This window comes from Rhineura floridana, chromosome 1 (assembly GCF_030035675.1).
Source record: "Rhineura floridana isolate rRhiFlo1 chromosome 1, rRhiFlo1.hap2, whole genome shotgun sequence".
NCBI lineage: Eukaryota > Metazoa > Chordata > Lepidosauria > Squamata > Rhineuridae > Rhineura > Rhineura floridana.
Genome location: NC_084480.1, coordinates 499885 through 569959, shown reverse-complemented (window position 1 = coordinate 569959; position 70075 = coordinate 499885). Strand labels below are relative to the sequence as shown.

At 48.9% G+C, this 70075-nt stretch overlaps 3 protein-coding genes and 1 pseudogene across 4 annotated transcripts; 3 read left to right on the top strand and 1 right to left on the bottom strand.

The window, feature by feature from the left end:
* The first annotated feature begins 16156 nt into the window (after positions 1 to 16156).
* Positions 16157 to 20817, top strand: LOC133375599 (avidin-like). The gene is made up of 4 exons (XM_061607342.1): positions 16157 to 16357; positions 17530 to 17740; positions 18225 to 18345; positions 20349 to 20817. The coding sequence occupies exons 1-4, from the start codon at positions 16238 to 16240 to the stop codon at positions 20380 to 20382; spliced, it is 486 nt and encodes a 161-aa protein (XP_061463326.1). The 5' UTR covers positions 16157 to 16237; the 3' UTR covers positions 20383 to 20817.
* A 5453-nt stretch (positions 20818 to 26270) lies between these two features.
* On the top strand, positions 26271 to 38678 carry LOC133377818 (avidin-like). The gene is made up of 4 exons (XM_061612544.1): positions 26271 to 26539; positions 29335 to 29545; positions 35382 to 35502; positions 38419 to 38678. The coding sequence occupies exons 1-4, from the start codon at positions 26408 to 26410 to the stop codon at positions 38450 to 38452; spliced, it is 498 nt and encodes a 165-aa protein (XP_061468528.1). The 5' UTR covers positions 26271 to 26407; the 3' UTR covers positions 38453 to 38678.
* LOC133375870 (5S ribosomal RNA) lies at positions 36533 to 36651 on the top strand (annotated as a pseudogene).
* A 1524-nt stretch (positions 38679 to 40202) lies between the features above and the next one.
* CREB3 (cAMP responsive element binding protein 3) lies at positions 40203 to 58515 on the bottom strand. 2 transcript variants are annotated; one of them, XM_061612522.1, is made up of 12 exons: positions 58385 to 58515; positions 56122 to 56197; positions 55499 to 55636; positions 55100 to 55409; positions 54552 to 54686; positions 53936 to 54051; positions 53670 to 53762; positions 53361 to 53467; positions 53002 to 53070; positions 52443 to 52527; positions 52022 to 52103; positions 40203 to 42246 (listed from the first exon to the last, which is right to left on the bottom strand). In XM_061612522.1, exons 3-12 carry the CDS (start codon positions 55634 to 55636, stop codon positions 41843 to 41845), a joined length of 1539 nt encoding a protein of 512 aa, XP_061468506.1. In that variant the 5' UTR covers positions 56122 to 56197; positions 58385 to 58515; the 3' UTR covers positions 40203 to 41842. The 2 variants fall into 2 exon arrangements, with proteins under 2 accessions (XP_061468506.1, XP_061468515.1); XM_061612531.1 differs by lacking the exon at positions 54552 to 54686 and having other exon boundaries at positions 58385 to 58512.
* Between the last annotated feature and the right edge of the window lie 11560 nt (positions 58516 to 70075).

The following is a 70075-nucleotide window of genomic DNA, read 5'->3' as shown; positions in this document are numbered from 1 at the left end:
TGCCGATGACTGCTGGACAGATCACTGATTAATTCAATCCACTATGGCCATTAATATTGTTCCTCAACATAGGCTCCAAGGAAGAAAACCAAGGCGTAAAATGAACATCCACGCCCTTCAACATCCTATTAAGCGAGCTTGCTTTCAAACAACTCTCAAGAAATACCTACCTATGGAACTCCCTGAAAACATTGAGGAACACTGGATTAAACTGAAGACTTCCATTATTGCAACATGTGAACAAACTATTGGATACCAAACTAAGAAACATCAGGACTGGTTTGATGAGAATGATAGTGAGATTGAACAAATTATTTATTTATTTATTTATTTAATTACATTTCTAGACCGCCCTATAGCAGAAAGCTCTCAGGGCGGTGTACAACAAATAAAATCACAATTAAAATATGAGCAAGTGTGGAAAATATAACATGATAAAAATCCAAAATAGAATTGCCATGAGTTTATAAATTAAAATCCATATTAGGTTTAAAATTAAATTTAAAATGTTTAAAAAGCCTGGGCGAAAAGGTAGGTTTTTACCTGGTGCCGAAAAGATAACAAAGAAGGCGCCAGGCGTATCTCGTCTGGGAGGGCATTCCATAGTTCGGGGGCCACCACCGAGAAGGCCCTAGATCTAGTTGTTGATCTCCGGGCCTCTTTATGAGTTGGGACCCGGAGAAGGGCCTTCGACGTCGAGCGTAGTGAACGGGTAGGTACATAGCGAGAGAGGCGTTCCACCAGATATTGCGGTCCGATGCCGTTTAGGGCTTTATAGGTAAGAACCAACACTTTGAATCTGGCCCGGAAACATATCGGTAGCCAGTGCAGCTGCGCCAGGACAGGTGTTATATGGTCAAATTTCTTTGTCCCAGTGAGAACTCTGGCCGCAGCATTTTGCACTAGCTGAAGTTTCCGAACCGTCTTCACAGGTAGCCCCACGTAGAGTGCATTACAGTAGTCCAATCTAGAGGTTACCATAGCATGGATAACTGAGGCGAGATTCTCCCTGTCCAGATAGGGTCGTAGTTGGGCTACCAGCCGAAGCTGGTAGAATGCATTCCGTGCCACCGAGGCTACCTGAGCCTCAAGTGACAGGAGCGGATCTAATAAGACCCCCAAACTACGTACCTGCTCCTTTAGGGGGAGTGTAACCCCATCTAGGGTAGGTCGAACGTCAACCATCTGGGCAGAGGGCCCTCCCACCAACAGCATCTCAGTCTTGTTAGGATTGAGTTTCAGTTTATTAGCTCTCATCCAGCCCATTATCGCGGCCAGGCAGCGGTCTAGTACATCAACAGCCTCACCTGACGAAGATGAAAAGGAGTAGTAGAGCTGCGTATCATCAGCATATTGCTGGAAACGCACTCCAAAACTCCTGATGACCTCACCCAGCGGCTTCATATAGATATTGAAAAGCATGGGGGACAGAACTGAACCCTGCGGGACTCCATATTGGAGTACCCAGGGACTCGAGTAATGTTCCCCCAGCATCACCTTCTGGAGACGATTCCCGAGATAGGAGCAGAGCCACTGCCAAGCAGTGCCTCCCACTCCTAAATCCGTAAGTCGCTCCAGAAGGATACCATGGTCGATGGTATCAAACGCCGCTGAGAGATCAAGGAGAACCAACAGAGTTACACTCCCTCTGTCTTTCTCCCGACAGAGGTCATCATACAGGGCGACCAAGGCCGTTTCTGTACCAAACCCCGGCCAAAAGCCCGATTGAAATGGGTCCAGATAATCAGTTTCATCCAAGAGAGCCTGGAGTTGGCGAGCGACCACACGCTCTAGAACCTTGCCCAGGAATGGAACATTTGCTACCGGCCTATAGTTGTCCAAATTATCAGGGTCCAAGGAGGGTTTTTTTAGGAGCGGTCTCACCACCGCCTGTTTCAGGCAGGATGGGACCACTCCCTCTCGTAAAGAGGCATTAATCACCTCCTTGGCCCAGCCGGCTGTTCCATTCCTGCTAGCTTTTATTAGCCATGAGGGGCAAGGATCCAGAGCAGAAGTGCTCGCCCGCACCTGTCCAAGCACCTTGTACACATCCTCGAGCTGTACCAACTGAAACTCATCCAGTAAAACAGGACAAGACTGTGCTCTGGACACCTCATTAGGATCAACTGCTACAATAATGGAGTCAAGGTCCCGGCGGATGTTCATGATCTTATCACAAAAGTGTCACGCAAACTCATTACAGCGGGCAATTGATGGTGTTATTGCGTCCTGGGGACCAGAGTGTAAAAGTCCCCGGACAACTTTATAAAGTTCCGCTGGGCGGTTAAGAGATGACTGAATAGAGACAGCAAAGTATTGCTTCTTTGCTGCTCTCACTGCCTTCACATAGAGTTTGGTAGAGACCCTCACAAGTGCATGATTACAGCCGTTGGGAGTTCGCCTCCATTTGCACTCAAGCCGTCTCCTTTCTTGCTTCATCACTCTTAGCTCCGGGGTAAACCAGGGAGCCAATTGAGCTCTGCAACGGAGAGGGCGCACCGGGGCGATCGTGTCAACTGCCCGGGCCATTTCTGTATTCCACAGCGTGGCCAGGGTTTCGACAGGACCGTCAATTCTATCAGCCGGAAAATTCCCTAGAGCCATCAGAAAACCCTCAGGATTCATTAGTCTCCGGGGACGGACCATCTTAATTGGTCCTCCACCCTTGCAGAGGGGAGAAGACAATGTTAGTCTAAACCTTAATAGGCGGTGATCTGACCATGACAAAGGAATAGATGTAAAATTCCTCACTCTCAGATCACCATCCCCTAATCCAGAGGCAAAAATCAAGTCCAGAGTGTGCCCCGACACATGCGTAGGGCCAGTAGCAAATTGAGACAGCCCCATGGCTGTCATGGAGGTCATGAAGTCCTGAGCTGCTCCAGATAAAGCGGCCTCAGCATGAATGTTGAGATCCCCCAATACCAAAAGTTTGGGGGAACGCAACAATAGATCCGAGACCACCTCTGTCAGCTCAGTTAGGGAGGCTGTTGGGCAGCAGGGTGGACGGTACACCAACAGTATTCCCAGTCTGTCTCGCTGACCCAACGTTATGTGTAGACACTCTAGACCATTAGCCACCTGGATAGGGTGCCTAACAAGAGGGATGGAACTTCTATAGACCACAGCGATTCCCCCTCCCCGACCCTCGGATCTACCCAGATGCTGAACCGAATACCCAGGTGGGCACAACTGGGAGAGATTAATACCTCCCAGATCGCTCACCCAGGTCTCGGTAATACATGCCAGATCGGCCGCCTCATCCACAATTAGGTCATGGATGAGGGAGGTTTTATTATTTACTGATCTGGCATTGAAAAGCAGCAACTGGAGATCCGAGGGTTGGCTGATAGAACTACCAGCAATCCTGTGGGTGTGGGGAGGACCGGAACACGTCACAGCCACCAGTTGTCTGGGGCGAGTTCCCCTTAACTGCCATGTCCTACTCACAGCACCATACCTCCCATTACCCGTCACTACACTAATAGGGGCCCCCTTTGGTCCACCCTCCCACAACACTGTCCCCTCGCCCAGGCACATAATAAAAATAAAATAAATAATAAAACTCATGGCATATACACACAATCACACACTCACTCATACAACCCACTCATACATTCAGACAGCACAGCAGCATCCGAGGGGCTTCAGCAACCAGCAGTCCGTAGTAGCTGATGTAATAGGGGCCCAAAAGCGATGGACAGCAGGCAATGGGTCTCCCAAGCCCCCTCAGCCAGCCGGCTTATATATTCCCTCCAAAGAAGGGACAGATGGAACAGTATCAGGCACAGCTGGCTGAGTACCTGAGGCCTGGTCCTGCAAGGTGCCCACGTGCAGAGCAGGAGCCCAAGAAGGAGAGAGCAGAGATGTTGACCAAGCAGCAGCAGCAAAGCAGGCAGATGGCTCTCCCTCCCTGGGCGGTGATGGTCCTCTTCCCTTGCAGGCACTGGATCTCCCAAGCCCCCTCAGCCAGCCGGCTTATATATCCCCTCCAGAGAAGGGACAGGTGGAACAGTATCAGGCACAGCTGGCTGAGTACCTGGAGCCTGGTCCTGCAAGGTGCCCACGTGCAGAGCAGGAGCCCAAGAAGGAGAGAGCAAAGATGTTGGCCAAGCAGCAGCAGCAAAGCAGGCAGATGGCTCTCCCTCCCTGGGCAGTGATAGTCCTCTTCCCTTGCAGGCACTGGATTGACAAGAAAAGGAAAGTCTTCCAGATATGGCAGAAAGACATTAACTGTGCTGATAAGAAAAAAATCTATGCTAGTGCAAAGGCTGAGGTCCAAAGAACTAGAGAAATTAAGAACACCTGGTGGATAAAGAAAGCTCAAGAAATCCAGCATTTTGCAGATGCTCATGATGCACGGGGCTTTTTTAATGCCACAAAGACCATCTATGGACCAACAAATTATGGTACAAATCCCTTACGTTCAATAGATGGTACCAAACTTCTAAAGGACAAAGAGTGTATTGCACTGCGATGGAAAGAGCATTACCACAACCTCCTTAACCATAACTCTATTGTGGCTGATGAGGTCTTCTCTCAAATCCCGCAACAACAAATTAGTGATGAGCTTGCAGTATCCCCTAATTTGGATGAAGTCAGTAAAGCCATTAATCAAATGAAGAATAACACAGCTAGTGGACCTGATGGGATTCCTGCTGAAGTCTTTAAAGAAGGTGGGCCTGAATTTACACAACAACTTCATAAGCTCATTGAAAAAATCTGGATGAGGGAGGAGATCCCGGAAGACTTTAGGGATGCCATAATTATCACTCTTTTCAAGAAGGGTGATAGAACAGATTGTGGGAACTACTGAGGCATCTCTTTTCTTGCTACCGCAGGTAAAATCCTTGCAAGGATCCTCACAAATCACCTCCTACCTATCTCAGAAGACATCCTCCCTGAATCCCAAAATGGTTTCCGCCCTTCCAGGGAGACAGTGGACATGATCTTCACTGCACGACAGCTTCAAGAAAAATGCAGGGAGCAAAACCGACTTCTGTATATGGCGTTTATTGATCTGACTAAGGCCTTTGATACTGTAAATCGAACTGCTCTTTGGACCATCCTTCTGAAACTTGGATGCCCTGATAAATTTGTGAATATTTTGCGACTCCTCCATGACAACATGACAGCAACAATTTTGGATAACAATGGCTCTCAAAGTGATCCATTCTAAGTGGGATCAGGCATCAAACAGGGATGTGTCATTGCTCCGACCTTATTTGCTGTTTTCATTGACATGATTCTACACCTTGTTGAGGGGAAACTTCCCACTGGCGTGGAAATCACATATCGAACAGATGGAAAGCTTTTTAATCTCAGTAGGCTGAAAGCAAAAAGTAAGGTAATGTCAACCTCTGTTGTAGAACTTCAATATGCCGATGATAATGTAGTCTCCACACATTCAGAGAAAGATCTTCAAACTATGCTAAATGTCTTTGCAGAAGCATATGAAAAGCTTGGCCTCTCGCTTAACATTAAAAAACCAAAGTGCTTCATCAGCAAGTGCGAACCAATCCCTCTGTAGCACCATCAATCCAGCTTAATGGTGTGATGCTGGAGAATGTTGATCACTTCCCCTATCTCAGCAGCCATCTCTCTGTAAAAGCTGACATCGATGCTGAAATTCAGCATCGTCTGAGCTCTGCGAGTGCCGCATTCTCCCAAATGAAGCATAGAGTGTTCGAGGATCGGGCTATTTGCAGGGAAACCAAAATGCTTATTTACAAAGCCATTGTACTACCGACCTTACTGTATGCCTGTGAAACATGGACCATCTATAAACGCCACTCCCAACTTCTTGAAAGATTCCACCAATGCTACCTCCGGGAAATTATGCAAATTACTTGGGAAAATAGGCGGACTAATGTTAGTGTTTTGGAAGAAGCAAAGACTACCAGTGTTGAAACAATGATCCTTCAACATCAACTTCGCTGGACCGACCATGTTGTTCAAATGCCTGATCACTGTCTTCCAAAGCAGCTACTTTACTCGCAATTTGGAAAATGGAATATCAGTGGACAGCAAAAGAGGTTTAAAGATGTTCTCAAAGCTAATCTAAAAAAATGTAACATAAGCATTGAGAACTGGGAAGCCTTGTCCCATGAACGTCCCAAATGGAGGTCGGCTATTATCAAAGGTGCTATGGACTTTGAAGAAGCACAAGTACAGGGCGAAAGGGACAAATGAGCTAAGCGGAAGGCACGTCAAGCAAATCCTCATCGTGACTGTATTCCATCTGCAAACCTATGTCCTCACTGTGGGAGGCTGTGTGAATCTAGAATTGGCCTCCACAGTCACTTACGGACCCACCGTTAAAGACCTTATCTTGGAAGACAATCTTACTTGGCCATGAGTGATCACCAATGAATGATGATGGCAGGGATGCTCAGCCTGGCCCCAGTAACAGGGATGGGGTGCCCCCTGCAACCACTGCCCAAGAGAAGAGGGATTTTGCGGTGGGGGAGGACATTCTCTCTGTGTGCACATCCAGCATGAGGTCCAGACTAGAAGATCACAGTAGGATCTTGGTAGGTATGCACAGTAAACATTTTCAGTGATGCTGATAATAAAAATGTACATGTAGATTTTAAAAAATTACTTGCAAAATAGTATATTATACTTTTTATCTTTAAAATAATTTTTGAATGGAAATAAAAAGTGTACATGCAGCTTATGATGCCATTACAATATGTTATAGTTTTCTAAATATAAGGAGTCAAACCAGTTTAAATTTTCCTGGGATGCTGAACAGGGCAGTTTATCTGAGTAATTCATATCCTGTACTGAAAACCTTCCCAATATGAAACTTTAATCCTATACACACTTTTCTGGGAGTAAAGTTGCAATGCTAATCCCACATGACTGGGAATAAACCCCATTGAATTCAATAGGACTTAATTTTGTGTAGATATGGTTGGGATTGTGTTGTAAATCAATGGGACTTTTGAGGAGACCTAGCAAAGGATTGTGTTGTAAATCTTTCTCTCCTCCTCCAATCCTGATTTTTAAGCAATTAGGCAGGACTTAAGTATCCCTGCTGTTATTTGGCAGGAAACTAATACTGATTTAAAAAAAAAATTCTGCAATGATTAATTAGTTTTAACAATACAATATTATATGGGGTATATATGTATGTATTTTCACATTTCTGGTGTATGTATATATGGAGTCTTTCCAACAACCCTGTGAGCTAGGTTAGGCTGAGAGTTCAGTCATATAATCATAGACTAGTAGAGTTGGAAAGGGTCTGTAAGGCCATCGAGTCCAATCCCTGCTCAGTGCAGGAATCCAACTTAAGGCTTACCCGACTGGTGGCTGTCCAGCTGCATCTTGAAGGCCTCCAGTGTAGGAGAGCCTACCACCTCTCTAGGTAAATTAAACTGCACATACTCAGATTGTGTGTGTTGGCAAGCTTTTTTGTTGGTATTTCACTGCAAAATGTGAGAACTGTGGAAAGTTGCAGTTACAGCAATGGGGGAGGGCTGCCTTTGTGCATATTTTCCTGCTTCATTGCATGGTTTGTGAATATATGTTTGCACCTCACTTTTCTTCCTGGGTCCTCCCGTGTTATCTTTGCAACAACCCTGTGAGGTAGGTTACCCTGAGAGTTGGTTCAGTCAAGCTGTGTGTGTGTGTGTGTGTGTTGGCACATTTTGTGTGTGTGCATTTTGGTAATTGCTGTAAAATATCAGAACTGTGGAATGTTGCAGTTAAAGCAGTTGAGGCGGGCTGCCTTAGTGCATTTTTGCCCCTCTTCACTGCATGATTTGTCAATATAAATATGGCATAATATATTTGCACCTCACTTTTCTTCCTGGGTCCTCCCCTGTTATCTTTGCAACAACTCTGTGAGGTAGGTTAAGTTGAGAGTTGGTTCAGTCAAGCTGCATAATCTTTTTAGCTGCTCCTATCTTTTAAAAGTTATTTTAAAGTTTAAATGTTATTTAATAATTATATTATTATGGTTTTTGAACTATTTATAACTGTTGTAAACATGCCTTGAGAGGGCAGGAACTTTGCAAGGCAGGTTTAAAATTTGTTCATTCAAAATAACTCTTCATATTGGTTATATATGTACATAAGCAGCCTAAGTAGATTGTGGGGAGGTAGGGGTGGGTGGGAATGTAGGCAGCCCAATCTACATACAGTGTATGGGGACCAGGAAAACCTGTTGGCACCCCTGCAGGTGAAGCTGGAGACAGCTGCCCTAAGGGACAGCCCTACTCCTTGGCAAAATTCTGGTGCTGCCTCTGCAAATATTTGTTGATTCCCTCCTCAGTCCTCCAACTGAAATATGCAGAAAGTGGCATCCGTCATGAACTCTCTCAGAGTGACATTAAGCCAAACAAAGAAGCTGCAGTCTAAGCCTCCATGCAAATGCTGGAGCCAGGTGAGGTCAGCTTCCCTTGGGGGACAGCACTGCTGCGTGACAAAATCCTTTGCAAATATTTGCTGATCCCCTACTCCGTCCTCCAACTGAAAGAAAAAGTGATCAAACATTGCTTTTGGATGCTGTATCTGTACCAGCTGGGTCTCAGCCTAATAACTGGAGGAGCAGGTCCTTACTGTACAGGCTGTTTGTTTTCCTTTCAACCCCCCCCCCATTTTCCCAGTTCAGGGAGGAGGAAGAAGTTCTGAAGCTGAATCAGGCCAAAAGCCTCTCACGTGTCACAGTGGCCAACCTGAGCACAATCACATTGTCCCCGCTTCTGATTCCCAGCAACTGGTATACTGCTTCCAACAGTAGAGGCAGAATATAGTTAATCATGGCTAGCATCCATTGATACTATTATTTATTTCATTTATGAATTGATTTCCTCAGAAGCATCTCAAAGCAATTTCTCCATACAGTAAAAAGCACATGTAAAGGAATTGCCTATATAAAAACAATTACATATCCAGTACAGACACCCACTTGGGGGGGGGGGCGACTCCACTTAGAAGGCTTGTTCAAAGAGGAAAGTCTTCAACAGGTACCAAAAAGACCATAGAGACTGTGCTTATCTGAAATGTAATGGGAGGGAGCGTTGGGCGTCCTTCAGATGAGTCCTTGGAGGAGTGGCAGGCCGCAGCAGACCCAGGGAACTAGCAGACTTACCAAAGACGTGAATCTAGACCCCACCGCTGGAAAATGATCAGGACAGAACTGGTGCTCCTCAGTTAGACTCAGGGAGTGAACAGGAGGCCCTTCTGACCCCGACGGAGTGAAGATGCCAGCAAGTAGCAGAGCAACTCAGGCACTCTCATGTTTAAGATTGCAAGCTCTCGGGCCAGAGAGCTGACTGCAACCACCTGCACCAGGGAGTGGAGTCCAAAAGACCATGAGAGTGATTTTGCCCTCTGCTGGAAGCAATGTTGGACCCCAGTGCTGCCCCTATGCCAGCCTTGTCTGGGACTTGTGTCATGGAAATATGCAGAGTAATTCAGCAGTCTGAGCTGCGCGTGTGCCAGTGTGTGTATTGACCTAAGAAAGCAGGCTTTTACCCTGCATCAGGATCACTGAGACTTAAGACTTAGTAAAATAAGAAAAGCTACTTTATTTATAGAAATACGTAGTAGATAGGAAAGGCATACCTAGTTCTAACTCAGTTGGAGGCACAATGCCCAGATGTGGGTCTTGCCCTCATGGCTCAGGAGAGAGAACAAAGACTCTCTCCTCAGACAGTCGAAGAAGAGGACAATGGAAGGAGGGGCAGGTCAGCTTCCCTGAGCATATCAGTTTACAGCAGAAGGAAGTTAGGTAGAGAAGAGCACAGGTAAAGGTAGGCAAGCCTAGCCAGCTGGAGGACCCTCACTCTGTCTCCCTTCTGGAATACAAACAAAAGAACCCAACAGGGATTGCTCTTGCCCCACTTCCAATCACCTGGACCCTCTTGTGTGTTTGTGACCCAGGACTGCATCTGACATCTACTCTGGCCTTGCGTTTTGAACTTCCCACTGGTAAAGGCTGTTTCCTTGCTTGCCCTGATCCACACCAAGCCTCTACAAATTGACGGCCTGATTACAACCTGGCTGGCTATCTACTAACTGTTTTACTACGGCCATAAATTTCTACTGTGCAGCCGGCAAAGACTGACAGGGGCTCCAAAAGGTAGGTGCCTCCACGATAAAGGTCTGGTTGTGGCATTGTGCAGAATGGATCTCCTGATAAAACAGTATCTGCAGGTTGCCATTTCCCACAGAGAGTACTGATCAGTTGGCTATATAAAGGATGGATGAGGCAATCTTTTAGGTATCCCATTCCCAAGCTGTGTAGGGCTTTGCACATCAGTTGCAGCACCTTGAGCTTAACCCACAACCTAATAGGCAGTCAGTGCAATTCTTTCATAAGTAGCAACATAATATGATGGGAATATTCTGTCCCAGGGAGCATCTGGGCCACTACATTTTGCATTAGCTCCAGCTTCTGGGCAGCTTGTGGGATAGCCCCACACAGAGCACATTGCAGTAATCCACCTTAACCCAGACAAGATTGAGACACTGTTAGAGGGTGATTCTCTATAGAGCAGATGAGTGGGATGTGGCCTGTTCTGGGCACCGTTACTCTGCCTCTGAATGAGCAGGCACATAGCTTGGGAGTACTTCTAGATCCATTATTGTCACTTGAGGCTCAAGTGGCCTCAGCTGCGTGGAGTGCCTTCAGCTGAACCCTTATCTAGGCAGGGGCAACCTATGCTAACCTCTAGGTTAAACTACTGCAATCCATTATTTGTGGGGCTACATTTGAAGATGGTTCAGAAACTGCAGCTGATGCAGAATTCAGCGGCCAGATTGCTGACTAGGGCAAGACAGTCTGAACATATAAAACCAATTCTGGCGTCATTGTGCTGGCTACCAATTAGGTTCCACGTTCCGTTCAAAGTCTTATGCAGCTCAGGACCCCAGTAGCTCAAGGACCACCTCTTCCCATAGCCCAGACCCTGCACTCATCATCTGAGGCCCTTCTTCATGTGCCACATCCACAGGAGATTGGGCCTTTCACTGCTGGCTCCCTACTTGTGGAATGCTCTCCTCAGGGAAGTATGCCAGGTGCCACCATCTATTTTTAGTCACTAGGCAACAAAATTGCTTTTTACCCAGGGTTTTAGTCCTTAATCTAGATAATTGGTAAGGTCTGCTTTGGTTTTAGATATTTCTGGCCTCATTTATGTCAAAGAATTGTCCCCCTTGGGTCCCTTGCCCTCAGCACCCCAAGGGGGGTTCTTTGCTTCCGAGAACAGTCCCAACTCCTTTGGGTCTCTGCTTCCCAGGCACAGCCCTCCCTCCTTCAGGAGTATTTTCACCATAGTACTGCCACCACCCCTCTTCCTGGTTCCTTTCTCTGAGGAAGGGGGCCTCAGAGAGCTGCCTGCATTCTAAAGGGATGACCCTCATTACCCAACGGTAATCAGTAGCGTTCAGTAATCAAGGACTAGATTTAGAATCCTTAGTTTCAAGCCAATACATACCATTTATAAAAGGATAGTTTATTTAAAAGTAAATAGAATGGTATACAAAAGAGAGAGCAGCAGCTTGTTTCCTTAAAGCTAATCACCCTCAGACAGGTTACACAAGGTACACTGGCATAACAAAGGTGAGAGGATCAGTACAGAGCATGAAAAATAACAAAGAACTTTCTAAACTAAGATCCTATGCTCACAGTAGAATAGATCCTATTCTCCCAGTAGAATAGCCTGGTTCCCCAATGGCTTTTCTCTGTCAAACTGCAGGCAAGTCGAGGTAGATGGAAATAGGGAACAAAGACTGAAGGATCATCCTTCATTTTTATGGAGTTTATTGGTCAACAAGGAGGGGGGGAGGCAAACTGCCATATTCCGCCCCTGCCGTGATCCACTCTTTTGAAGCCTTTGAAGATAAGGGGGCTAGACAGCATCACCCAGGGGTCCTGATCTACAACACCCCCTCTTCCTGACTTTTGATCTCAGAAAGCCGATAAGGAATAACAGCTAAAGATCAGTTGCATCTTCTTGCAAGGTTGCAAATTGTCTGTCTGACACTGAATCTCGGATCTCCCCCAGTAGGGAGTCCTAGGGAACCACAGGCTCCCAGAATTCTCTCTGGTTGACCCATTTCAGCTTGACCAAAGTTAGCTATTCTTGACAGTTTAGTGGGGTGGGTTGTGTTAGAGCTGCCTTTTTACATAAGTATGGATATGTTTTTAGGGTGGTAGTCAATGTTAGTTCTTCCTAGAACAGATTAATTGATGTTAATAAACATGACTATATTTGGGTCATTATTGTCAATGGGTTTCTTCTGAGTAGGACTTAGTTGAATGCAAGCCTTAGGTTCTTCTGTTTTGGTTTTGATGTTTGGTAAGTCACTTTGGATCACTTTTGCGGAAAAAAACTAATAAATGTAAATCATCATCATGATATTGCACAGACAACAGCGGTCAGGCTATCTTGATCCTGAAATGGTTGTGCCTGTCTAACCAGCTGAAGCTGTAAAAGGCACTCCTAGCACCTTGACAGCACCTGGGCTGTAACCACAGAAGTGGTTCCTGGAGCCCAAACTATGACTGCTCCTTCGGGGGGGGGATACAGTCCCACCAAAGCAGACAATTGACCAATTACCCAGATTCGAGGACTGCTCACCCACAGTGCCTCCACCTTGCCAGGATTGAGAGTCAGTTTGTTGACCCTCATCCAAACCACCACCAGGGCTTGCAGGGATTCTCCCAATCCAGATGTTACAGAGATGTACAACACACTAAAGGTCCGTTTCCTAAGTTGTGTGAAACAGACTTCGTGATAAGAAGGTATGTGCCTCTTGTTGGAAGTGGGGCAAGAGCAACTCCTGTTTTGTTCTTTTGTCTATGTTCCAGAAGGGATATAGAGTTTGGGTCCTCCAGATGGATAGGCTTGTTTACCTTTACCTGTGATGCTCTGACTGATTTCCTTCTATCGCTAGACTGTTACGTCTTTAGGGAAGCTTACCTGCCCCTCCTCCTTCTCTCCTTTCCACTTCCTTTCTTCTCCAACTGAGACACCTTTTTTCTCTGCTCTCTCTCCTAGCCATGAGGTCAACTCCCACACCTGGGCGTTGCACCTCCAACTTAGTTAGTTAGTTAGAACTAGGTATGCCTTTCTGTCTACTATGTATTTCTATAAATAAAGTAGCTTTTCTTATTTTACTAAGTCTCAAGTCTCAGTGATCCTGATGCAAGGTAAAAGCCTGCTTTCTTAGGCAAACGCACGCACACGCTGGCACACTCGCATTTCAGACCGCTGTTACTCTCTGCTGCTGCTGCTGCTGCTTTAAACAAATTTAGTGCAAACACACAGCAACACCTCTAGTGACAAAGAGGGATCCAGGAGCACCCCCAGACTACAAACTAAATCCAGATAGAAATGAGTTAAGATAATCTGTTTTATTGAAGAGTACTTGCAATTGGTGAGCCACAACCCTCTTGATCACCTTTCCTAAAAATGGGGTATTTGTGACTGGGCGGTAGTTGTCACAAACCAATGGATCCAGCATGGGCTTTTTCAGGAGCAGTTGGATCACTGCCTCTTTCAGGGCAGCTAGGACGCCTCCCTTGTGCAAAGACGCATTGACCACACTCTGGATCTGCACAGTTGTGCCTCTTCGGCAAACTTTAATAAGCCAAGAAGGGCAAGAGTTGAGAGGACACACTGGTTGCATTGTCACAAGCACCTTGTCCACATCATAAGGCCACATCAACAGAAACTGATCCCAAGAAGTTGCAGTAGACACTGCACTGGACACCTCACTGTGGACTACAGTATATGTGGGTGGGGCATCAAGATTGCTACAGAGGCAAGCAACTTTACCCTCAAAGTGCCTTGCAAACAATTCACAGTGGGCCTCCTGGAGTTGATGTCAACAGACCCCTGACAATACAGAAAAGCTCCACTGGACTGCTACTTGAGGATGTGATGGAGGCAGAGAAGTGGGCCTTCTTCACCACCCTCACCGCCACACAGTAGGCATGGTTGTGATGCTTTACTCATGCCGAGTCAGCCTCATGGCACAACTTTCACCACTTGTGCTCTAGCTGTAGTCCAGCCTGTTTCATTGCCCTTAGTTCACTAGTGTACCAAGGTGCAAACTGGGCTCCACAATGCCAGAGAGGGCATTCAGGGGCTACCATGTTAAGACCCCGATGTGTCTCATTACACAGCATGACAAGGGCTTCAACAGGGTCACCCGCTCTTTCTACTGGAAGCTTTCCCAGAGTGTTCAGGAATCCAATGGATTCCATTAGTCTCCAGGGGGACCATCTTAATCTATCCACCACCCCTGTAGGGGAGGATTGGTGCCATGAGTCTAAACTTCACCAGGAAATGGTCTGACCATGATAATGGGGTGACACCCACCAGCCCCCTATCTCTTCCGCAGTCTGGAGCAAAAACCAAGTAGAGAGTGTGCCCTGCCCTATGTGTTGGACTGGTGACAACTTGAGACAGCCCCCGGGGTTGTCATGGGGGCCATGAAGTCCTGAGCAGGCGCATTGGAGCATTTGACATACCTCTATCAGGTCTCCTCTTCCTCTCCTGTTTTCTAAACTAAGAAGTGCTGACTGTAGTCTTTTCCTTTCATGGAGTTGCCCCCTCCCCTTGGTGTCCCTTTTGTGAACCTTTTCCAGCCCTACAATGCTCTTTTTAAGAAGTAGCGCAGAGGGTTTTCTCCAGGGTGGGCGAGGGGTGGGGAAGCAGAACCCTCAGGCGCAAGATCCAAGGAAGGGTCGCCCTGTCCCATGAAGAGCACTTTGCCGGACCCGAAGGTGCCCTCCTGACCTGCCGCGCTTTGGCTGGTGCGGCAGGAAGATAAGAACATAAGAACATAAGAACATAAGAAGAGCCTGCTGGATCAGGCCAGTGGCCCATCTAGTCCAGCATCCTGTTCTCACAGTGGCCAACCAGGTGCCTGGGGGAAGCCCGCAAGCAGGACCCGAGTGCAAGAACACTCTCCCCTCCTGAGGATTCCGGCAACTGGTTTTCAGAAGCATGCTGCCTCTGACTAGGGTGGCAGAGCACAGCCATCACGGCTAGTAGCCATTGATAGCCCTGTCCTCCATGAATTTGTCTAATCTTCTTTTAAAGCCATCCAAGCTGGTGGCCATTACTGCATCTTGTGGGAGCAAATTCCATAGTTTAACTATGCGCTGAGTAAAGAAGTACTTCCTTTTGTCTGTCCTGAATCTTCCAACATTCAGCTTCTTTGAATGTTCATGAGTTCTAGTATTATGAGAGAGGGAGAAGAACTTTTCTCTATCCACTTTCTCAATGCCATGCATAATTTTATACACTTCTATCATGTCTCCTCTGACCCGCCTTTTCTCTAAACTAAAAAGCCCCAAATGCTGCAACCTTTCCTCGTAAGGGAGTCGCTCCATCCCCTTGATCATTCTGGTTGCCCTCTTCTGAACCTTTTCCAACTCTATAATATCCTTTTTGAGATGAGGTGACCAGAACTGTACACAGTATTCCAAATGCAGCCGCACCATAGATTTATACAACGGCATTATGATATGGGCTGTTTTATTTTCAATACCTTTCCTAATTATCGCTAGCATGGAATTTGCCTTTTTCACAGCTGCCGCACACTGGGTCGACATTTTCATCGTGCTGTCCAGTACAACCCCGAGGTCTCTCTCCTGGTCGGTCACCGCCAGTTCAGACCCCATGAGCGTATATGTGAAATGAAGATTTTTTGCTCCAATATGCATAATTTTACACTTGTTTATACTGAATTGCATTTGCCATTTTTCCGCCCATTCACTCAGTTTGGAGAGGTCTTTTTGGAGCTCTTCGCAATCCCTTTTTGTTTTAACAACCCTGAACAATTTAGTGTCGTCAGCAAACTTGGCCACTTCACTGCTCACTCCTAATTCTAGGTCATTAATGAACAAGTTGAAAAGTACAGGTCCCAATACCGATCCTTGAGGGACTCCACTTTCTACAGCCCTCCATTGGGAGAACTGTCCGTTTATTCCTACTCTCTGCTTTCTGCTTCTTAACCAATTCCTTATCCACAAGAGGACCTCTCCTCTTATTCCATGACTGCTAAGCTTCCTCAGAAGCCTTTGAAGATCGGCCAGGCCCTTGTGGCTACAACTCCGCGCCTGACCCAAGGGGGCGTCCCGGGGTTGCGCAACCTCTAGGGCAGGCGCTATAAGAGGTGGGCAGGCGGTGCGCGGCAGGCTCGTCGCGGCGGGGCACGGAAAGCGCCTCTCCTCCTCGGCTCCCTCGACGCGCCGGCGGCAAAGATGGTGCGGCGAGTGGTCTCTCTCGGCGGCGGCGCCCTGGCGGTGCTGGGCGTCCTCCTCTTGTCCCCCGCCGCGTCTCTCGCTCCGGCTGTCTCTGAAAAAGGCGAGCTCCCGGCGAAGGTACGGCCAGGCAGCGGCTGCCGACGGGTGGTCCGCGCTGAAGAAAGAGCCGCGCCTCCCGCGACACAGGAGGGCCCCAGGCCACGCCGGGGGCGCGGACGCGCGCGCGAGAGGGGGGGGGCTTCTGTCGCGGTGGCGTGGGTCTGCATGAGCTCGGGCTCGCTCCTCCCCTGCAAAATGGGCAGCAGCCCCAGCAGCAGGAGCGCTTCCCTGGCGGAGCCGCGACAGGCTGGGAGGGCTGCTTCCTCGGGCGCTACGGGGGGGGGCGGCGGCCGGGAGTCGCCTTCGCTTTTTTCCCAGCGCCCCACGAGGGGCTCCAGGGCCACCAGCGGAGGGTCCTTCTGGTGCTGGGCAGTTCCAGATAAGCAGAGCATAAGGAGAGCCTGGAAGGTGGTTCAGGCCAAGGCGCCCGCCCAGCCCAGCCCGGAGGCCAGCCTCTGTTCTCACAGGGACCAGCCAGATGCCCGTTGTGGACGCCGTAAGCACCCGGGCCTGAGCGCAAGAGTCATCGGTCCCTCCTGGGGCTTCCAGCAGCGGCTCTTCAGAAACGACGCCTCCCACCGCGGAGGCGGAGCGGAGTCATCATGGCTAATAGCCGTGGATGGCTTATCCTCCCGGAACTGTGTCTACTTCTCTGTCAAAGCCGTCCCAGTTGGTAGCCGTCACTGCCTCCTGTGGGAGCGAGTTCCGCAGTCTAACCACGCTGTGCTGTGTGAAGAAGCGCTTGCTTTTGCCTCTCCCGAATCTTCCCGCTCTCGGCTCCTTTGGGTGTCCCCGAGCGCCCGTGTTGCACAAGAGGGAGAAACCTTTTCTCGGTCCGCTTTCTCCCAGCCGCGCCTCACTTGCCTCTGACTGCCCTTTCGCTGACGACGCGGAGGGCTCTTCTCCTTCAAGGCTTGTGCCTTTTTTTGCATGGCTTTCTGAATCATTTCTTCTCGCCCGCTGTGCAGCCCCCTTCGCGGGACTGGTTTTCTTCTGCATCGATAAGCGGGGCCAAAACGTTTTGTAAATATCCGATATTGGGCTCCCGAGCATGGGCGGTGTGGGGGAGGCAGTCGCCACGCCCCCTTCTTGCAACCGCCCCTTTTGCTCTCGCCAGTTCTGCCGGGTGTGTGTGCGTGTGTGTGTGTGTGCAGCAGTCGCCTAGCCTGACGCTCCCCTCCGCCCCACAGTGCAGCCTGGCCGGCAGCTGGGTAAACGAGCTGGGTTCCAGGATGGTCATCTCGCCCGCCAACGAGGCCGGCCTCTTCTCCGGCTCCTACTTGACCGCAGTGTCGGCCTCCGCGAACGCCATCCGAGGGTCCCCCCTCCAGGGCGGCCAGCACCTCGCCAGCGACGGGGCCCAGCCCACCTTCGGCTTCACTGTCCACTGGACGTTCTCAGGCAAGCGGGGCGGCGGCGACACCCGGCACTGTCCCGGCCGCGGAGCTGCAGGACTGCAGGCGGGCGGCAGAAGCCTCGGGGCGCCGCGGGGTCACAGACGGGAGGTGGGGGAGGGATGCGTCGGAGCAGCTCCGGGGCTGGGAAGGGGAGGGCGGGGCCCGCAGCCAGCCTAGCAGCGCCAAAAGAGTGGGGGAGCAGGAAAGATCTGCCATAAATATATTTATTTTATAAAAATTTAGGGGAGTCAGAAGAATGTTAGAGGGGCGCCATGGGAGCCCAGCCCAGAGGAGCAGCAGCGCTTGGCCGGCAGGCTTGGCCTGGGAAAACGGAATTCAGCCCCCTCCCCGGAGGGTCACTGTGGCTGGGAACGGACTGCCAGTCCCATCCAGAGACTCCCTGAAGAGGCCGCGGGTGGGGAGGCGGCCTCGGGCTCCACGCTGACCCCTTCTGGCCTCTGGCTGAGCGCCTCTTTCTCCCCGCGCAGACTCCACCACCGCCTTCGTGGGCCAGTGCTTCCTGGATGAGAAGGGCGCTGAAACCCTGGAGACGATGTGGCTCCTGCGGGAGCAGGTGGCGACGCAGGCCCAAGGCTGGAAAGCCACCAGGTGAGCGAGAGGGCTGAGCTGAGCTTGTGGTGGTAAGCGGAGAGTAACAGCGGTCTGAAATGCGAGTGTGCCAGCGTGTGTGTGCGTTTACCTAAGAAAGCAGGCTTCTTACCCTGCGTCAGCATCACTGAGACTTGAGACTTAGTAAAATAAGAAAAGCTCCTTTACAGTATTTATAGAAATACATAGTAGATAGAAAGGCCTGCCTAGTTCTAACTAATTAAGCTGGGGGCGCAATCCCCAGGCGTGGGAGTTGACCATGGCTAGGAGAGAGAGAGCAGAGACAAAGGTGTCTCCTCTCTCAAGCTTCCCTAAAGACATAACAGTCTAGCGACAGAAGGAAGTCAGTCAGAGCATCACAGGTAAAGGTAGGCAAGCCTAGCCATCTGGAGGACCCTAACTCTATCTCCCTTCTGGAACAGAAACAAAAGAACAAAACAGGAGATGCTCTTGCCCCACTTCCAACAGAGCTGCGTGCCGCCCCTCCTGCTGGCAGCCCCCCCCCCCGACTGGCAAGGCCAAAGAGGCGGGCGCCCTTCCCTCCTCCTGTGAAAATCAGGTCCTTTCCCTTTAAAAAGTAGCTCTGTCCAGGCTGTCCGAGACCAGCACTAAAGCCCTCACCCTGCAATGAACTGGCACTCAGAAGTTTGTCTCGTGGCTTACGTTGGGCGGGGCAGCAGTCCTAGACTCTGATTTCCCAGGAGAGGAGATCAGGCTGCCAGGATGACAACAGACCTGCCACCACAACCAGGGCATTCACAGGCCCACCTAGGTGTCCGAGTTCTATTGAGTTGCATAGCTTAGCGGAGAGTATTGAGTATAGCTTATGTGTGTGTGTTTGAATCTTTGCTAAGATTCTACCTTCCCTGCAAATTAGTCAGACAGAGACTTTAAGCTGTAAAATAAGAAACAACTACTTTATTCTGGAAGTACATGCTTGATAGGAAAGAGTTCTATATCTAGCTAACTGGCTATGCTGGAGCATAAGCACATTTATTTATGTCCTTTGCATGTGGGGTGATCCACGTATGGTCTACCTAGAAAAATCCTGGTGGGAGGGGCAGGGTGGGGTATACATTTATTTATTTATTTAATAAAACACACAATTAAAAAATGCAAAAAGGGTGTAAACAATGGCAGGCACCCCCTTCCCTACCAACCCGGAATGCCACTAGCGCTACCCATCCATCAGGGACTGTGCTGGAAACAGCACCCACCTGCCCCTCAGACATGGAGGGCCTGAGCCCCCTGACCTTTTGACCGCAATGAACACCAAGCGAAGGAAGGCTACTCCCCACACAATCCAACACCCGTAGCACTCCCTGCTTGGGGTGCCAGGCTGCAGATAGCATGCCTGGCCCTCCTAGGACCCAGTTCCCAAGACCCACACAGGGAGGGAAAGTGTCCAGGCCAGGACGCAACAAGGGGAGTGCAAGGCACACACTGGCAGCGGCAGTAGCAGCAGCCCCCAGGGGGACTCTCCTGTAGGCCTGGGCGGGAGTTTGAACCCCATTGGTTGTAGGGAGAAGGCAAATATTCCCCACTTACCTTTCACATGACTGGCATTTTGAGACCTCCTGACCTCCCCCCTCCAAAAAAACCCCATCACCACCCTGTCAGGGATAAAAGAGGGTGATCTCCCTAGACACAGACTGAAACTACAAAGCTGCAGACTCCATAGAGTCCTTTCTTATGGACATTCCTCCTCACCCCACCCCAAACCTCAACACCCAGTTACGGGAGTCAGGAGCACGGGGGCTGCAGGTGGAGCAGTGCTGCTGCAACCACCAATCTCCCTCCCTCAGGTAGGCTTGTGGGTTTATCCAGCCGCAGCCCAGCTGCCCGCAGCATGCATGCAAGTGGGAGGGGCAGCTGATGTGATGGCAGGTGGCCACAGGCAGAAACTGCAGCTGGTCCTGGCCATTGACTCAGAAGCCAATGAAATCAGTGAAATACACCTTAGGTGTGCCTCTGAGGTTCCCTCTCTCATTTTTTCCTTGCAGGGTTGGCAGCAATGTCTTCATACGTGTCAAGTAAAAAGGAACCCAGGATCTGCTTTTGCCACTTGTGTAGGACCAGCTAAAAAGTGCTCCCTTTCCCCTGGCATCCTCACTTCACTTGCAGCAGCACCTTTCCAGCAGCACCACTGTTCTGCCTTCAGTCTTTTATGCCGGAGGGCTTTGGCCATATCCACCACTATCATGTAGCACCCTCCCTCCCCCATTGGCCATGGGTGAATGTGGCCCTCAGGTCAAAAAGGGTTCACCCCCCATCTAATCCAAAAGAGGCTTAGATTTGTTGAATTCTATGAAGGGTCTAAGAGTTTCACACTGCAAAGTCAACTGTGGCTGATATTGGTAGGTTTTGTTCTATGTGCTAGTTATGGGCATTTTCAAAATTCTCTGCATATCACCCAGACAACTGTTTCATAGGGTGATTTTTAAAAAAATAAATGAGCTTTCCCAAGAGGAACTTATTGAAGTCAGTTAAATTATTTTCAAGGCCATGCTGACATTAACGTACAAGAGAGAAGTCTCAGAAAGGGCCCAAAGAAGAAAATTATGCTGTTTGTTGTTTTGTTTGATTGTTGATCAAGAGGTTCTTAGGGCAGCTTACAAAAAGTTAAAATTAAAAAGAAACTAATTAAAAGAAAAACACTAAAAGCAAAACCCCCCACAATGGAATCTGCAGGTCCCACTGCAGGTAAGGGGTCTCTCTCTCTCTTTCTGGTTTCCTGTCCCACTGCAGGTAAGGGGTCTCTCTCTCTGGTTTCCTGTCCCACTGCAGGTAAGGGGTCTCTCTCTCTCTCTCTCTCTGGTTTCCTGTCCCACTGCAGGTAAGGGGTCTCTCTCTATCTCTCTCTGGTTTCCTGTCCCACTGCAGGTAAGGGGTCTCTCTCTCTCTCTCTCTCTCTCTGGTTTCCTGTCCCACTGCAGGTAAGGGGTCTCTCTCTATCTCTCTCTGGTTTCCTGTCCCACTGCAGGTAAGGGGTCTCTCTCTCTCTCTCTCTGGTTTCCTGTCCCACTGCAGGTAAGGGGTCTCTCTCTCTCTCTCTCTCTGTGTGTGACGCTGCCCCAGCCACGGCCTACCAGCAACCTGGCCGCTAACCGCCTCCTGCGACCGAGAGGCCTTCTTACCCCGGAGCCGATTCGCCTCCTCTGCAAATGACAAGGTGCTCTCGTCGTGAAGCGAACTCCCGGCGCTACTGCTGGGGGGGGCTGCAGGGGCGGCGATGGAGCGGGCAGGGGCTGCTGCTCGGGGGGGGGCTACAGCGGCGGCGGCAACTTCGGCGGCGCCTCACGTCTCTCTAGTCCAGTCCCTGCCTCAATCAGAAACGGTGGGAAGGCGGCCAGCCACAGCCTTCACGCATGCGTGTGTCAATCACGCATGCGTGGCTGAGGGAGAGGCTCAAAAGCCGGAGATCCATGTCTTCAAACCAATTATGGCCAGAGGCCGGAGACGGCCCCTGGAGTCCAGTGTGAGGCACATGTCTTCTGTCCACCAATCACATGAGCAGAAGACTTCCTCTTCCTCTCGCCCCTAGTAACGTCCAAATATAACATCAGAAACGTTACAGTTACTGCTAAAAAGTAGGGAAATTGCTAGTCGTTCTATTACTAGCAAAATGTAGTGATGTTACGCCCTCGTTACTTAAAAAAGGAACGAATTAGAAGTAACTCGTTATTTTTAACGAGTTACTTCCAAGCTCTGACCGTGATTTGCTCTGTATCTGAATTCAAGATACTAACGTTTGAAAAAATTGGACCTTCCTGGCAGACCAAGGTACAAGGTAGGGATATAGGCTTCCTGGGGGATCCCAGTTCCTCAGTGTCCAAGTAGCACATTTCTAGCAAAGAGGGACCACCCATTGACTTAGCCCTGTGGCCTAAATGTCTGGCAGTAGCCGAACTCCCCTCGCTTTGAGCTGCATTGTAGGGAGGAGTAAAATGTATTTCAGCCATTACCTGGTGGGTAGTGCCACTTGGGGAAGTTAGGCTAGAGGGATTAGGAGGCATTTCAAGTTGTTGGAAAGCGAGATCTACCAACTTGTTGGGAAGCGGCAGCCCTTCTTTGATGGGAAGGATATAATTCCTAGCTTGCAAATTCCCCAGGAGTGTTTTAAGGTTGTCCAGTCTGGAAATGATTGTGCTTTGCTCATTCTTGGGTAAACCACAAAAGGATTCAATCAACTGGATTTCATCTGGTTCAAATGACTTGTCTGAGAGCTGGTACGTGGGCTGATGCATTAGTTTCACCTTCCAATGGACAAGTGGGGCGGGCGGGTCTGTGGGGAATGTATAGTGTATCAAACTTCTAGAAGCTGAGGAGGCTGTGGCTCTCCTACGCATGGTTGGGACACTTCCAACAGAAATGGGCACAGCTGGCATACCAGCCAAGGCTAGGCAAAAAGCAGACCTGCTGGCCACAGCCACAAATTATACTTATTAGAGCCAGAGTTTATGGAGCAGCTGAGAACTCCAGCCACTGATTACCCGATTTCTGCTTTAGTTTCTAGAAATTTCCTTTCAAGAGATGAAGATGCTGAATTGAAGGATCTTACAGAACTAAAGTTAGACATGGCACTTTAAAAGGTCATGAAGTGACAGCATTGTCTGTACGTGCATCTATTGCAGCATCTGTGTTTTCAAGGGCTTCATTATTGTGGTTAGACGAGGTTTTGGAAAATCCAGATCAGGAGCCAGAAAGACTTACGATCTTAAGATAAAGATGTCTCCTCTCTCCTCGGACAGTCGAAGAAGAGAAGGAAGGGGCGGAAGGAGGAAGGGCAGATAAGCTTCCCTAAGACATATCAGTCTAAGGATGGAAGTCAGTCAGAGCATCACAGGTAAAGGTAGTCAAGCCTAGCCATCTGGAGGACCCTAACTCTATCTCCCTTCAGGAACATAAACAAAAACGACAAAACAGGAGTTGCTGTTGCCTCACTTTCAACACCTCTGAGGGTTCCTTAACATCCACAGGTGAATCAGATTACAAGAGATCCCAGACCATCAGAAAAGCTTTGCTGCACCATACTGTGAGGATGCAATGATGGGGGGGAAGAATGGTTTCTTCATTGCCATTGCTAGCAGTGATTGATAATGAATTCGTCTTAGTGTTGGGCTAGGGTTCTGAAACTGGCAAGAGAGATTCTTTCTTATGAATGCCCAAGATAAAGGGTTCTTATGTTCTCCCCTTTGCCTGTAGCTATTCAGACGCCTTATTCATCAGATATTGTGCTCGCCTAAGCTTGCAGATTTAGTGGCAACAGTTGTCACAGGCAGCCTAATGACTGGAGATCCTACCCAAGAATTCTTGGGCCTTGGGAGATACCAGGAAAATAAATGGGAGTTCAACAGTGCAGTATCTTCATAACATTTATTTCTTAAACATTTTAACACTTCTTAAGCATCTAAACACTTTATAGGAATGAATATAGTTGGCCTTAGCCAATAAGTCAGAATCAGACAAGTTATATTGCAATATATCTTAAGGCTTCTATTCTATTACCTTTATCAGTCCCTACAATTCTGATCCAAAAAGTAAACGTCAGAGTCAGACCTTAGACTGTCAACAGCAGCTGTAGCATCTTTGATCAAGTTAATGAGCACTGGTAGCTTAAGAACATAAGAAGAGCCTGCTGGATCAGGCCAGTGGCCCATCTAGTCCAGCATCCTGTTCTCACAGTGGCCAACCAGGTGCCTGGGGGAAGCCCGCTGTGCAAACTCCCCTCCTTCATGATCAGTGACAGATAACCCAGCCTTGCTTGTCAGGGTCATCAGCCCAACTGCCTTCTCCAGGAGAGGCATCTTGTCTGCCTTCTGTGAAAGACAGTAAGAGGAAATCAACTAACTAGCCCTAACTAAGTAGTTTAGCTACACAGGTGTTAAAAACTCAATTTTCTGAATGTGCATAAGGCTGTTCCTTCCAGAGGCTCTCAGTATTGAGTATTATTTCACTTTGTTTACCTAAAAGCAGGCAGGCTGGCAGGCTGCCGAGAACTTGACTTCAGGCTGAGGAACAGAGGGAGGAGAAAATGCTCAAGTGTTTTAATGCTAGACAACATTCTAATGATTATACATAATACATAACAGTATTGATGCTTACTTATGAGGTCTCATGGGGGTAATGACCATGAAAAATAATGGGGGAAGCCCATGACAGTTAGCCACTTTATATCAATAGTTCCTTCCCTTTTTCTCCTAGTTTGCCTGCTTCATTGCCATTGGCTCTCAAGTATACCTACCAAGGAGACATTCAGGTTCTGCACAGTGGGAGAGGATGCCTGGGAGTGATTGTATCAACCACTTGAGCATTCCCCAGACTCAGAGCAACTGAGGCACCATCTGGAAACTTCCCAAAAGCTCCTGTAATCCAGCAGTTTCCATAGACCTTGGGTGGGTGGGTGGTGTCAGGGGCCATCACGTTAGGTCCCAGCCTTGGACCACCATCCTCTTGTTCAGCTACGAAAACCAAGTCAAGAGCCGTCCTGCTAAACAGGTAGGACCAATGACTGGTTGGGCTAGGCCCATAGTTGCTATGGTGACCATGAAGACGTGCAGCCCTCCTTAACAGTCACAGAGTAAGAGGGAAGGTCCTCTTATGCATCAGAATCTAGCTAAAGAATAAGAAGCAGAGAGCAGGAATAAATGGAAGGATGTAATAAATGCCCCCGCTCTAGTTTACACTGAGACCTGTGCTTTCTAACTTGTTCACAAATGATCTAATTTATGAGGGATGAGCCGCGAGGTAGCCAAGTTTGCTAGTGACACTGAATTGTTCAAGGTAGTTAAAAGCAAAAGGGATTACAAAGAGCCCCAAATGAATCAGCTGCGTGAATGATCACTGAAATGACAAATGTAATTCAATATATACAAATGTAAAGTGATGCACATTGGGGCAAAAAAAATTCCTAACTTCATATTTATTATTATAATTATAATTATTATTATTACCACCCACCCTTTACCCAGATGTCCCAGGGTGAGTTACAACAATTTTAAAATACAGCATTAAAAACAACTAAATACAACCTAAAATCACAAAACAGAGTGGGTCCTAAAAATGTACCTCTCAGTTGCAAAGGCCAGAGTAAAGAGGTGTGTATTTAGCATTTGCCTAAAACTGTACAGTGAAGTTGCCAGACACACCTGTGTGGGAGGGAGTTCACAACTTGGGGCCACCACAGAGAAGGCCCTCTCCTGGACCACCACCACGCCCCCCTGAGCTTCTGAGTATGGTGGAACTACCAAAGGTAGATCTCAACACCCCAGAGCATCTGCAGGGCACGTGGTCTTTCAGATATTTGGGCCATAAGCTCTAAACACTAGCATGAGCACCTTGAACTGGCCCCAGAAAGGAGCAGGCAAACAATGTTGATGTTTTAAATCAACGGTTATATGAGTCCTGAAGGGAATAATCTGGTCACTGCATTTTGTACCAGTTGAAGTTTCTGAGGTGTCTTCAAGGTCAGCCCCATGTATATAGGGGGTCACATATATGATCAATAGGATCCAGACTACTTAGGTATGACCAGTCAAAGTTTCACAGCTTATCCTAAATTCTCCTGGCGTACTCAGCATTGTCAAATAAAGGTGTAAGTGATCCAGTTCGCTTCCTGTCTTCTCCCTGGACCGAAGAACCACACCCCTCTGGTGGCAGCCGGGAGCTGGTCCTTGCGGAGGTTCCAGAGTGAATGGGGGGGCGAGAGAAGAAGCTGGAAGGCTTGAGCACACCCTCCAAACGCCCTCCCTGAGATTGTTCATCCCAATGCCCCCCTTTTCTTCTAGCACCAGAGGCGGGTCTAGCTGCCCTCGGGGAAGAGGGGCGTGTGAATGCGCCAAACCTCCAGCCTTCCCCTGCAGGCCGGACAAACAGCCGGAAGGAGGCCGGCATTTGTCTAAAGTGAAAGGAGAGTCCCGGGTCACTTTCGTTCTCGGTTTCCAGGGGAAGGGACGCTAATCAGCTGGTTTCTCAGAAAGCACCGGGGAGGGGGCATGCTGGAGTGGCCTATAAGAGGGCTTGGGGAAGGCGCCCGGCTCCAAGCCCCCTAGTAGGCAACAGGATGTGGAGGAACATGACCCGCGCGCCCGCCTTGGCGCTGCTCGGCTCGCTCCTCGCCGCCGCCGCCACCGCCTCCTCGTCGGGATCTCAAATCCTGCCGGTCGTCGAGGCAGCAGCTGAGAAGCGGAGAAAGGTGGGGGCAGGCGGGGGGCAGGCGCTGCCTCGGTGCGGGTCGCTGGCTCGCCTCCGCGCTCCCAGGAAGGGAGGGGTTGATGGAAACAGCCGTAGCTGCTGCCGTAGGGGAGGATCCCAGGGCTCCAGCCCATTGTCTCTGCCGCCGTCTCCATGGGAGGGGGGGCTGGACGGGCGATCCCCGGCTAGCCCTCCGTCCGTCCCTCTGTCTGCAAAGTGGCCAGCAGCAACTGCACCCCACTGACGGCCTGGCTGCTGGGCCATTTGGAGAAGGGTCAGAAGGCGAAGGAGCAAAGCCGGCGTCGGGCCACCTCGGAAAGGGCTACTAGCCATGACGGCCGTGCTCTACCTCCCGGCTCGGAGGCGGGATATGCCGCTGAATGCCAGTGGCTGGGAATGGCGGGTGGCTGGAGAGTGCTGCCCGTGCGCTCCGGTCCTGCTTGGGAGCTTCCCGCGGGGGCTTCTGGCCCACCACTGTGAATGCTGGGGGGCTGGACTAGTCAGCCGGGCCCCACATGGCCAGAGCCAGCTTCAGGGCTCTTCTGACCTCACGGCTGGGACGGTGGCCTCCCGCAGGCGTTGGAGGACTCCCTGTGGGCCGGGTCCTCCTGCGCTGAGGAACGTCGCCACAGCAGCCTCCTCCGGACTGGGCAGCTACAGCCACTGGGCACACAGGAGAGAGCAGGCTCATCGGCGGCGGCAGCCTCCTCCTCCTCCTCTGCCATGGCTGCGCATGGCCCCCTTGTGTCGGAGAGTTGCGATGTTGGGTTGCTATATGTGTGTTTGAATCTTTGCTAAAGATTCTACCTTCCCTGCGAATTTGTCAGGCAGAGACTGTAAGCTTTAAAATAAGAAATAACTACTTTATTCTGGAAGTACATACTTGATGTCAGCTCTTCGCTGAGACAGCAGTTTCGGTGGGGGTGCAGGCAGGGCTGGAGATTCCTTGGTAATTGCCAGGCCGTAAGTCCTCAGCTGGCAGCTTGGCTATAAATCTGCCAGGCTAGCAAGGAGGAAGCAAGATAAGGGCAGAGGCTGTTCGAAGCTTACGTGCCAAGCCAGAAATCCAGAAGAGATGTCAGTGAAGGTCCGGGTCTAGTTTGCCGAGAGATCAGTCCAAGTCAAGGTTCAGGGGATAGGAAGACACACAGTGGTCACGCCTGACGTTGTAGTCAGCAACAAGCTGAAGCCAAGGTTTGACTTTTAAGGAGCAGGTTTGTCAGCAGGTGTGAGCCATCAGCGTTTTGGCCTTAAGTGGACAGGCCTGCCCCTCTTCTGCCTGACCTTCTGCTGTCTACGTTCTGCAGGTGAGGGGGGAGTATCCTGTTCCCTGTCTGCGTCTGGCTGAAGGGCTTCAGCTGTGTCTGGGGTGCTCTGCAGCTGAGGGGGAGAAGGAGCTGGGTTCTCAGGAGTTTCCTCCATTTCTCCTTCTGGGTCTGCTGCTTCTGGGTCTGCTGCTGTTACTCCTGAGTCATCCTCATCTGATGAGTCCTCTGACGGGGCCATGACACTTGATAGGAAAGTGTCCTTACATCTAGCTAACTGGCTATGTTGGAGAAGCAAACACTAGGCCTAGTGCTTGCCCTCATGCTTGAGGAGAGGGAGAGACAAAGAAATATGTCTGCTCCCCTCTCAAGAGAAAGAAGAAGGAAGGAGGGAAGTAACTGGGATCAACATCCTGTGCATATCAGTCTAGGAAGGAAGAGACAGCAGGAGATCAAAGGAGAGAGGCATAGCTTAGCAACCAGGAGGTCTCCTGCCTAGCTACCCTTTTTAACCCCATTCAGCCTCAACCCACAAGTTGGAGTTGAACCACATATTCCAGCACCTTGGATGCCCTCCAAATTCATGGCCTCCGCCTCTCCGGAAGGCGGCAGTTCACTGGCAGAGGTGCCTTGTGGCTCCACTTGCGCTGCCGGTGCTGGGGTGCCTCAGTGCCGGGCAGGGCATGAGAAGTGGCGGTGTCCCCCTCTGGCTGGCCGTGGGCCTTCTTGCCTTTTGGGCTTCTGAGAGTGTGGTGAAGGGGCCTCCATGAGTTCTGTGCTGCCCAGTTGATGTGTGCCCGCCCCAGGACGGCCCAGAGTGAGAGTGAATGGCAGACCTCGCTGCCTACCTCGTGCGGTGGGTGGAGGGCCCCCCCATCTGCCATTTATTTATTTATTACATTTATACCCTGCCTTTTCATGTGAGAAACCCAAGGTGGCTTACATATGGTTTCCAGGCGGTCTCCCATCCAGGCACTGACCAGGCCTGACCGTGCTAGCGTCAGCAGGGAGCTGGCCTCCTGTACCTGCAGGCCATAACCTGGGACCATTTCTCTCTCTGTCGTGGTCCACACAGGGCAGCAGAAATACAGACCTGCATATTCTACCCCCTTCCCCCAAATGCGATTTGAGTCCCCCATCATGCCAGATGCCCCTGGGGGCCATGCCTGAGCCTGAGGCGCTCAAGAATAGGGGATTGGTGGGGAGGACGAAACCGATGAATAGGGGTTATGGGTTTTGCCCCTCCTGCCAGGGAGAGCCCTGAAGCTGGATCAAACCAAATCTGTTCCCTCCTCTTGTGTCTCTCGGTGGACAGCCAGATGCCCCCACAAGGAAGCCCGCAGCCCCCAAGCAGGGCTTGAGCGCAAGAGCACCTGGGCCCACCCTGAGCCAGACCCTGCTGCCTGCAGGAGGCTTTCAGACCTGCCCGGCTTCATCCGCATGCTGGCGTGCATGTGAGGGGGAAGACCCTGGCTGCATTCCCCCTGCTGACGCTCCCCCTCTCCCTCACTTGCCCCCTTCTCCAACACAGGGCATCCTGGCAGGGACGTGGGTAAATGAGCTGGGCTCCAAGATGGTCCTCAACCCTCCCAATGAAGCTGGTCAGTTCTCAGGCTCCTACCTGACAGCCGTGTCAGCTGCGGAGAAGCGCATCCAGGCGTCTCCCCTTTTCGGAGTCCAGCATGATCCCAAGGAGCAGGAACAGCCCACCTTTGGCTTTGCAGTCAAGTGGACATTCTCGGGTAAGGACAAGTGCAAGTGACCCCTCCACACTTCCCTGGAGGTGATGAGACTACTGGGAAGGGGGACTGGTGGTGGTGGGGGACTCCAAGTTTCAGAGAGCAGATCTGAGCAGCTCCAGGGCTGGAGAAGGGAATGTTTGTTCTCTCATAATAATGTATACCTCCCCTCCTAATCCATTTGCATGACTCAAGGCAGGTTACAATCCAACCATGTTATGCAATAATACTTTATAAAATGTGTAAACTGCTTTTGTAAACAGCTTAAAGGTTTTCTACAATCAAGCAGTATATAAGTTTTTGTTTGAATAAATAAATAATATTGAATAAAGCAGAGATGGGCTGAGTAGATAAAACAGAATAATCAGGTAGAAAACATGAACTACTAAGTAGAACAGAAACCTGCTGAAACAAAAGCACTATTCATCATCTGGCCACAAAAACCGTGGAGAGGCCAAGACTATCTATTTATCATTCCTTTCCCCAAGGACTCAAGGTGGCATACAAACACGACACCCCCTCTCGCCATTTTATCCCCACAACCCTGTGAAGTAGGTTAGGCTGAGAGACTGTGAGTGGCCCCCAAGTCACCCAGTCAGCTTCATGGGGATTTGAACCCTGACTGTCTCCCAGGTCCCAGTCTGGCACTCTAACCACTATATCACACGAGCAGCCATTGAAATTACAGTGTATTTGTATACCACTCTTCAATCATTCTCGTGGTGGCTTAAAAAGAAGATTAAAACAATTAAAATGTAAAAACAAAAGCCACATAAGAACATAAGAAGTGCCTGGTTGCTGGATCAGACCAAAGACCTGCCTGGTCCAGCAACCTCTTTCCCGAATGGCCAACCAGATGTCTCTTCTGCGGAGCCCACAAGAAGAACATGAGCAGAATATTACTGTCCAGGGTTAAGACTGTACCTAAAAAGCTCTCCTTAGGGCACTGCTAGGTGCCGAAAGTCTTCAGCAGGGCCGTGCCAATAAACACAGTGGCCACCCCGTCCCGCTTCTCCCTCCCAGAAATCCAGCTGAAAGGAAGCAAGGCTACGCAGATGGTGTCAATGGGAGAGGTTTGGATTCTGGGACCATGGTCTAAGCTTCTTGGAGGGGGGACTGTTGGCAAGAGATGGGCTGCACCTCACGAGGACTGGGAAGAATCTCTTTGGCAGAAGTATGGCAAAACTCATCAAGAGGGCTTTAAACTAAAGCCTCTGGGGGATGGAGATGATAGCTTAAATACCGATCCAAAGACAGCGGCTTGTAAATGCAAGGATTTGAACGGTACAGGAGACACTGGGAGAGAGAAAGGGATGCGGTACAGGAGACACTGGGAGAGAGAAAGGGATGCACGGCAAAGCTCACGGTACATTAACGGAGGAATCCAATCAGGACAAAAGAGATTTCTGGTGTCTATATACCAACGCGCGGAGCTTGGGAAACAAGCAAGGGGAGCTTGAAGTCTTAGTGCATCAAGGCAAATATGACTTCATAGGGATAACAGAGACTTGGTGGGATGACTCCCGTGATTGGAATATAGCCATTCAAGGATATAAACTCTACAGAAAGAACAGAAGCAACAGAAAAGGAGGGGGAGTAGCGTTATACGTCAAAGACAAATACACCTCTATGGAAATCCAAGAGAGCGAACAAAGGGGTCCGGTAGAGACCATTTGGGTAAAAATAAATGGAGAAACAAATAAAACCGACATGGTAGTTAGTGGGTGTCTACTACAGACCCCCTGGCCAAGAAGAGGTGGTAGACGAGGCCTTTCTCAAACAAATCTCTGAAATCTCAAGGAGGCAAGAAGTAGTAGTGATGGGGGACTTCAACTACTCGGATATCTGCTGGGAGACAAACTCTGCGAAGCACAAAGCCTCCAACAAATTTCTGATGGGCCTTGCTGATCATTTCCTCTTTCAAAAAGTAGAAGAAAGAACAAGGGGATCGGCAATCCTGGACCTGATCTTAACTAACAGGGACGAATTGGTCACGGGAATTAAAGCGGTGGGTACCTTGGGGGAAAGTGACCACGTAATGCTGGAATTCGGGATTCTGGGGAAAGCCAAAGAAGAAGATAGTCAAATATGGACCTTGGATTTCAGGAAAGCCGATTTTAGCAAGCTCAGGGAAATGATGGGTAGGATCCCGTGGCTAGATAGACTAAAGAAAAAAGGAGCCCAAGAAGCGTGGGAGTTCATGAAGAACGTATTACAAAAAGCGCAATCGCAAACAATTCCAAAGAGGAAGAAAAACGGAAGACATCGGAAAAAGCCAATGTGGCTACACGGAAGACTGGTGGAGGAGGTAAAAGTAAAAAAGAGCATGTATAAAGAATGGAAGGAAGGATGCATCACCAAGGAAGAGTACCGACAAGCGGCTCGTACTTGCAGGAATAGCGTAAGGAAAGCTACAACCCAGAATGAGCTGAGGCTGGCGAGGGAAACGAGGAACAACAAAAAGGGGTTTTTCAGATATGTTCGAAGCAAGAGAAAGACCAAGGAAATGGTGGGACTGCTGCTCAATGAGGATGGCAAAATGTTGACAGATAACAAGGAAAAGGCAGAACTGCTCAACACCTATTTTGCCTCCGTTTTCTCCCAAAAAGGGAACAGTGTGCAACCTTGCATCGGTAGCAATCTCAGTAAGGGGTCGGGACTGCAGTTCGAGATTGATAAGGAGATAGTCAGGAAATACCTAGTTAACCTAAATGAGTTCAGATCTCCAGGGCCTGATGAACTGCATCCCAGAGTATTGAAGGAACTTCCGGATGTACTCTCGGAACCTCTTGCCATCATCTTTGAGAAATCCTGGAGAACGGGAGAGGTGCCAGAGGATTGGAGACGGGCAAACGTCCCGCTTTTTAAAAAGGGTAAAAAAGAAGATCCGGGGAATTACAGGGCGGTCAGTCTGACTTCAATACCGGGAAAGATATTAGAACGGATAATAAAAGATTCCATTGGCAACTATCTAGATGACAATCCTGTGATTAGTAGGAGCCAGCATGGGTTTGTCAAAAAAAAATCCTGTCAAACTAATCTCATCTCTTTTTTTGATCGGGTCACTAGCCTAGTAGATGGTGGAAATGCTGTAGATGTCATCTATCTAGATTGCAGCAAAGCGTTTGACAAAGTCCCCCACGACCTTTTGATTAGCAAACTGGTCAATGCGGACTAGATGGAAATACTGTCAGATGGATTCACAACTGGTTGGAAAACTGTACTCAAAGAGTGGTCGTCGGTGGCTCTGCTTCGGACTGGAAGGAGGTTTCGAGCAAAGTGCCACAGGGTTCTGTCCTGGGGCCGATACTCTTCAACATTTTTATCAATGACTTAGATGATGGGGTGGAGGGAAGCCTTATGAAGTTTGCGGATGATACGAAACTGGGAGGGATAGCTAACACAATGGAAGACAGGAATAAAATCCAAAGGGACCTGGATAGACTAGAAAATTGGGCTGAAATTAATAAAATGAAATTCAGTAAAGACAAATGCAAGATTCTGCATCTAGGCCACAAAAACAAAATGCACGGGTACAGGATGGGAAATACCCGGCTTAGCAGTAGTGTGTGTGAGAAGGACCTTGGAATTGTAGTGGATCGCAAGTTGAACATGACCCAGCAGTGTGATGCTGCGGCAAAAAAGGCAAACGCGGTTTTGGGATGCATAAACAGAGCTATAGTTTCCAGGTCGAGGGAAGTAATAGTCCCACTATATTCTCCATTAGTCAGGCCTCATCTGGAATACTGCATTCAGTTCTGGGCGCCTCATTTTAAGAAAGATATAGACAAGTTGGAGCGGGTTCAGAAGAGGGCGACAAGGATGATAGCCGGTATGGAGAACAAGTCTTATGAGGAAAGGTTGAAGGAACTTGGCATGTTCAGTCTGGTGAAGAGAAGGCTGAGGGGTGACATGATTGCTCTCTTTAAGTACCTGAAGGGCTGTCACATAGAGGAGGGTACAGATTTGTTCTCTGCTGCCCCAGAGGGTAGGACTAGGTCTAATGGTTTTAAGTTGCAGGAGCGTAGATTCAGATTGGACATTAGAAGGAACTTCTTGACAGTAAGGACAGTTCGGCAATGGAACCGACTGCCTAGGAAGGTGGTGGGATCCCCTTCGCTGGATGTCTTCAAGTAGAGGCTGGACAGCTATCTGCGGGAGATGCTGTAGCTGTGGATTTCCTGCTGTGAGCAGGGGATTGATGGCCTTCAAGGCCCCTTCCAACTCTATGATTCTAAGGTGGTCTTTCTTGCTTACCGCAATTTATGGCTAAAACACACTGGGTGTGGGAGCGATTCTCAAGCCAATTCTCTTCCTTTGTATATGCTTGGATGCTTTGTCCGACTTCCCCAAGTAGGGTGGGGTGTCTTTGTGACTCGGAAGGGAACAAAGAAGTTGCAAGCCAGGCAGAGAGGTGTAAAAGGCTGTGTAGATCCTGCACTTGACAGCTCCATTGTGCCTCTCTGCTGCCAATGTGTTGCCTTGGTGGATGATATGAGGAGGGCGATGGATAGGGGCGAATGCACCTTCCTCGTCCCCCTGGATCTCTCAGCGGCTTTTGATACCGTTGACCACGGTATCCTCCTGGACCGTCTAGATAGGCTGGGTTTAGGGGGCACTGTAATGCAATGGTTCCTTCCTCTCTGATAGGTACCAGAGGGTGGTACTGGGGGATGAGGTTTCGGATCCATGTCCTCTCACTTATGGAGTACCACAGGGTTCCATCCTCTCCCTGATGCTATTTAACATCTATATAAAGCCGCTGGGAGCTATCATCAGGAGATGTGGGCTGCAATGTCATCAATATGTGGATGACACACAGCTCTATCTCTCGTTCAAGTCTTCACCAGGGTTGGCTGTGGAAACCCTGTCCAAGTGCCTGGAATCGGTGAGTGGTTGGATGGGAAGGAATAAGCTGAAGCTGAACCCTGACAAAACTGAGGTACTGTTCATGGGAGACAAGAGAAGGCTGGGGGATGTTAACTTGGTGCTTAATGGGGTACAGTTGCCCCTGAAAGACCAAGTCCGCAGCCTGGGGGTCATTCTTGACTCCCAGCTGTCCATGAAGGCTCAGGTCTCGGCTGTGAGCCAGGTGGCACTGTATCAACTCCATTTGATACGAAGGCTGCACCCCTACCTTCCAAACCATCTGCTCCCATTGGTGGTACATAACCTGGTCTCCTCTCGCCTAGACTACTGTAATGCGCTCTATGTGGGGTTACCCTTGAAAACGGTCCGGAAGCTGCAACTGGTACAGAATGCTGCGGCTCGCCTGATTAAGGGTAGCTGCCACTGAGACCACATTACTCCAGTGCTGAAGGAGTTGCACTGGTTACCAGTTGCTTTCTGGGCCCAATTCAAGGTGTTGGTTTTGACCTTTAAAACCCTGCATGGTTTTGGCCCAGTCTATTTCAAGGAGCGCCTCCAGCATCATCAATGTTGCTGCCCAACAAGATCAGCCTCAAAAGACCTTCTCTCCATCCCACCAGTTAAATCAGCTAGACTGGTGAGAACTAGGGAGAGGGCTTTTTCAAACATGGCACCCACTCTATGGAATTCCTTCCCAAATGACATCCGCCATGCCCCCTCCATGATAAGTTTCTGCCGGACCTTGAAAACCTGGCTCTTCAGGCAGGCCTTTGGGGTGGGTTAGGTTTTAGTGTTACTGTTGGCATTTTAAGGTTTTAATGTGAATTGTCTGTTTTATGTTGTGTGTCGCCCAGAGTGGCTGGAGAACCAGCCAAATGGGCGACTAATAAATTTAATAAATAAATAAATAAACAAATAAAATAAAGGAGAGACTCTGACTTCCAGCTTAGCTCCTCTCTGTTTCCTGCAGACTCCACTGCCGCCTTTGTGGGTCAGCGCTTTGTAGATGCAAGTGGAAAAGAGTCCTTGGAGACAATGTGGCTTTTGCGGGAGGAGGCAAAATCTCCCGAGGATGACTGGAAGGCGACTCGGTAAGCGAAAGAGCACCAGAGAGAATCAGCTTCCCTTGGGCCTTCCTGGGGCGCCTCCATACCTGCTATTTTGTGTGTATTTGCAGCATGTCAGGACACCCATGGTTAGGTGCATTTCCACATGACAGCATGCTGGAGGTGTATCTGTCACAGTTCCTCTCCCCCGTTGCTGAGGCTTTCCCCTTACTGGAAAAAAAATCTCGTTATAGGTGCAAAGAAACCTTTCACTAGAAAAGACAATGCTGGGAAAAACAAAAGAGGAAGGCCAAACAAGAGATGGATTGATTCCATCAAGGAAGCCACAGACCTGAACTTACAAGATCTGAGCAGGGTAGTCCATGACAGATGCTCTTGAGGTCACTGATTCATAGGGTCACCATAAGTCGTAGTCGACTTGGAGGCACATTACAACAACAATAGGTGCAAGATCTGCAAAGGTGTGGCTGTTTCAAAGTGGAGCTAGGACTTCTGTAGATTTTATCCCACCACCACCCTTAACAGTGTTGTGGAGCTTGCATGCCATCAGAAAGCCAAGCCTGGTTTTTTTAATGCTGCCCTCGTGGCATAACAACAATGGGGGATGTTCAGTGCTAGTCATCCTCAGAGCAGCCCCCTACCCCCAAACATGCACAGGGAGAAGTGGAAGTGGGCAGCCAGTGGGTGGCTACAGGTGATGCTCATGCCAGTAGAAACACAGCAGGTTTTTTGATAGTGTGCAAGAAGTCCCTCTCTTCTGCAAAGAACACACACACACATTCTCCAGGTGGAGCAAGAGTGATGCACAATAACTGCACAAACAACAGGATGAGGAAGGGCCATAGCTCTGAGTGGCAGGGCGGCTGCCTTCCATGCAGATGGCCCCAGGGTCACTCCTCAGTGGCATCTCCAAGTACGGCTGGGAGAGAATCCTGTCTGAAAGCTTGGCGAGCCAAGCCAGTCAGTGTAGACCAACTGCCTGACTCAGTATAAGGAATGCCATTAGCAGTGTTGCAAAAATGTATTGTATAAAAATGGAGTTCTGTATATTGACATCTACAGCCATACTACCCTGAACATGCCCGATCTCGTCTGATCTTGGAAGCTAAACAGGCTCAGGCGTGTTTAGTAATTGCATGGGAGATCGCCTGGGAAAACCAGGTGCTGTAGGCAATGGTAAACCTCTTACCTTACCATGAAAACCCTATGAATATATGAAAAAAAGATTCATAGGGTCGCCATAAGTCGTAATTGGCTTGAAGGCATATAACCAAAATATTGACATAAAAATCAAGACACAAATCCAAAAAATACTAGACAAACTCTGTAATACAACTGAGACAAATACATTCATAAAGTGACCATCTCACATGAATATAACAGCAACATATGAAAAAACGTAATGAAAATCTAACCAGAGGGAACTTTTTATGTACCACATGACATGTTCATGAATTTCTTAAAACAGATTTTTTGAAAATGACTGAAATGTCATGTAAGATGTTCTTGCTGCAGTACAGATCCCTGAATGACTGCAGTTGCCAGACATGTTTCGGCAGATGTGTCTTTAAAAATTGTATAGAGAGAAGAAAACTAATTTTCTCTATACTATTTTAAAAGAAAATAGTTAATTTCACAGTCACCTACGGACCCACTGCTAAAGACTTTATTTTGGAAGACAATCTTACTTGGTCACAAGCGATCGCCAATGAATGAATGAGGAAATCATGTAAAAAGAATGCTGCAACACGTAACAGGCCACTAAAAAGGGGAGAATGAAGAGGGGTGGGGGGATGTAGGAACTAGCCTACTGTGCAAAGGTAAAATTTACACCCAGTGCTCTGCCCACTTTTGCTGGTGCCCTCCCACCAACCACAGGCATGAAGATGGCCTAGGAAGGCATGTGGGTTCTCGAGCTGGGAAAGGTTGTCTGTGCCATCTTGGTGGGCAACCACAGTGCTAACTAGCATCCGTGTTCTAAGATGTATCACCATGGGTATGTACAGTATCTTTGCAATGCTGGGCTTCCTTCTGCCTCTTCTTTAGCTTATGAATCGCCTTTTACGTGTGTCTCAAGGCAATTTATAAAGATGCCATTAAAACAATACCAAAAATGAAGATCAGTTTGAAAACAATACAAAATTTTCATCCAGCTGGAAAAGCTTGGTGAAACAAGAATGTCTCCGATGGTTTCCAGAAAGTGCAGATGGGGGGCACCCGTTGTGCCTCAGCACGAAATCTGTTCACCAGAACAGGGGCAGCCAGACTGAAGGCCCTGCTCTGAGCTTCTGTGGAGCAGGCGTCTATTCTTAAGGACTTTAAGGAGACACTCTCCCACAGAACACAGTGGCCTATGAGGTTTATTAGTGGTCTCTCAGGCAACCTGGTTACAACCTTCTGTACTGTCAGTTTCGCTTCTGGACAGCCCCTCACTTGCCCCAGCCAGGCATTTCCCTTTCCTCATCCTGCCCTCCATGCAGCTTAATTTTGTTTAACATCCAAGTCACAAAGGCTGAGGGAGGCCTGTGGCATTCCGGGTGGTCCTATATCTGCCCTGTTGTACACTGTGGGCGCTCCACTTCCCTGCCAAGGCACAAATCTGCCACAGACCACTCTTATCCCCCCCCCCGCTGCTGCACATGCCTGGGATTTAGACTCTGCCCCACAGGTGGGAGCTGGAGGCCTGCCCCCTTGGCTTAAGGAGCCTTGCCTGGGCGGGGTGCGGCAGCAAGTCTCCAAAAAGTGAGGACTGTTCCTAGAATGCTGTGGGAAGGGGCATCTGTGCTCTGACTAACAGGAGGGTGCCCCTGAGGCGAGGCAACAAAGCCCCATTGTCCCCTGGGATTAAGAGAGGGGTGCCGAGGGGCACCAGGTCCAAGTCTGCTTCTAGGAAGAGATCAGCAGAAGGATGAGGCAGCTGACTGCTCTGTTTCCTTGCAGGATTGGCAGGAATGTCTTCACCCGTGTGAAGTGACAGGGGCCAGGTGCTGCAGACTCGCTCGCTTCTCCTGCTCTCACGTTGGATCTGCTGGAAGGAGATGCCCCTTTCTCTTCTTGGCTGCAACATTTAAAACCGCCACTTCAACACATTTACTCGAGGCAGAGGGACCAGCCCTACCTCCACCGTACCTGGAGAAAGAGCCTGGCCAAATTAAGCGGCTCAGCATCTTCCCCAATAAAGCACCAGCAGAGCCATACAACTGGCTTCTCTCTGTTCTGGCCTGGCCTTCTCTGGGGCAGCTCTTGGGTCCTCTTCCCCCTTTCTTGGCTTGTATTTTCTTACAAGTGGTTCCCAAGCAGCCCCCCCCCAATCTAGGCACAGGCCTCCCAGAAGAGGCATCTGGTTGACCCCTTTGTCAGCTGCCAGCCTATGCCCTTTTCAGATCCAGATCTGCCTAGTCCAGCAAGAGGGTGGCCTCCAGAGCAATCCCTGGCCACTCTCTCTCACTGTGTCTGGTGGGAGCAGGAGCTGCAGGAGAGGCGAGGAGGGTTCCTGCCTGCTCCTTCTAGAGGCTGCCAAGGAAGGATCTGCTGCCAGTTGCTCTCCTCAGCCCTGGCGACTCCCAGCAGTGCAATCCCTCCCTGCACATCCACTGAAGGCAGTGGAAGCTGGTCCTCATTTGCAGCTGGAGCACACAAACTCTGGCAAAATAAGTGTCAGTTGGCAGTCAGGCCAGCAAGACATGAATTTAAGGAGCACACTGCTAGCAACAGCAAGACCGACAGTAACGCTTGCTTGGGAGATCCCAGAAGTGGGAAACCAGCCAGGGAAGCCGTTGGCCCAACAGGCAAGTGCCCAATGGAGAATGGAAATTAACAACTGCTTAAATAATTTCAAGGTAAAATTGGTGATATCCTAAAAAAAAATGTAACTTGTCACTAAAATTGGGCTCCTGTCAGAGTTGTAAAAAGTGATTAATGTAAGACTAATCCTGAAGAGGCCCAGGAGATGGTGGCCTAGCCCAGAATTGCCCCAGGAGCTGCTGCCCTGCTCCTCCTCCACGCCCCATGAAGAGGGTCAGCCAGTGGGTATCTAGACTCTGGTTCAAGTGCCATGAAGCTCACTGGGTGCCCTTGGGCCAAACAGTCACTTTCTTAGCATAACCTACCTCACAAGGTTGCTGTAAGGATAAAAAGAGGGAGAAGAAAGCATGCCCCCCTCCTTAGAGGGAGGGAGGAAATATAATCCATGAGAACATCCCTGTTGTTTTGCTCCTGTTAGTACGTAGGGGTGTTAGCCGAGGGGGTGGATAGAGAATGCTAACCCTAGACAAAAGCAGAGTCACTAAAGCATGGAGGTGGCAGAGAACCCTCCCCCCTCAAGAGAGCAAAACAAGAGATCACACAGCATTGCTTCGTGTGGCAGTGGGGGCTCCAGTGGGGGGCTGCTATGGGGGGGGAGTGCCCAGCCAGCACAGGGCGTCACAGATGTCCTCCATTCCTCCGAGGAGGTTTTCCAAAGTTTCCTTCCCTCTCATCTCCCCCCCTCCCCATTTCCCCTCCAGGGTGCCCTTTGAAGCCCAGAAAGTCACTTTTAGGAGCTCAGCCACTCACAAGGGATGCAGAAGAGCTTCCAGGGCCCCCTCTTCCCCCCCCTGGAAATATAATAGGATGAAGAGTGCCCTGTGCAGTTGTTTATTATTGACATCCCACTTCTAGCCCAAAAGATTCCCCCACAAACTTTCAATTATAGAAAACAGATGCAGCAAGACAGATAAAACCGATTAGGGGACAAAGTCAATTTAAACCGTGAGACAGAACAAAATGAACTCCAGCCAGTGGCTACAGACACAGCCCTTTTGAGCACACATCAGGCTGAGGCTGGGCTACAGGACCCCTGTCCCTCCAGATGTTGCTGGACTGCACCTCCCATCACTGCCACCACCGCCTGATCACTGGCCCTGTTGGCTGCTGGGGGCCCAACAGCCTCTGGAAGACCACTGGTGTTTCTTGGCCTCGAGCCAAGGGGGAAAAGGCTGCCTTAACACTCCTCAGGCAACAGATGTGCCTTCAGGCAGGGGCCCCCACAGAAGAGGCCCTTGGCCAGGAGCCTCTGCTGAACCTGTCTGTGTGGGCTTCTCCAGCGGATCTCAGCAGATGGGAGGGGGAGGAGGAGGTACTTCTTTAGATACCCAGAACCAAGACCCCGTTGTGCAGTCAAGAGGTCAAGGCAAGTACACAGAGCTGTGCCGAGAAATGCACTAGTAGCAGGTGTCCCTAGTGGCTCATTTTGGTGCTGCCCAGCAGCAACCTCGTTGCAGCATTCTGACCACCCCCAGCCCCAGGGGCAGCCCCTCGCAGACCAAGGAACCTTTGCCTTCAGCCCCACATTTCACAGTAGCCAGATCCAGTCCAAATCTTTTGCTTTGGTTGAAACTGAGTGGAGGGTCGTAACGGGCCAGCCGGCTGCTTCCTTCCACCTGGGGCACCTGTTCCATCTCAGGGGATCTCGACTCACCCTGGATCAGCTTCTGCCAGGCAGCAAAGGCCTCAGCTCACCTCCTTTGCTGTAAAACAGGAGAAGGCTGGGAGGAGGCCACAGTCAGAAGCCCAGATGTGCCGTCGTGGCCAGCAGGATGAGAGGCACCAACGCCTTCCACAGAGAGGGGAAATGCCTCTCTCCCCCCCTCCGCCAACCCAAGAATCTCCTTGCCTCGATGACCAAATTAAGGAATTAAGAGGGGGGCTGCTTCTGAACATCTCGGAGGTCTAAACAATGCACAGGCATCGTGTGGGGGGAGAGGGATGTTTGGGCAGAAGCTGCAGTTGCTTCTCCAGGGATCTAGACAGACTCCTTGAGGGCTGCACTGCAGTGTGTGGATGGCCTGTGCTAAGGTCATGCATCCTCAGCCGCTTCAAATGGTGGGAGGGGGGAAAGAGGTGGGGGAGGTGCACCCAGGAGAGCTTTTCAAGGGAGATGTGGAAGCAGTTGCCTTGGATCCTGCCTCCCTGCCTGCAAATAATGCCACTCCCATTGTTTGCTGCTGCAAGATCCTTTCAGTGCTAATCCAGGGGTGGGGGCATCACAACAGGAATCAGGCAGAAGAGTAAGCGGTCCCTGTTGCCCCAACACTTCCTTGCAAAGGAGGCCCCAACACCAGCCCTGCCTCCACAGCTCAATTTTGGGCTGGCCAGGATCCAACTCTAAACCTAGGGGTGGAGCTCTCTGCCGGAGCCACCCTCTGACTGCTGTGCTACTGGTGCACCAGGGTACCATAGTCTCGGCACCTAAAGGATGACTGCTTCCTTTCTCTCTCTCTCCCCCCCCCCCGGGACATGCAGCAAGCAGGATGCTTCCTAGTTCGCAATGCAGAGAAAGCAGGTGCCACCCTGTCCAGGCTGTCATGTGCTGCTGGCAAAGACCTTACATCTCATCAGAGTGGCGTGGCTGGATGACCACGCTAGTAGTACAGTCCACGCAGCCACGCTTCTGGTGGACAGAAGCAGGTGGGAGAGGCACCTCCTTCCCTGGGGGCTGGTGCTTGGTTGGCAGTGGAAGGCCCCCCGCCTGCGGAGAAGAGGGGTCGGCAGAGGAGTTGCTGCTGCTGGTGGTGGCAGAAGACAGCTGTGCCTCGGGGGGGCTCCTGTGGCCCTCCAGGGACCGGTTGTGGCTCCTTGCAGGCTCCAGCGCTCCCTTCGGCACCGTCTGCTCCGAGTGTGACAGTGGAGGCCCAGGAGGAACGCTTGTTGTTGCTTCTGTAGGCTGAGGGACGCCGGACACGACCTGGGCAGAGCTGCTCTGGTACTCACGCAGCCTGCGGGACAGCACTGCAAGGGCAAAGGGAGAGGAAGGAGTCCCACGAGAAGGTGACAGGAGGCCCTGACACTGCCCAAGCCTGGTCTGGCACATGCGCGTTGACTCTGCTATTTAATGGGTCTGGCTTGTTCCGTCTCCCCCTCTCTTGTCTGCAGTACCAATTTTGTCCAAGCCTCTATGACACCGATTTTAAATTCACTGCTAAACATTTTACGTACAGCTGACGGCGTACGTTTCATACTGCCCTTTGCCACCATTATCATCTGTCTGGTGGCGTTTGGTGGGAAGAAGGAAGATTTCATCTACATACACAGTGCTGGACTATGTTTGGCTTATAGGTTTGAATTGAATGGTGTGACTGTATACTTAAGTGTGCGTTTTGTGTGAGGTGTATGTTGTGTGTTGTATGTTTGTCTTTGTATATATGCTGTTTTGTATACTTTTGTCTGCGGTCTTAAAGGAGTGGCTGGCAGTCTCCGGGGTGTAAGGGGTGGGTTTTTACTTTTATTATTGTTTAGGATAGGCCTGTCCATTAGGCAGCAGGGATAGGGGCATGTGTAAACCAAGGGGGGGATGGAACAGAGAAGGATGGGGGCCAAGTTATACCAAGATTGGGCGGCAGGCGCTGGACTGATGCTAGGGGCAGACCATGTCAATTTACAGGAACAGGGGATAGATGCGTAATACCCATCCCATGTTCCAGGTCTGCCCAAAACCAGAAGTTAACTGGAGGACGCAGGATTCCTACCGACCTTCAACTGCTGCTGTGTAATGCCAGGTCTGTGACACAAAAAACATCTGTCATCCATGATATTGGATGAGTGCGCAGACCTGGTGTGTATTACGGAGACCTGGTTGGATGAGGCCTCAGCTCCCATCCTTAAGGCCATGTGTCCGCCAGGTTTCCATTCTGCGCAGCTACCGAGGGTAGGAAGGCGGGGAGGGGGAGTGGCAGTCATCTATCGGGAGTCTTTGATTTTCACCAAGCCTCCGCTCCCAAGGACCAAGGTTGTCGATTGCATGTACTGGAGGTTGGGCCCGAAGGGCAGTTTGGGGATCCTGCTTGTGGACCGCCCGCCCCACTGCACGGCAGACTCCCTGACCGAGGTGCTGGAGGTGGTCTCGGATGTATGAACCCTGACCCCAGAACTGTTAGTGTTAGGGGACTTTAACGTGCATGCTGAGACCACTCTCATTGGAGCCCCTCGGGATTTCCTGGAAACCATGGCTTCCTGGGAACTGCACCTTAGTAACACTGAGCCCACCCATGTAGCCGGTCATGCTCTCGACCTTGTATTTGTCCTGGGGGTGGCGGGGAGTGTTCTGAAGTTGGGGGCCATTTCTTTTACCCCCGTGTCATGGTCAGATCACTATCTGGTGAACTTTGACTTCTCGATGCCACACACCCTCCGCAGGGGTAAAGGACCTATTAGAATGGTCCGCCCCAGGCGCCTGATGGATCCGGATGGATTCCTGACTGCGCTGGGGGAATTGGAACCTGCTGAAGGCCGCCCGGTCGAAACCCTGGTGATGGAGTGGAACGAGGGAATCACCAGGGCATTAGACCAGGTGGCTCCGAAACGTCCTCTCCCCCTGAACAGAACTCAGACCGCACCGTGGTACACACCCCGGTTGCGAAGTCTGAGACAGGAGGTGAGACGACTAGAACGCCGGTGGCGGAAATCCCGCTCTGAAGATGTTCGGACACAGGTTAGAGCAGCAATAGCTGCCTACCAGGTGGCAGTAAAGGCAACAAAGAAGGATTTCTTTGCTGCCTCTATTGCATCCGCAAAGTGCTGTCCCAGGAAGCTGTTCCAACTGGTCCGAAGCCTGGTCGGTCCAGTTGCTCAGGAACCCTTGGAGCATTCTAAGGCTTCCTGTGACAAATTGGCAAGGCACTTTGCTGATAAAGTCGAACACCTCGATTCCGTACGCTGTGGATGCAGTAGAGGATCCAGAGTTGACCAGTTGCAATCCGGTTCAGTGGGATCAGTTCCGGCCTCTTCCTTCTGAGGATGTGGACAAGGTACTTTCAACGGTGAAGCCTACCACCTGTCTGATTGATCCTTGCCCATCATGGTTCCTTATGAATTGTAAGGAGAAATTGGGCGAAGGGATCAGGGCGGTGGTAAATGCATCCTTGAAGGAGGGTGTACTGCCACCAGCCCTCAAGGAGGCAATTATAAAACCCATTCTAAAAAAGTCCTCCTTGGATCCCCAAGTCTTGAACAACTTTCGCCCCATTTCGAATTTGCCATTTTTGGGCAAGATCATTGAGCGAGTGGTGGCTAGCCAGTTGTCAGCACACTTGGATGAAACGGATTATTTGGATCCATACCAATCGGGTTTCAGGACTGGACATGGTACTGAAACAGCCTTGGTCGCTCTGGTGGATGATATGAGGAGGGCATTAGACAGGGGGGAATTCACCTTTCTTGTCCTCCTGGATCTCTCAGCGGCTTTTGATACCGTCGACCACGGTATCTTATTAGATCGCCTGGAAGGATTGGGAATAGGAGGCACTGTTTTACAGTGGTTCCGTTCCTTTCTCTCTGACAGGCATCAACAGGTAGCATTGGGAGATGAGGTTTCAGACCCTTGGCCCCTCACTTGTGGAGTGCCACAGGGTTCTATCCTCTCTCCCATGCTATTTAACATCTATATAAAACCGCTGGGAGCTATCATCAGGAGTTTTGGGCTGCAGTGTCACCAATATGCTGATGACACGCAGCTCTATCTCTCTTTTAAATCCTCGCCGGAGTTGGCTGTGGAGACCTTGTCCAAGTGCCTGGAATCCGTGAGTGGGTGGGATGGGAAGGAACAGGCTGAAGCTCAATCCTGATAAGACCGAGGTGCTACTTGTGGGTGACAGGGGAAGGTTGGGTGTTGTTGACCTGAAGCTTAATGGGGTGAGTCTACCCCTGAAGGATCAGTTCCACAGCCTCTGGGTTGTTCTTGATTCCAAGCTGTCCATGGAGGCTCAGATTTCGGCAGTGAGCCGGGCAGCTTGGTATCAACTACACCTCATACGGAGGCTGCAACCCTACCTCCCTATTCATCAGCTCCCACTGGTAGTACATGCCCTGGTCACCTCTCGATTAGACTACTGCAATGTGCTCTACGTGGGGTTACCCTTGAAAACGGTCCGGAAATTACAACTGGTGCAGAATGCGGCGGCTCGTTTGCTTACAAACAGCCGCCGCCGTGATCACATCACGCCAGTGTTAGTTCATCTACACTGGCTTCCAGTTGTTTTCCGGGCCCAATTCAAGGTGTTGGTGTTAACCTTTAAATCCCTATACGGTCTCGGCCCAGTTTACCTGAAGGAGCACCTCCAGTCCCACCAATTAAGCCGCCCGACTAGATCAGCCACGCAGGGCCTTCTCTCAGTCCCACCAACGAAAACAGCTAGGTTGGTGGGGACTAGAGAGAGGGCATTTTCAGTGGCGGCCCCCACTCTCTGGAACTCCCTCCCGTTCGATCTTCGCCATGCCCCTTCCCTGGATACATTTCGCCGAGCCTTAAAAACTTGGCTCTTTGGACAGGCCTTCGGGATCTCCGGGGTGGGCTAATTTTCCTGTGATTGTTTTATAATTGTTTATTGATTGCCCTACATGGTTTTATACTGCTGCATTAGTGTTGACTGCATTGTATTCTGTTTTGTATTATATTGTATTTTATTGAATTTTAATGTGTACGTCGCCTAGAGTGGCTTCGGCCAGATAGGCGACACAAAAATTAAATTTATTATTTATTATTATTATTATTACACTAACATTCAGCTTGTGGGAATCCCACTGAGGCATCTAGTTGGCCATTGTGAGAACTAGATGGGCCTCTGGCCTGACCCAGCTTCAGGGCTCTTCTAACGCACTGCCTTTCCCAAGCTTGGGGAGCCAACATATTGCTGGACTACAACTCCCATCACCCCTGAAGCCAGCATAGCCAATGGTCAGGCATTATGGGAATTGTAGTCCAGCAATACCTAAGGATCTAAACGGTTGTGAAAGGCTGCTCTAAGGGATTTCATCCTCCTGACTACCTCTACAACATCTTCATGTTTGAGGAATCCCCTCTTCTGAAATTAAACGAGGCTACGGTGATGTTCCCCCTCTAGGATGCACAGCTTAACGTGGTGAGGGGGTTTGAGAGTGTTGAAGAAGTTGAGAGCAATGCCGTCAGGAGTCTAGACCAAGAGGCTACACTCCTAGCAGGGGCACCCAAGGCGGAATGGTCAAAGCTGAGACACCAGACTAAGATGCATCCAAACTCAGAGGAAGGCAATGGTAAACCACCTCTGAATACCTCTTACCACAAAAACCCTATGAACAGAGTATCCAAAATGCAACACGAGATAGTGCTGGAAGATGAGACCCCTAGGTCAGAAGGGACTCAATGAGCTACTGGGGAAGAACAAGGAGAAGTACGAGTAGTGCTGTGACTAATGACGCAACTGGGTGAAAGCCGAAAGGAAGCCCGGAGGCTGATGTGCACAGATGCGAAAGGAGAGTCCGGAGTTGTACGATGTACACAATAGGAATATGGGATGTGAGAAGCATGAACCAGGGAAAGTTAGAAATTGTCAAGCAAGAAATCGAACGCATCAACATTATAATACTTGGAATGAGTGAATTAAAATGGATGGGAATGGGACACTTTCAATCAGACAACTACAAAATATTTTATGCAGGAAATGAGAAATTAAGAAGAAATGGGGTTACTTTAATAGCAAGAGGTGATGTAGGAAAAGCAATTAGGAGCTACAACGCAAGGTCTGAGCAAGTGATATCAATGAGATTAAATGGGAAACCTATTAACATAACCATCATCCAAGTCTATGCTTCAACGGCAAATGCAGAAGAAGAGGAATTGGAAAGATTTTACACAGAAGTACAGGAAGAAATTGATCACACACCAAAACAAGATGTTCTGATAATCATGGGGGACTGGAATGCAAAAGTAGGGAACAAATAAGGAATTGTGGGATAATGGGGCTTAGGAGATAGAAGTCAAGCAGGAGGAAGACTTACTGAATTGTGTGAAGCCAATAATTTGTTTCTTGCAAACACATTTTTGAGCAATCAAAGACAACTGTACATGTGGACATCACCAAATGGTCAATATAGGAATCAAATTGATTATATAATTGGTAGCAGAAGATGGAGAAGTGCCATACTTTCTGCAAAAACTAGACCAGAAGCAGACTGCAGTACAGATAATGAACTGGTAATATAAAAAATCAGAGTAAAGCTGAAGAGGAAGAGCAAAGCAATCATAATGCCAAAGTACAATTTAAATAACATTCCAGAAGAATATAAAGATCAAATAAGGAAGAGATTTGAGGCTTTAAACTTAGTTGACATAGAACCAGAAGAACAATGGATTGAAGTCAGAGACATTATCAGGGAAGAATGCAAAAAGACAATACCTCTAGTTAAAAAGAGAGAAAGACCTCAATGCATGACTGAAGAAACTCTTAAAATGGTTAAAGGAGAAGAAAAGCAAAAGGAGATAGAAACACGGTCAGAACCCTAAATTCAACAATACAGCGACTATTACGTAGGGACAAAGAGAACTATTACAATAGTTATTTTATAGAAATAGAAGAGGACAACAAAATAGACAGAACAAGAGCCCTATTCCAAAAGATTACAGAAATGAAAGGGAAATTTAAACGAAGAGTAGGGATGCTGAATAATCAACAGGGGAACACACTGACTGACCGAGATAACATAAAAGATGGAAGCAATACACTGAAGAACTATATAAAAGAGATGCAAGGTTGACAGATGCATTCACGGAGGAACCATATGATGAAGAACCAGGAATCTTAGAATGTGAGGTGAAAGCTGCTCTTAAAATACTTGGGAGAAACAAATCACCAGGAACAGATGGCATACCAACAGAGTCGCTACAAGCTCCTGAGACTGAATCTGTTCAAACTTTGACCAAAATCCAAATATGGAAAACTAAACAATGGCCCACAGACTGGAAGTGTTCAATATACTTCCCAATTCCAAAGAAAGAGGATCCCAGGGAATGCAGTAATTATCAAACTATTGCCTTAATATCCCATGCAAGTAAAGTAGTGCTCAAGATTCTACAACAAAGGCTCTTACCATATATGGAGCGAGAAATGCCAGATGTCCAAGCTGGATTTAGAAAGGGAAGAGTGTAATGAGGAATCAAAGATTGGAGATTTTTAATCTTTGATTCACCTCAGTGAACCAGAGTTTGGACAACCCGCAACAGCAAAGATTCCTGGGAAACAGCCTCTCTGTAACCCCTGAGTACACATCTTGAAAGCCTAAGGGTATAGACTTCCTGACTCCTATGAAAATTTGGGGAACGTTGCCCAAGTAAGAAACAGGCGCTACATTCCAACAAAGGAACAGTTTGCATAAGGTTTATGATAAACTTAACCTTCAGGGGAAGACATGATAATGATTATCTGAAACATCAGGAATTTGTGGCAGGGAGATTGCAGCTATTATCTGGGAATTCACTGGGGAATGGTTTCTGGGAAAAAAACAGATTCCTTGACCAGTACTCCTAAACTCTTTCATTGTTCTTATTTGTCATGTCCACATCTTCCTGGTCAGGTTTACATTGGGGTCAGTTTAGTTAGAACGCGTGTAAGACACGAGGGGTTTGAAGGGGCCAGTGGTTCCTCCTTTGGAGGACTCAACAGCTGCCTTTCTTATCAACGCTCCCCAGCATCTTTGGGACAATTGCAGAGCTTCAGTGCTAAGGATTTAGGTGTGATCTTTCAAATCTAGTGCTGGTTACACGAGGGCGGAGCCTTGGCTCATTGGGCTAGATACCAAAGTCTCTCTCTCAGCCTTAGACTCCCAGCAACTCTCCAGGAAAGGTATACACAACTTCTGGGTGTCTTTCTTTCCTTTTCTCTCTGTATGGGGGAGCTTGATGTGAAAGTGTGTATACGCTTAGTCTCCTTGCTTTAATCTATCCGGTGTTGCTGACTGACTGAATAATAGTTAGAATGCTGCTCATTGTTAATTGCAATTGTAAATTGCCGTATTTTTCCTTGTTTCTTCTCTTAATCAAACCACTCCTTATTTTTCTGTGTGTGTGTCACTGGGTTAAGGGTAGATTTATACACGTTTTAAGGGTGACGTGCGGGTAACTCCAGCAAAAGGTCCTGCTGCACTCGCAATAGGGAAACTTACATTTCTAGTGAGCTATGCTCATGAGGAAGTAAAAAGTCCATTCATTACAAGAGGTATCAGAAATCATATCGCAAACATATGTTGGATAATGGAACGGAGCAAGGAATTTCAGAAGGAAATCACCCAGTGCTTTATAGATTATAGCAAAGCCTTTGATTGCGTAAATCGTGAAAAACTATGGAATGCATTAAAAGAAATGGGGGTGCCACAGCATCTGATTGTCCTGATGCGCAACCTATACTCTGGACAAGAGGCTACTTAAGGACAGAATATGGAGAAACCGATTGGTTCCCCATCGGAAAGGGTGTGAGACAGGGGTGTATTTTATCACCTTATTTATTTAATCTGTACGCAGAACATATCGTACAGAAAGCAGGATTGGACCAAGATGGAGGTGTGAAAATTGGAGGGAGAAACATCAATAATTTAAGATATGCAGACGATACCATACTACTACCAGAAACCAGTAATGATTTGAAGCGAATATTGTTGAAAGTTAAAGAGGAAAGTGCAAAAGCAGGACTACAGCTGAACGTCAGAAAGACCAAAGTAATGACAACAGAAGATTTATATAACTTTAAAGTTGACAATGAGGACATTGAACTTGTCAAGGATTATCAATACCTCGGCACAGTCATTAACCAAAATGGAGACAACAGTCAAGAAATCAGAAGGAGGCTAGGACTGGGGAGGGCAGCTGTGAGAGAACTAGAAAAGGTCCTCAAATGCAAAGATGTACCACTGCACACTAAAGTCAAGATCATTCAGGCCATAGTATTCCTGATCTCTATGTATGGATGTGAAAGTTGGAAAGTGAAAAAAGTGGGTAAGAGAAAAATCAACTCATTTGAAATGTGCTGTTGCAGGAGAGCTTTGCACATACCATGGACTGTGAAACAGACAAATAATTGGGTGTTAAACCAGAACTATCACTAGAAGCTAAAATGATGAAACTGAGGTTATCCTACTTTGGACACATCATGAGGAGACATGATTGACCAGCAAAGACAATAATGCTTGGAAAAACAGAGGGGAGTAGAAAAAGAGGAAAGTCAAACAAGAGATGGATTGATTCCATACAGGAAGCCACAGACCTGAACTTACAAGATCTGAACATGGTGGTTCTTGACAGATGCTCTTGGAGGTCACCGATTCATAGGGCCGCCCTAAGTTGTAATTGTTGTTGTTGTTATGTGCATCCAAGTCGACTACGACTTATGGCAACCCTATGAATCAGTGACCTCCAAGAGCATCTGTCAAGAACCACCCTGTTCAAGATCTTGTAAGTTCAGGTCTGTGGCTTCCTTGATGGAATCAATCCATCTCTTGTTTGGCCTTCCTCTTTTTCTACTCCCTTCTCTTTTTCCCAGCATTATCGTCTTTTCTAGTGAATCATGTCTTCTCATTATGTGTCCAAAGTACAATAACCTCAGCTTCATCATTGTAGTTTCTAGTGAGAGTTCTGGTTTAATTTGTTCTAACACCCAATTATTTTTTTTGCAGTCCATGGTATGCACAAAGCTCTTCTCCAACACCACATTTCAAATGAGTTTCTCCATATTCTGCCCTTACAGAATGTCTTGTGCAGAGTATAGGTTGCGCACCAGGACAATCAGATGCTGTGGCACCCCCATTTCTTTTAAAGCATTCCATAGATTTTCATGATCTACACAGTGAAAGGCTTTGTTGTAATCTATAAAGCACAGGGTGAAATTCCTTGGTTGGTTCCATTATCCAGCGTATGTTTGCGTAATAAGTTGTAACAGACTGGCATATAAAAACACCACCACGCTGGTGTGCTGTCGCTATTCCTGAGCCACAGAGCACGACACTCAATCCCCCAGGTCAGGTCTGAGGTTCTAACTCTTTTCTCCACTGGACCCCAAAGGGGGTGCAGAATCTTCATTTTCTTATATAAATGCTCTAGACCGGTGAAACATGCCTGTTGTTGCAAGACTTCTCAGCTGCTCAGACCAAGGTTTACTCTTCCGTTTCCATCAGCCTCAAGAAGGCCAAACGATGGCTGCTGTGCTGATGGTCAAAAGCCCTTACACTCAAGGGACTTGTGAGCGGTTCTCTTCTATGGGGGAGGGGATCCCAGGGATAGCACAGGGTGATTGTCATCACTCCCACAGGAAACTTTTCCAAAAGTGGCTTTGGTCAGGGTGCTCCTTATACAGGCATACCCTGCTTTAACGTACACAATGGGACTGCAGAGTGTACTTTAAGTGAAAATGTACTTAAAGTGAAGCAATTATCTTCACTTGTACTGCACACAATCACCACTAGATGGCATTGGCGTCATGCCAATAAAGTGTCCGTTATTGCAAAGCACGCGTACTTTATTAAGCTGGGTATGGTGGAGTATGGAGCATGTACTTTATAGCAAGGGTACTTTAAGTGAAACTACTTTAAGCGGGGTATGCCTGTATGTGTGAACAAAATGGGGGCTGTGAGCCAGCCTAACGGTCTCCAGGAAACGCCCTTTTTGCATTTGTTCCATCCTGTAGCTGGCTGTCTTCAGGGAGAGTTGGATCCTCACTCCTGGGGGACGGGTGTGGCTTTTATGACGGCCACCTGTGCAGGCAGGACTCACCTTGCAATTCCTGCTGTTGCTCCAGGCCTCCAAACGGATGGTAGTTGGGCCAGAGGATCAGGCAAAAGGACAAGAGGAAGATCTGGAAGGCGGGGAGGGGGAGAGCAGGGCAGGCATCAGCAAGGGCTACAAAGGCTCCCAAGGCAGGCTACTCATGGACAGCCCAGGAGAGAGCAGCATTGGGGGGTGAGGTGGGGGGGGAAGGGCCTCAGAGAAGCTGCAAGTCCTGGCAACTAGAAGTCAAGAGATGGCCAGCTACACGCAGCAGCCCACTTCCCCTGCCCCACCCCAAGAACGAGGCAAAGTGCCAGGTCTGTGCAGATGGCATCAGTCTACCAGGTTGGGGGAGGGTTGGGTGCAGAGGCCAGGAGCACGTGCAGATAACTGGCCCTGGGGCTGCAGGAGTGTACACGGAACTCACCATGACACAGGTACTGGCTGTGGTGGTCTTGGTGGACGAGCTCTGGACCAAGGCTTGTAGCTTCCACAGCTGCTCAAGCAAAGACCTGCAGCAGAGCCAGAACTCCTTGTCAGCATCCAGTGGCCCAAAAGCCCTCATGCCCATCTACGCCCTCCCTGCAATGGGGAGGACTCTTTGAACCAGGGGAATCTGGCCAAGGTGTTCAGTTCTTCATATACGATGCACTATACAGAGAGATGGATTTCTGTCCTGTGTGACGACCTTGGGAAAATCACCCTCTCCTTCTCAGTCCCCCACCTGTGAAATGGGAGCAACTGTGACCGGCCTCTCTACTAAGTGCTTGGCAACCCAAAAGTGCTACAGAAGGAAGAGGGTCAGAGAAGGAGCAGCCCCTGCTGCCCAACTGCCTTGGGCCTCTGGGGCACAACAGGATGGCCTCCTAAGTGTCAGAGCTCCCCCTGCACCCCCAGAGGAGGTGGTGGTGGCAAGGTCCCAGGAGAGGTCCTCCCTCCCTGCCAGCTGCCAAAGACGCTCGAGGTGTGTGTGGGGGGGGACTCACATGTTCTGTTTCTGCAAGAGCTGCACTTTCTTCTGAAGTTCGTTGTTCTGGGCTGTGCAAACAACCACCCTGCATGGAGCCACAGACAGGAGAGATAAGGGGTCACGGGCCCAGTGACCAGAGACAGAGTCCCAAGTGCAGGAGGCGAAGAGCAATGCCAGAGGACAGGGCAGCATGGCAGCCCCTGGGCAGAGAAGGCACTGGGGAGGGGGGCTGCAGAGAACACACCCCTTGCTCTGCAAAGCCCACTCTTGGTGCTGACAAAACACCCCCCCACCTGGAACTCCTCCCTCCCCTCCCCTCCCTCTGCCATATGCCCCGGGATGCCCAAGAGGCCGCCATCGCCCCTCCTTCCTCACCTGCTCTCCAGGCTGTCGACATAGACCTTTTTCCTCCTCCGACTGTCCAGGGCAGACTGCTTGTTGCGGATCTTCCGGCGGATCCTCTTCAGGACCCGCTCCTCGGCCTGCAGCACAAGCACCCCGGGGGTGAGCCACATGCCTCTCGTGGCTGGTCCAATGCCAATTCAACCAGCCACGTTCCCCCAGAGCCCCTCGCCCACCTGAGGCAGCTTGTGTGGGGTATGTCCCCAGCAGTGGGATGAGCAGTGGACACAATCCCCTCTGCCCGTCGTGTGCGGACGCATGTGCGTTGTTAGAAGCACCCACCTTGGTCAGGGGCAGGTTGGAGGGAATCGAAACCCCCTCTTTCTCCAGAAGCCTCTTCTCCTCATCGGTCAGGAGCAATGGAGGGAAATCAAACTGTAAAAGCCACGGAAGGTACCACGTTCAGAGATGAGGCCGGAGTGGGGTTGGAAGCTGCTTTCACCCTCCCACAGGCAGCATGAGAGGGAAGCAGAGGGACCCCCACAGAGAGCTGCAGCTATCCGAGGGCGGGCGGGGGGGGGGGAGGGAAGCAGAGGGCAGCGTCGTACCTGCAGGTCCCCTCCCGGTGGGGCCGCTGGCTCTTCAATGGACACTGCGACAGGGAGAGTGGAATCCTGATGGTTGCAGCTAGACCCCACCGAGGTCTCCACATCGCCCCACATCTCTGGAAGAGGAAAGGCCTCGCAGTCAGGGCCACGAGGCGGCCAGAGTGCCCGGCCCCAGCCCCATGGGAGACGACCCCCCTCTCCATCCTCAACATACTTTGCCCTGACCACAAGCGGGCCACAGGAACTGTGTCAAGCTCATGGCTTCACACCACCGACAGACATCAGTTGTGAAGCATGTTGCAGGGAAAGGGCTCCCCGTTGGGCAATGCTCCTCCTGGCCTTAAATGCAACCCTCAATGGACACACCGTCAACACTGCTTTGGGAATGGTCAGCGGAGTGGATTTATGCACAGAGTTGCCATCACAGTCTGTTATTTTTTTGCATTTCATTTCCCTGTGACATCATCATATATATCTCCCCCCCCAAAATGTGCCTCTCTTGTATACCTGCCAAACTGAGGGGGGCACCTTTGTGCATGTGAGGAAGCAGACACAACTGGTTCACAGAAGGTTCTGCCATAAGAAGCATGTGTAGATAATGAACTCACGTTCCCACCTTCTACTAGCTGTGATGGCTGTTGCTCTGCCTCCAATGACTCTGAATACCAGTGGCTGGGAATTGCAAGTGGGGAGTGCGCTGCTGTTGCGCTCAGCTCCTGTCTGTGGCTTCCCATGGGCACCTGGTTGGCCACTGTGGGAACAGACGGCGCCCTTGGGTTTGATCCAGCAGCTCTTCTTGCAAGAGGCCCTTTCGGAACTCTTCACAGACTATTTAGACTTTTACAATCCCAAATACTTTGGGGTCACCTGCAAACGTAGCCACCTCCCTGCTCACCCCAAAGGACAGGCCAAATACAGATTCTTGGGGGATCCTGCTTCTTCTTCCCTCCACTGGGAGAACCAACCATTTATTCCCGATCTCTCCTTCTGCCCTTCAAGCTTTTACTTATCCTGTGACTCAAGAGACCTTGGCGAGGCACACACATCCACACCCACTGCAGCAAGCACAGAGAAAGCTCAACAAAAGGGCTGCCAGCCCTGGCTCTACTCAGCCCTCCCCAGGAAAATGCTGCCCTGGTCCCATGGAAAGTCCAGAACACTCACCCAGGTCAATTGCAACGTCCCCCTCGCCCATCTCCGAGAAGCCCCCACTCTCCAGTGTGGCACCTTTGGGAGGCCCCGGCAGTGCCAGGTGCAAGGAATAATTATGATCTGACTGGATGGTTTCAGAGCTGGGGGGGCTGCAGGCGATGGACCCCTCCCAACTGCTGGGGCTGCAGGAGAAGAGCAGTTCGTCGGCAAGGCTGCTGCTGCTGCTGTAGGGAGGGGAGGGCTCCAGTGCGCCACTCGACTCTCCCACGAAGGGACTCAGGAGGCATCTCAGAAAGTGATCCACCTCCTCCTCCCCCAGGACCTGCAGAGAGAGAAGCTGATGAAGCAGGCAAGAGGGACAAACCAAGGGCAGCACCAACCCCTGCCTGCCCCAGGTGGCCAGGCACTCACCTCAGCCTCCGGCAGGCCCCAGTCTTCTGTCACGGAGTCTCCCTCCCCCAGGAGACCTCCGGTGGGCCCCTCGTCCTTCAGGAGGAAGTCCAGCAGGTCCTCTTCCGCCAGAGCAGCCATTTCCTCTGGCCACAGCATCTGCAGCAACAGCACGTGAAGGTCACACACCAGGGCCCCGAGTCCACAGAGGCCAGACCACTTCCACAAATTCCTCCCTGGATGACCCACACCGGGGGGGGGGGGAGATGCTGCTGCTGACTGTATTAGAGAAGCGTGATACAGGACAAAGCAAAAACGTGGGGGGAAGAGAAGTAGCCAGAGGACTGGGTGTGTGTGTCTTGCATCACATTCTCTCTCCCCTTCTCTGCCACCCAAATGGCCCCTGGAAGAACTACGGATGGGCTGCAGGGTGCATTTATCCTGCTCTGGGAGCTCCTTATAATGGTGGAACTCATGCAAGAAGCTCAGGGCGTCCAGAGAAAAGGGGAGCTCCCATTTTGCTTTTTCTGACAGAGGCCAATAACTAAACAACACGGAAGAAAGATGGCTCTCTTCATATCGCACCAAAGCAGCAGGCTCCTTGCTCTAGAAGGGGCCTTTTGGCTCCTCCGCACCCCTCTTACCTGCCCTCAGTGAGAAGCTCCCAGAACTGGAGGAGATGTTCACCACTGAGCCCCAGGACTGTTGCTGGATCTCACCCTGTGTGACAAAATGCAAATTGTCATTCTCTTCAGAAGGCCAAGCAGGCGCACAGACTGCCTTATACAGAGTCAGACCACTGGTCCATCTAGCTCAATACTGTCCACTCTGACTGGCAGCAACTCCCACGTTTCAGACAGAGGTCAGTCCCTGGCCTGGCTGGAGATGGCAGGGACTGAACCCGTGATCTCTTGCATGCACGAGGGATGCTCTCCCAATGAGCTACAGTCCTTCTCCGGTGATCAGGGGGTTGGAACAGCTACAACATTTTAGCCTTTTAGTTTAGAAGAAAAAGGAAAAGAACAAGAGACGCGACAGAGGTGTATAAACTTATGAATAACGCGGAGACAGTGGATAGAGAACCCACAGTACTGGAACCTAACGGGACCAGCCACAGAAGCTGAACGTTGGAAGACTGAAGACAGACAAAAGGAAATACTTCTTCATAGAGATTGTGGCTACATCACAAGATGTAGTTATGGCCACTAACTTAGGGTGGGTTTAAAGCCATGGAGAAAAGGGCTATCAGTGGCTACTAGACATGATGGCAAGATGGTTGGGTTTTATTATTATTGGTTGAGATTTTAATATTTTAATGTAACTATACGTTTTAATTTTGTATGTCGCCCAGAGTGGCTGAATTGCCAGTCAGATGGGTGACTAATAAATTTAACAGATAGATAGATAGATAAATAAACAAATATGGAACCTTAGTCCAGCAAGAGAGGCAGTGGCTCTCCACAGTTCCAGGTGGGACTCCCTCCCAGCCTACCTGGAGATGCTTCTGGGGGTTAAATCTGGGACTTCCTGCGTGCAAAGCAGACACTCTCAGATTGTGCCAAGGCTCTTCCTTGATGAGCTGAGACCCAAAAGATCATAAGAGCAGTCCTCTGGTTCAGGCCAACCGGGGCCCATCTATTCCTGAGCGTCCTGTTTCTCACAATCTCACTCGATGGATCATCACCTTGTGGTGGTGAGTGGGCTTGCGTGTTCCAATGAACCCTATGAGTGATGCCTGTACTCCCAGCAGGGTCACCCATGGCAGTCAGGTCAAGGAACCAGACAAAGAACGATCCAAGAAAGTCCTCAACGGCAGAACAGGTGGAGGATAACAATGTGTATGTTACCACACCTGTGAAGGCGGGTGAAGGCTGCAGCAGATAAAAGACTTCCAATCAGCGTGGTATCCATGCCATTGAATCAAAGCCTTTTTCTGTTAAGATTGTGTGTTGATCGTTGTGCGCCCATCTCCCCACATAAAACAAATTCACACACAGGCATCTTCCAACCAAATTATCTTGGAAGACAATCTTACTTGGTCACGAGCGATCGCCAGTGAGTGGGTGAGTTTCTTACAATGGCCAACTGGTTGCCATGGGACGCCACAAGCAGGACTGAGCGCAAGAGCACTAGAGCACTCTCCACCCCCACAGTCTATTCAGAAGCATGCCGTCTCCAGCCCTGGAGCCAGAGCACAGCCATCCCGGCTCGTGCCCATAGCTAGCCTTGTCCACCACTATTTGCCTAAACCTCTTTTAAAGCCATCCACGTCGGTAGACGTCACTGTTTCTTGTAGGGACACATTCCACAGTTCAACTTCGTGATGTGTGAAGAGGAGCCTTCATTTGCCCGGGCTGACTCTTCCAGCATTCAGCTTCACCGGGTGCCCGAGTTCCAGCGTTACCCATCCAGCCCAGCGCTCCTTTCCCAAGAGCAGGCCTCCACAGGCGATGCCCTGCCCTGGGGGCCGTCTCCACCCTGCCGTTCTCTGGGGCACCGTCTAGCCGCCCTTTAAAGTCACCGTCCGCACCGGGCCTTGCCGTGGCAAGGAGTCCCATGGACTACAACCGCCCCACCCCGCCCGGCATCCGAGCCAACTTCCTTCCGGCTGTTCTGAGCCTGCCGCACACCGAGGTCTCTGCGACAAAACAGATGACTCCGGCCACGCCAAAGGGAGTCAAGAGCTCCGCAGCAGCAGCAAAGAGTGCCCGGAGAATGTCGCGGGCAAACCACGGGGGCAGCGGGCGACTGAGCGTGCGTGGAGGGCGGGCGGCGAGGGGCCCAGGCATCTCAAGGGGGAGGGGCAGGACGCCTGGGTCCCCTAGAGAGAAGAGGCGGGAGAATAGCAGGACTCTTGGGTCCTCAGGGGTGGGGGGAAGAGGCCACACCACCGACTTGCTGGCTTACCTGCTTACCAACCCACCGCGGGTCCTGTACAGCTCGTCTCGGCTGCGGCTCTTGTATCTGCTTCCAACACAGCAAAGTTGACGTCACCCAGGTTCAGGAACTTCCAAAGGCCCGCCTTCCCTGAACACTGATTCGTGCAGTCGAGAGAGATCGGCGCCACACTGGTCAGAGGGAGCTTCACTCGCTAACGGGAAATCCCCTCTAGCGAGGCGGGCTTGTGCTGTTCCTGACGTCAGAGAGGGGCGGGCACAGGCGGAGGCTTCTCCTTTTCCCTCCCGCTCCTCCACGACGCTGAAGTTGGTTCCTAGTTCCCAGTTCCCAGTTCCTTATTTGTGTGAAATTTCAATCACTAACAAAGAAGAAAAGTTGACAGCTACAGCAACGTCAGTCCAAATTTAACATGTCCCTGAACCCCAAAATAAATAATGGGGTACCTTGTATGATATATTGCTGTAATCAGGAGACTCTCCCTGTCAAGACTGACAATAACTTTATACAATCAAAATCATCAGGATTCTGATATTATCATAAATACATAATGATGTCATAAAATCATGAAAAATAAGTAACTGGGGGTACACGCCCCCAAATCTGCTCTGGGCCAGGACAAATCATATATCCCAGGAAAGGGGAGGGTGTTCCCTACGAGATGCCACTGCGTCCCGCCCGGCCCAGAGCTTCTGCTGGGCGCAGGGCACTCACGAGGGCATCTATGCAAAATCGAACTGGACAAAAACATGCAAAAAAAATAAGTAACTGGGGGTACACGCCCCCAAATCTGCTCTGGGCCAGGACAAATCATATACCCCAGGAAAGGGGAGGGTGTCCCCTACGAGATGCCACTGCGTCCCACCTGGCCCAGAGCTTCTGCTGGGTGCAGGGCACATGGGAGGGCATCTATGCGAAATCGAACTGGACAAAAACATGCAGAAAAAAATAAGTAACTGGGGGTGCACGCCCCCAAATCTGCTCTGGGCCAGGACAAATCATATATCCCAGGAAAGGGGAGGGTGTCCCCTATGACATGCCACTGCGTCCCGCCCGGCCCAGAGCTTCTGCTGGGAGCAGGGCACATGGGAGGGTATCTATGCGAAATCGAACTGGACAAAAACACGCAGAAAAAAATAAGTAACTGGGGGTACACGCCCCCAAATTTGCTCTGGGTCAGGACAAATCATATACCCCAGGAAAGGGGAGGGTGTCCCCTACGAGATGCCACTGCGTCCCGCCCGGCCCAGAGCTTCTGCTGGGCGCAGGGCACATGGGAGGGCAACTATGCGAAATCGAACTGGACAAAAACACGCAGAAAAAAATAAGTAACTGGGGGTACACGCCCCCAAATCTGCTCTGGGCCAGGACAAATCATATACCCCAGGAAAGGGGAGGGTGTCCCCTACGAGATGCCACTGTGTCCTGCCCGGCCCAGAGCTTCTGCTGGGCGCAGGGCACTCACGAGGGCATCTATGCGAAATCGAACTGGACAAAAACACGCAGAAAAAAATAGGTACCTGGGGGTACACGCCCCCAAATCTGCTCTGGGCCAGGACAAATCATATACCCCAGGAAAGGGGAGGGTGTCCCCTACGAGATGCCACTGCGTCCCGCCTGGCCCAGAGCTTCTGCTGGGCGCAGGGCACTCACGAGGGCATCTATGCGAAATCGAACTGGACAAAAACACGCAAAAAAAATAAGTACCTGGGGGTACATGCCCCCAAATCTGCTCTGGGCCAGGACAAATCATATACCCCAGGAAAGGGGAGGGTGTCCCCTACGACATGCCACTGCGTCCCGCCTGGCCCAGAGCTTCTGCTGGGCGCAGGGCACATGGGAGGGCATCTATGCGAAATCGAACTGGACAAAAACATGCAAAAAAAATAAGTAACTGGGGGTACACGCCCCCAAATCTGCTCTGGGCCAGGACAAATCATATACAAATCATATACAAATCATATGCAGGGCACTCATGAGGGCATGTATGCAAACCATCTTTCATTGTTCCTCTTATTTCATCTTAAAAACAGCTTGGATGCAGCCAATACACTGCAGGCTTCACTGAATTCATGGCTGGAGCCATCTTCATCTCCGTGTTTTGTACATTTTCAAAACTACAGTTCTGATGAAATATTAATTCAGGATTATAAAGTGCATGGTATTGCCACACCTGAACAAACCACAAGGTAAAAATCTCTACCTATTCTGGAATTAGAACATAAGAACATAAGAAGAGCCTGCTGGATCAGGCCAGTGGCCCATCTAGTCCAGCATCCTGTTCTCACAGTGGCCAACCAGGTGCCTGGGGGAAGCCCGCAAGTAGGACCCGAGTGCAAGAACACTCTCCCCTCCTGAGGCTTCCGGCAACTGGTTTTCAGAAGCATGCTGCCTCTGACTAGGGTGGCAGAGCACAGCCATCACGGCTAGTAGCCATTGATAGCCCTGTCCTCCATGAATTTGTCTAATCTTCTTTTAAAGCCATCCAAGCTGGTGGCCATTACTGCATCTTGTGGGAGCAAATTCCATAGTTTAACTATGCGCTGAGTAAAGAAGTACTTCCTTTTGTCTGTCCTGAATCTTCCAACATTCAGCTTCTTTGAATGTCCACGAGTTCTAGTATCATGAGAGAGGGAGAAGAACTTTTCTCTATCCACTTTCTCAATGCCATGCATAATTTTATACACTTCTATCATGTCTCCTCTGACCCGCCTTTTCTCTAAACTAAAAAGCCCCAAATGCTGCAACCTTTCCTCGTAAGGGAGTCGCTCCATCCCCTTGATCATTCTGGTTGCCCTCTTCTGAACCTTTTCCAACTCTATAATATTCTTTCTGAGATGAGGCGACCAGAACTGTACACAGTATTCCAAATGCGGCCGCACCATAGATTTATACAACGGCATTATGATATCGGCTGTTTTATTTTCAATACCTTTCCTAATTATTGCTAGCATGGAATTTGCCTTTTTCACAGCTGCCGCACACTGGGTCGACATTTTCATCGTGCTGTCCACCACAACCCCGAGGTCTCTCTCCTGGTCGGTCACCGCCAGTTCAGACCCCATGAGCATATATGTGAAATTAAGATTTTTTGCTCCAATATGCATAATTTTACACTTGTTTAATATTAATTTAAAATTAATATTTTAACAAAATGCTTTCTGTGATCATTATAACTAAAATATTTTTTATCACTTACAGTGTAAAAGTGAGAAAGTGCAGTGGAACACGTACCCTGAGTAGGAGGACTTTTATTAATGGAGACCCATGTTTCCTGCTCATCACACTGGCAATGAAGACAAAACCAACATATAAGGAACAATTTGATCCTCATAACTTTCCAGCACAGATTAGTGTTAATGACATTAGGTAAGTGTACTTTATGACTTTCAATTCTTTCCTGCCAACCTTCAAGTTGAAGATGCCAAAGGGGACATACAAGTTCAAATTAATACTAAAATAATGCACAACAATGTACAAATAGAAGAAGATGCTGTCAGTCTTTATTTTGGCATCTCCAACTTTGAGAGCAAACCTAAGGTACCAGGCACTATAAATCACGTTATGAAATGTTCAGTAAGCACACATGAGTACAGTTCCAACATGCAACCTTGACACCCCTTTTACAATCTTTTATCATTGCCACTTGAATGCATTCCAGAATTTGGGCACCCAAGCGTTAGCCAGGAAAGCGAAGATAAACCCAGTGTTCATTTAATTGTGTGAAGAGGAAATTAGCATAGTTATACCTGAACATATGTTAATTGACAGACACAGAACTTAATAGTGTTGTACACACCCTTAATTGGGGGTGTGAGAGACTTCCAGGGGTTCCTGCACTTACCCTTGGTTTGTTTTCTTTTGAATGAAGGTCAGTGGAGACTGTGTTGTCTTTAGGAGATATGGCTTTATTTACCATAAAATTGAAAGACTCACAGCATTAACAACCCAAAATATCTTGCTACCACATTAGGTGTCTTGGGGAGTCCCACAAAGCCATTGCCTTGGGATTCAGTGTATAGAACAGGACAAGCCTTTGTGTCTCTCCAGTTCTCCGGTACAGTTCAGACTAAAACAAAAATCTACCTCCAGGGGGGTGAGAACACTCATCTGTCACAGTCCATATAGTAACAGTACCACTGTCAACTACATCTGTAGACACGTACATCGACCACTCAACAGTCCCATTAACTCACAATGAGAGTGGTTTGGCCAAAACAATTAACTTACTTACTTACTTATTTATTTATTACATTTATGTACCGCCCCATAGCCGAAGCAACTAAAAACATTAAAAGCAAATATACAAATTTAAAACGGAATTGGTGTAACCTGTTCAGCTTCTGTATCTCTAATACAAACTGCATCACTATAGATTCAACATCATAGACTGAAGGGGGAAAAAATACATAATCTGCACCAAGAATAGTATACTAACAAGAGACAAATTTTATAGACTTAAAATAAAGCATACAGGCTACCAGTTTTAAAAAGCATGCACGAAAACCCATAGAAACTCTAGGTTGCAGTCAGGGAAAGAGATTGGGGGGGAGGATGTTGGTTGAGATGAAGTGAATGGGGAGATTTGCATTAAGAGGTTAAGGTGGAATCAGAAGGGAAATGGATACTGGCTAGGGCTAGTTACTTTAGAAACAGAAGGGGGGCTTGTCAGTAGAGTAATGGAGATTGGCCCATGGTTTATTGGGGCTTTCTGAAAGTTTCCAGGCAAGATTCAGAATTAAAAAAAAAATTCTGGGTCTGAATCATCACTGAGAAGGTGGGAAACCACAGCATCATTGTGGATCCTTGCTTGGCCACGTGAAACCCAAGCCAGGACTCATCTCTTGGGCAAGTCAGTTGGCTTTGGACCACTAGATACAAAGTCATTTTATTCCGCATTTGGAGGAAAACTACATTAGCACAGCAATGGAGCTGGAGTATTTCTTTCTCCTCACAATGGAGGTGAAGGGAGAGATTGTGTTCGTTCTTTCAAGAAAGAGGTGCTGGCAGGGAAAAAGGCAGGCAGGGGAAAGAAAGAGTCCCATTTTCCTGTGCAGTTCAAATCTTTTCTATGGTTTTCCAATCCACATGTGCAACATAATTGGAAAATTACAGACCTTTGGTATGTAAACTAACTATAGATTAAGCCATAACATCTCAACTGTCTCTGTATAGGTTGCTATTGAACATATTTATGAGTATTTTTTTACAAACAGCTGATGGAAAACACATGTGGGGAGTGTGCTGTTGCAATCATAATCTTCTTCGGGATTCCAATAGGCATCTAGTTGGTCATTGGGAGAACAGGAAGCTGGGCTATATGCGACTTTGAAAACTGCAAAAATGTACTTAATTTTAAAAATGTTTACTATTTTTTCCAGGTACAAAGTGGTAGTGATCACTTTCAACACTGGAAATCACTTTGTTTCTTTCCACAATCTGGGAAATGCAAGTGATTGGAACTTCTACGATGGAATTAGGGAGCTTCAAAACACAGGATGTGGTGATGTTTGTGCAACAGATGAGTGGTTCCAAGAATTCACAAAGAAAAATAATACTCCCAGTCATATTGTAGCAATGAGGCTATAAAAGACCAAATAATAATGATGATGTGCAATGTGCAATTTAGAAGGTGCTCTTCTAAATCTCCTACTATTTCAGAGATGATTGAAAACCAGGAGATTATTTCGAATGGGTGAAATTGTTTAATTCCAGCCCATGTCAAATGGTGTTGATTTTGTAAACTGCAAAAATGTTCTAATATATTTCTAAGAAAAATGTTTTTTACTGTTTTACCAGTTCTGATCAATATGACTTCCTTATTTCTTTATTTAAAAAAATTAAGTCTGCACTTGTTTGTATGTTCATTTGTATACTTGGTTGTCACCTGTTGGAGAAATATAATATATATATGTAGTAAGTTATTTAAATATATAATAAATCAAATGCACAACAATTCTTCTCAAAGTATGACTGTATGTTATCTGGTGCCATGGCAGAAGGAAACTTGGCCGGATGACCAAAAGATGTAATTTCATAGATGATACTCTAAACTATGCATGGATGGCACCTAATAGAACACAGTGTCTCTGAAGTGTGGAACTATGATTTGTGGTGCCCCAATTCATATTTTGGGATGGGCATCCAAGTTCCTTATAATCTTTCCTATATATTTCGGCTATTCTTCTGATACATAAATTAATGTTGTTGGTGTTGTTTAGATTTATTTCCTGCCGTTAACTAAAATGTTCCAGGGCGGATCACAGAAGTTATAAAATGCATAATTAAATACAGTTAAAAACACTCTAAAATCAGAAATGATAAATGACCTTATCTGTGTCATGAATGAACAAAATGTTCTGGCCTGGGTTGGAACCAATGCCATCTTGCAGAGGACCCTGACCTGTATGAATATGTGTATGATATATAATACTTCAAATATAGTTACTCAGATCCACTCCTTCTGCACACAAGAAACTCTGGGCCAGTCAGGAAGCCATGGATTTTCTTAGAGTATTTTTTGGTCCATTTTGGTCCATTTTGGTTGTGCGTAAATGCCCTCATCCACGCCCGGTGCCCTGCACAACCTCTGGGGCAGGCAGCATGTGCTGGTACGTTATAGAGGACACCCTCCCCTTTCCGGGGGTATATGATTTGTCCTGGCCCAGAGCAGATTTTGGGGTGTGTACCCCCAGTTACTTATTTTTTTCTGCATGTTTTTGTCCAGTTTGATTTTGCATCCCTGCCCTCCCATGTGCCCTGCACCCAGCAGAGGCTCTGGGCCGGGTGGAATGCAGTGGCATCTTGTAGGGGACACCCTCCCCTTTCCAGGGGTGTATGATTTGTCCTGGCCCAGAGCAGATTTGGGGGCATGTACCCCCAGTTACTTATTTTTCATGATTTTATGACATCATTATGTATTTATGATAATATCAGAATCCTGATGATTTTGATTGTATAAAGTTATTGTCAGTCTTGACAGGGAGAGTCTCCTGATTACAGCAATATATCATACAAGGTACCCCATTATTTATTTTGGGGTTCAGGGGCATGTTAAATTTGGATTGACGTTGCTGTAGCTGTCAACTTTTCTTCTCTGTTAGTGACTGAAATTTCACACAAATAAGGAACTGGGAACTAGGAACCAACTTCAGCGTCGTGTGAAATAAGTACTTTTAAAAAAACTATGAAGAGCAACTCTGTAAAAACAGTGTCCAGACAAAACAGATGTTACAAAGTAAAATGTTATGCTAAGGATAAGGTCCAAATTACTGGTGCCATTAAAGAAGTTCTTTAAAAATGAGGGAGGGGACATATAGAAAATTCAGATGATAAGCAAATAAGATTTTATTTCTTCCAATATAATTCCACAGTTGCCTGTTTTATTATGTACTAGAGAAGCTTGTTACACCTGAACTGAATTTCTTAGTTTTAAAATATTTTGTAAAGGTAGGGGGACATCTCTAGTTTCTACAAAGCCATCAGGTTGGATTATTATAAATGCACTACAGGCGATTTTTCAAATTCCAAATTCATTTTGTCCCATGGTATAGGTATAGCGTGGTATGGTATAGTTTATTTACATACCGCTTTGGGGCCCAAAGGCTCCCAAAGCAGTAAACAGCAATAACACACATTTGTAAAAAAAAATACAGTAGAAATGCAATACCTACAACAGTTCAATCAAAACAATATTTTTTAAAAGCATGAACTTTCTGTAAAAAAAATGATGGAATAAGATCTAATTAACAATAGGTGGGACACATCAGCTGGGCTTATTCATAGAAGCAAGGAAGTCATCAGAACCACTGCACTGTCTTCTTACACAGCATGTAAGATGTCCAAAGGCTGTCCGGGAGGCCCTCATGCATTCCCAAGTCCCATAATTAAGATGCCATTGAAATGTTCATTTGAAGTCCCTCCTCACTCAAATTCCATAATGTGCATATAATGAATGTTCATGTTGCACTTTCAGATGTTCAGAATACTTTACATACATTATTTAGGCTGCGTACATGCCACACATTTAAAGCACATTTATACATTTAAAGCACATGACTTTCTCAAAAGAATCCTGGGAACTGTAGTTTGTCAAGGGTGCTGGGAACTGTAGTTCTGTCAGGAGTAAACTACCGTTCCCAGGATTATTTGGGGGAAACTATGTGCTTTAAATGTGTTTTAAGTGTATGGTGTGTACTCCTAGTTGTAATTGTTGCAACAACCCTGTAAGATAAGCCTGCAGTATTATCCCCCATATTGCAAGTAGGGGGACTGCGGTTAGTGAAGAGAGAGAAAGAGAGAGAGAGAGAGGATTGCCTAAAGCTAGCTAGTAAGTTTATGGCTGAGGGAAGATTTGAACTAGGAACGCCCTGATTCATAGTTCAGTCTCTTAGCCACTGCCCAACACTTGCTACACATCCCTTTGTAGCATCTGTAAATAGCTTTGTTTAGATAAAAGCAAGGCCATAAATCATTGAAATACATTAGCAATTAAGCTTTGACGATAGTTTAAAACTTCAGCAGAGTCACAGACACATCACTTACAAGTTTGCACACGTTAAACTGGTTGATATTCAGGAAAACAGAACTCTGATTAACAGCCCTTTGTTTTGTTACTTGTCGGCTCATTTCACAAGTGCCAAACTGTTAAACTTTTTGGAGAATGCCAAAGAGCAAACCATTGGAGGGGGAATGTATTTCAAAAACTAATCTTGCTGTTTGTAGCTCTAAGCCACACAGCAGGGTTCTACTGGGGGAAACAGGTGCCCAAAATCCAAAGTAGCCTTAATACAAACCACATTGCCTGAGAAGAACATGGTACAAAACTATAGGGCATATCTTTGGCACTGTGGTAACCAACTCTATCAGCAGAAACCAGTTCCTGATGCATTAAAAAAAAAGCACACATAAATTCTTGGCCCTTTGGAATTTGACTTCTTCCTAACCAATTTCTGTAACTGCTCCAAATGGTGTATGTCTGGATTAGAGATGGGTGACCATTTTTATTCAGTGCTCATTTCAAGCCGGATCATTCAAATTCTCACTTTCTGAAACAATATGTGAGCTGAAATCAGCCATCCTTTGAAATTCGCACTTTTTAAAATTTTGCAGTGTAGTTTGCCAACCAACCAATGTTTAGAAAAATGCATATATTAGGGGAAAGTAGTCATAAAAATGAATATGTGAAAATAATATGCAAAAATTCATTACATGATGAGAAATAGCTTGCAAAAATGTGTACCTTAGTCAAAATTGCCTACGAAATCTGGCTTCCTGCAACTTGAGCCCATTATTCCGTGGCCTGCATTCTGGGGTGATCGAGAAGAGATCCCGACCCTGTATGTGACCACCTTTCACGTACTTGAAGAGTGCAATCATATCTCCCCTCGGTCTTCTCTTCTCCAGGCGAAACATGCCCAGTTCTTTCAGTCTCTCCTCATAGGGCTTTGTTTCCAATCTCCTGATCATCCTTGAGGCCTAACCAGTGCTGAGCAGAGGGAAACTACTCCTGGCCTAAAATATTATCTTAATCCTACAAATCCTAGTATGCTCACCTCTGTGATGAAAAATGCTCTTTGCTCAAGGGTCATAATTTTTCATGCATTCCACAGATGAACCTTAGCATTCTCAAAGGGATGCCAGGCCCGAGGCCAAACAACATGTTACACTAAACACATAATCTGGCAATGCTCTTGTCATGATCAGGATAGAGGTCAGTGGTGGGTAGGAGGGGGGTTAACCCTTTCCCCCCATGCCACATTCCTGACAAGAAAACTACTATTCCCTTAAGCTGCTATTTGGCACAGGAAGGCAGCTTGGAGCCAAACTATTCACTAATCTTAATGAGTAGCTTGCCCTTGAGCTCTGATACAAATTTCACATCCCCCTCTGTATCATCCTTCTCAATTAACAAGAGTTGATTCTAATAATATGGATGGACATTTCCAATATCATGCGCATTCTTTATATGCTTTGATCTCTAAGAACTTCAAGAACTTTTGATGGTCTCAGAGGCACTGTTCCATATCCCTTCACTATCTGAAGTCAGGTGGGCAGAGACCAGAGACAAGGCCTTTTCAGTTGTGGCACTGTGCTTGTCAGTCCCCAGAGAGGAGTGCCTCCTGGCCCCATCTTTATTTTCTTTTTAGTGGCAAGTGCAAAATTTCTCATTTGCACAGGTTTTTTAGTTTTTCATTTTTTTGTTGGGCTTTTAACTGCCTGCAGAAATATGTTTTGGCTGGGTTTTAATGTTATGTTATGTTATGTTTTATGATGTAAGCCATTCTGAGAGCTGTGTTGAAAACCGGCTAATTAATGCTTGAAATAATATACATAGCTACCTTAGGGTTGCCAGGTCTCTGGTTTTCTGCCAGAGTCTCCGGCAAAAGGGGGCTGTCTCCGGCCTCCGGCAATACTTTCTTTAAACTGGAGAATCTCCGGCTTTTCATTGGCCCCCTCAGCCACGCATGCGTGATTGACACACGCATATGTTGGGCTGTGGCTGGTCGCTTTCCCGCCCTTTCTCAGTCAGGCAGCCGCAGGCAGGGACTAGAGACGAGGACTGAGCAGCCGCCGCCCCTGCAGGGACCCCTCCAGCAGCAGTCCCTGCCCGCTTCCGCCACCCACAGAAGTACAGGTGAGGGTGATGGGTGGAGGCGAGCAGTAGCAGTGGAGGCCAGGCTGGGCCGGCTCCTTCTTAGCCCCAGTCCGGAGCCAGTTCCCCTGGGGCTCAGCAGGCTGGGGGGGACCCATCGTGGCCACTGCCACCCAGCGGCGCCCACAGCAGGAGGGGTGAAGCCACCAGCCATCCTTTCCTGAGCAGGGGAACCGGCTCCGGGGCTAAGAAGGAGCCGGCCCTGGCCGGCCTCCACTCCTGCTGAGGCTGCCTGGCCGTGTGGGCCCCATCTCCTAGCAACCGCTGCCAAGACAGGGCCCACGCGGCCGAGCAGCCTCAGCAGGAGCCGTGGAGGGCAGGCCGGGCCGGCTCCTTCTTAGCCCTGGAGCTCCTGCTCCAGAAAGGACGGCCGGTGGCTTCACCCCTCCTCCCTCTGGCTGGGGGGACCCATCGCGGCCGCTGCCGCCCAGCGGCGCCCACAGCAGGAGGGGTGAAGCCACCGGCCGTCCTTTCCTGAGCAGGGGAACCGGCTCCGGGGCTAAGAAGGAGCCAGCCCTGGCCGGCCTCCACTCCTGCTGAGGCTGCCCGGCCGCGTGGGCCCCATCTCCTAGCAACCGCTGCCGAGACAGGGCCCACGTGGCCGGGCAGCCTCAGCAGGAGCCGTGGAGGGCAGGCCGGGCTGGCTTCTTCTTAGCCCTGGAGCTCCTGCTCTGGAAAGAATGGCCAACGGCTTCACCCCTCCTCCCTCTGGCTGGGGGGACCCATCGCGGCTACGGCCGCCCAGCGGCGCCCACAGCAGGAGGGGTGAAGCGGCCAGGCATCCTCGGGGCTAAGAAGGAGCTGGCCCCATCCGGCGTCCACTGCTGCTATGGGTGGCAGGCTGGAGAGAGAGAGAGAAAGAGAGAGGCTGGAGAGAAAGAGAGACTAACTGTCCATAGATGGGAGTAAAGTAGGTACATCAGGCTAGTTCTAATGACTTGGCCATCTAAAATCTGTTTAGAGACGTCCTGTAAGTATTGCCATAAGCCTTTCCTCTCTCCTAGTTCTAGAGTAATGCTTAGAATATTTTTTTAAACCTGCATTTCCAT

Bases quoted from the DNA above. Each gene is read 5' to 3' on its own strand.
- LOC133375599 (XM_061607342.1), top strand. From the start codon at position 16,238: ATGGTGCGGCGAGTGGTCTCTCTCGGCGGCGGCGCCCTGGCGGTGCTG. The intron at 16,358-17,529 runs GTACGGCCAGGC...TCCGCCCCACAG, and splicing joins AAGGCGAGCTCCCGGCGAAG to TGCAGCCTGGCCGGCAGCTG. The intron at 17,741-18,224 runs GCAAGCGGGGCG...CTCCCCGCGCAG, and splicing joins TGTCCACTGGACGTTCTCAG to ACTCCACCACCGCCTTCGTG.
- LOC133377818 (XM_061612544.1), top strand. From the start codon at position 26,408: ATGTGGAGGAACATGACCCGCGCGCCCGCCTTGGCGCTGCTCGGCTCG. The intron at 29,546-35,381 runs GTAAGGACAAGT...TGTTTCCTGCAG, and splicing joins AGTCAAGTGGACATTCTCGG to ACTCCACTGCCGCCTTTGTG. The intron at 35,503-38,418 runs GTAAGCGAAAGA...GTTTCCTTGCAG, and splicing joins GATGACTGGAAGGCGACTCG to GATTGGCAGGAATGTCTTCA.
- CREB3 (XM_061612522.1), bottom strand. From the start codon at position 55,636: ATGCTGTGGCCAGAGGAAATGGCTGCTCTGGCGGAAGAGGACCTGCTG. The intron at 55,410-55,498 runs GTGAGTGCCTGG...CTCTCTCTGCAG, and splicing joins GGGGCCTGCCGGAGGCTGAG to GTCCTGGGGGAGGAGGAGGT. The intron at 54,052-54,551 runs GTGGGAACGTGA...TTCCTCTTCCAG, and splicing joins GCCATCACAGCTAGTAGAAG to AGATGTGGGGCGATGTGGAG.